This window comes from Humulus lupulus, chromosome 5, assembly GCF_963169125.1.
Source record: "Humulus lupulus chromosome 5, drHumLupu1.1, whole genome shotgun sequence".
Classification (NCBI taxonomy): Eukaryota; Viridiplantae; Streptophyta; class Magnoliopsida; order Rosales; family Cannabaceae; genus Humulus; species Humulus lupulus.
This window is the reverse complement of record NC_084797.1, coordinates 239,083,006-239,155,094: the sequence shown is the minus strand read 5'-3', so window position 1 is coordinate 239,155,094 and position 72,089 is coordinate 239,083,006. Positions and strand designations below refer to the sequence as shown.

The following is a 72,089-nucleotide window of genomic DNA, read 5'->3' as shown; positions in this document are numbered from 1 at the left end:
GCTACCACGTTAGTCCTTAATCAGAGTTAACTGCCAGGGACCAACGGCTGCACCAAATTCGTAACGATAGGCATTATTGCCGCCAAACTTTTTACATAAGCATTTAAGTGCAATAAAGTTAACTACATAGGTATTATTGCCGCAAATATCCCTACTTAAAATTTAGAACACAAGTTATAACTATATACATAGATTAACTTTGAAATCTGAATTACTTTTGTAGATTTGATCACAAATGTTTAAAAAAAATTATGCTGTTGTTTTTCTGTTTATGTAGTTGTTTTTCTGTTTCTGCTGCTGTTTTTTTTTTTTATCAAAATAGTTCAGGAAAATTGGCATAAACATTTGCAATTTCCTTGGTTAATATTTTATGTAACAGTTCCTAACTGACACAAAAAACCTCGTTTTTTTAACATTTGTGGCAGTTCCCTATTGACGCAAATATCAGCCTGGTTTGCGTCATGGGATTCCGCGTCACATATAAAACTGATGCAAAAACTCAATTGTGGCAGTTAGAAACTAGCGCAAATGGCTTTTTTTGTAGTAGTGAGTATCAAATTGTTATAGTCTTCTATTGATGTTAAAAAAAACTCTAACAAAGATAAATAAATGTGTATATCCTCATTATTAGATCCTGATTAACATGTTTCAAAGAAAACTTTGTCAACCAACCATCATTTGATGATTATAGATTAAGTGGTGGATATCCTAGTCAAACTATTAAGATGATTGAGTGTCATAATCAACCTTAATAATAAGATGACCAATTAGATCATAATGAACACTTTATAGTTGTTAAATTGATCTAATTGTATCTTTTACAGAATTAGATCAACTTTATATTGTTAAATTGATTTTTGTTTTGTATTTCAATTACTTGTCTGAATGTTTCGACTACCTGTCTACATATTTCGACAACTTGTTTGAAATTTTGACAATATGTCTAAAAGTGTGAAAATGTCTAAAAAAGAAAGCTAAAATAATTCTATATAAAGGTGCATATCGTCATTATTGGATGTGGTGGATATCCTAGTCACTTGATGATTAAGGATTGAGTGGTGGATATCCTAGTCAAACTACTAATATGATTGAGTGTCATAATCAACCTTAATAATAAAATGACCAATTAGATCATATTGAACACTACTAAGATGATTGAGTGTCATGATTAAAGGTTACGGGAGAAATGGAGATACGAATAGATGTGTTGAAGTTTTATTGAAGATGAGAAAGAGTGATATGAAACCCAATTAGGTCACATATGCTTGTATTTTGTCTATTTGTGCCTTGGAAGAATTTATTTGAGACAATAAACTTTTGAGTAGTGTGTGGTCAATGCAACTTTGTAGTTTTGGATCTCAAACCCTTACACTTAACTAGTGTCCTTTTTTTTCAAAATGAATTTTCTAACCTAAGCTAAATTAAATGACTCATTCAACTTTGATTCTTATTTAGACATATCATAAATATTTAGCTTGCCAAAGTTAAGATTGTTGGGGCCCTTGAAATTATATGAGTAACTGTGGTATTAATTTTGACAACAGGTCTAAAATTTTGAGAATGTACCAAGAAAAAAAAAAGCTCCAATAACACTATAAAACATTGCATATCAACATGTCGTTAATAAGGTATTGTTTATCTATCTCAACCTTAATAAGGTACTAATAAGACGATAAATTGATTTAATTGTAGTTATTCATAGTATTAGATCCTAATTAACACTTTTTTTGTGGTTAATTACACCTTTTCGACAGGTCCTCTAACATTTTGACTACATGTCTATTACTTTCGACAAAATATCTAAAATTTAAACTGCATGTCTATTATTTTCAATAGGTCGTCTAAAATTTCAACTACTTTTTTATTATTTTCGACAAACCGTCTGAAATTGTGACTACGTCTCTATTACTTTCGGCAACCCGTCTGAAATTTCAACAACCCATCTAAAGAATTCGACAACCTATCTCTATTTTTTGACAGTTTGTCTATATTACACTTTTTCGACAGGTCACCTAAGATTTAGATTTCTTGTCTTTTACTTTCGACAAGCCGTCTAAAATTTCGACTACTTGTCTGGCTATTAATTACACCTTTTTTACAAGTTGTCTGAAATTTTAACAACTTGTTTGTATATTTCAACCACCTGTCGTATTGTAATGACCCACTAATCTAGACTAATTGGACCATTATCGAAACTATACATAAAACTTACATTTTTACAAAAATACCATAATTTATTGAGTAACTTGAAAAATAAGAGTTATTTACAAAGAAACAGAATACTAAGAAGGATTATGGGATCCCATTATTTTTAAAACAAAACATGATTTAAAATAAAAGACATTACATAATAATGCAGAAAATACACATAAAAACCATAAAAAACATAAAAGGAGACTATATCCTCGAATCGAATAACGCTCGGCCCCTTGACTCCATTCATCATCGATACACATTCTCCAAGCGTCACGAATCTTTCCGCCTGTAAACTTATTTTCCTGCACATAAACAGAAAGGAGTGAGCCTAATGCCCAGTAAGGAAAATCTAACACAAAGTCATATACATAATTTCATAAGAAAACATAAAGACTTAACATAACACATATAACATACACTTATTATAATGGCCATTATTACTTGGGGTCCCATAGACTAAACAAGCATATGCCCATGGTGTAATGACCCACTAATCTAGACTATTTGGACCATTATCGAAACTATACATAAAACTTACATTTTTACGAAAATACCATAATTTATTGAGTAACTTGAAAATAAGAGTTATTTACAAATAAACAGAATACTAAGAAGGATTTTGGGATCCCATTGTCTTTAAAACAAAACAAGATTTAAAATAAAAGACATTACATAATAATGCGGAAAATACACATAAAAACCATAAAAACATAAAAGGAGACTATATCCTCGAATCGAATAACGCTCGGCCCCTTGACTCCATTCATCATCGATACACATTCTCCAAGCGCCACGAATCTTTCCGCCTCTAAACTTATTTTCCTGCACATAAACAGAAAGGAGTGAGCCTAATGCCCAGTAAGGAAAATCTAACACAAAGTCACATACATAATTTCATAAGAAAACATAAAGACTTAACATAATACATATAACATACACTTATTATAATGGCCATTATTACTTGGGGTCCCATAGACTAAACAAGCATATGCCCATGGGATTAGTGGGGTCCTACTAGCTAAGTAGGTCATATGCCCATAACCCATTTGGGGTCTTGTTAGTCATATGGGTCATATGCCCAAGCCTACAAACATACACATATATCATAACACTTTTAATAACATAAAACATATAGATAACATAATCACATAACATGTTGATTCTAGCCTATTTCCTTACCAAAGTTACCGAGATTATGGACTGAGTTGGGATTGTTGGAACACTCCTAAAACCATAAGAAAGAGTAAGTCTAAAGAAAGGAGATGAAATGAAAGAGATGGAAAGACTAAACCATAGAAAACACACTTACCGACTTATATGCTTAAAAGCTTGGATTCCCTAACCAAAATAAGAATAAGGTTAGGGGACTGAGTAGAAGGTTTTGAGAAAGGAATTAACATAAAAATACAGAAAAGAACTAGAGTCTTGGGTTTACCTCAAAGATTGCAAGATCAATCTAACATCCACCGAAATACTATAGCACTCACTTCCCAAAGTGTTTGATAAGCTTATGATGTTTAAGCTTATAGTTTTTCCCCAAACCAAGTGTTTACACTCTCATACTCACTTAACACTAGCAGCCTCTGAACTTAGAGCAAATGGTGAATAATGGCTGGGTACTAGGTCCTATTTATAGAGTTTGGGAATGAAAATATCTTGATTTTACTTGAATAAAAATAAAGGCTTTTTAGGTGAAAATCATTTGAATAATCGTTCAGCAGAGGCTGAAGACTCGTTCAGAAGATGCTGGACTGTTGAAGGAGTTTGAATGGCTGAAGGGAAAAGAATTCAAATGTATTTGAATTCATGCTGGTGGAGGCGATATATCGCCCCCTATAGGCGATATATCGCCTGGACCTTTGTTCCCGAGGCGACCGTGCATCGATTCGTGTTTTCCGTATCTACGTGCTGCGACATATCGCCCCCTATAGCTGCGATATATCGGCATACGCTGAATATTTAAACACGAATTTACAAATTTTTAGCTGAGTTTGAATGGAGTAAACAGCCTTGACTAAGCCCTCAACGTGCTCAAAGCTGCTGACTGACCCTATACATTCAAACTTTTACCCTTATTTAATTTAATCCTCAAAAATACTTAATCCTTAATTACCATTCAAAACATGTGCTTAAAATCCTATTGGTTGATGTCTAAACCTTATAATATAATAATATAATCCTTAATATCAGACACATTAATCAAACCTTAGGTTATACTTAATATTCTTAAACTATAGGTTAAACTTAGAAAATCTATAAGTACTACTATGAGTGTCCAAATAACTCCCGGTCTGAACCAAAAATCCAAAGTAACAATGATAACACTAAACATACTATAATACTACTAAATAATTAGCTAAGTAAAGTTCTTGGACTCTACAATTCTCCCCTACTAAAAAGAATTTTGTCCTCGAAATTTACTTACCAAATAATTCCGGATACCGGCTCTGCATGTCCTCTTCCAACTCCCACGTTGCCTCGCGTTCAGAACTATTGCTCCATAGGACTTTAACTATAGGAAAGCTCTTGGACCGTAACTGCTTCATCCCCCAATCTAGGATGCTAACCGGTCGTTCCTCGTAACTTAAGTCCTTCTGGAGTGCTATGGTGTCGTACTTGAGGACGTGAGATGGGTCTGACACATACTTGCGTAACATCGAGATGTGGAAGACGTTGTGACTATCGGCTAGTGCTGGCGGTAGGGCTAGTCTATACGCAACTGGTCCCACTTTGTCCAATATCTCAAAAGGACCTAAGAATCGGGGACTGAGCTTGCCTTTCTTCCCGAACCGCTTGACACCCTTCATAGGAGATATCTTCAGGAAGACTTGATCTCCAACTTGGAACTCCACATCGCGTCTCTTGGTATCCGCATAGCTCTTCTGACGGCTTTGAGCAGCAAGCATACGCTGTCTAATAAGCGTTACTGCTTCTTGAGCTTGCCTAACAGCTTCGGGCCCTAGAAGCTGCCTTTCTCCTACCTCGTCCCAGTGCAACGGTGATCGGCACCTTCTTCCATATAGCAACTCATAAGGTGCCATTCCGATCGTCGACTGGTAGCTGTTGTTGTACGAGAACTCGATCAGCGGTAAGTACTTGTTCCACGATCCTCCAAAGTCAAGTACACATGCGCGTAGCATATCCTCTAAGATCTGAATCGTACGCTCTGACTGCCCATCTGCCTGAGGATGGAAAGCTGTACTAAGACTTAACTTAGTACCCATGGCTTGCTGTAAGCTTCTCCAAAATCTTGACGTAAACACTGATCCTCTATCTGATACTATCGTCTTGGGGATTCCATGCAATCGTACAATCTCTTGGATGTAGATGTCTGCATATTGGTCTGCCGTATAAGAAGTCTTAACAGGCAGAAAATGAGCCGACTTGGTTAGTCTATCTATGACTATCCAAGCAGAATCATGCTGCTTATTTGTCTTTGGCAGACCCGTCACGAAGTCCATGGCTATATCGTCCCACTTCCACTCCGGTATGCTAAGCGGTTGCAATAATCCTGCAGGTCGCTGATGCTCCGCCTTCACTTGCTGGCATACCAGACACTTAGATACATACTCTGCTATGTCCTTCTTCATCCCTGGCCACCAATAGACTGCCTTGATGTCATGAGTCATCTTGGTAGACCCTGGATGAACTGAGTACGGAGTATTGTGCGCTTCTTCTAGGATCGTCTTCTTCATACTTTGATCGTCTGGCACGCATACCCGATCCTTATATCTCAATAAACCTTGACTGGATATTGAGAAATCTGTAGTCTTGCCTTCTCTGACTGCATCCATGTGAGTTGCTAGTGAATCATCATGTCTCTGACCATTCCGTATGTCTTCTAGCAGATTCGATTGGATAGACAAGTTAGCCAACTTGCCTACAACCACTTCTATTCCGGCACTGATAAGCTCCTGTTGCAGTGGCTTTTCTATTCCGGATAAGGCTGCTAAGTTCCCATAACTTTTTCGGCTAAGTGCATCGGCAACTACGTTTGCCTTCCCCGGGTGGTATAGGATTTCGCAGTCGTAATCCTTTACTAATTCCAACCACCGGCGCTGCCTCATGTTAAGCTCCTTCTGAGTAAAGAAGTATTTTAAACTTTTGTGGTCCGTATAAATCTCGCACCGTTCTCCGTAAAGATAATGGCGCCAGATTTTTAACGCAAAGACCACCGCTGCCAACTCCATATCGTGAGTTGGATAGCGTTGTTCATACTCCTTTAACTGACGTGACGCGTAGGCTATCACCTTGTCATTTTGCATCAGTACGCATCCCAATCCTAACTTTGATGCATCACAGTAGACAACGAACTTGTCGTTGGGTGTTGGGACACTAAGTACTGGTGTTGAGCAAAGCTTATCCTTAAGCAACTGGAAGCTTTTCTCACACTTATCATTCCAGTTAAACTTTTGTTGCTTCCGGGTCAGGTTGGTGAGTGGAGTGGCTATTTTAGAAAAGCCCTCTACAAACTTTCTATAGTAACCTGCTAGCCCTAAGAAGCTTCTTACTTCCGACGCGTTCTTTGGTCTAGGCCAATCCTTCACGGCCTCTACCTTCGATGGATCCACTGCAACTCCGTCTTTTGATATGATGTGCCCGAGGAACGCCACTTGTGAGAGCCAAAACTCGCATTTCTTGAACTTCGCGTAGAGTTGGTGCTCCTTCAATCGCGTCAAAATCATCCTCAAGTGTTCCTCGTGCTCCACTTCATCCTTGGAGTAAATTAAAATGTCGTCGATGAACACAACGACGAATTTATCCAAGTAGTCCTTGAAGACCCTATTCATTAAGTCCATAAACGCGGCTGGCGCGTTAGTAAGACCAAAAGACATAACCAAGAACTCGTAATGTCCATAACGAGTCCTAAAGGCTGTCTTAGGAATATCTTCCCCCTTTACCTTGAGCTGATGATAGCCGGACCGTAAATCGATCTTAGAGAATACAGTCGCGCCTCGGAGTTGATCAAACAAATCATCAATCCAAGGTAGCGGGTATTTGTTCTTAATTGTTACTTTATTCAGCTCACGGTAGTCTATGCACTTGCGCATACTTCCTTCCTTCTTCTTCACGAATAGTACCGGAGCTCCCCATGGTGAATGGCTTGGCCTAATGAAACCCAAGTCTAGGAGTTCTTGTAGCTGTGTCTTTAACTCCTTGAGTTCCGTAGGTGCCATCCGGTATGGTGCCTTAGAGATAGGCTCGGTGCCGGGTACTAATTCTATCGTGAAGTCTATTTCTCTAGTTGGCGGCAATCCTGGCAAGTCATCGGGGAAAACTTCTGGAAATTCTTGTATAACTCGAACATCTCCAACTTTGAGTGATGTCTCCTTCTCCACATTCGTGATGTTGGCTAAGAATGCTTGGCATCCTTTCTCCATCATTCTCTGAGCTTTGAGAGATGACACTAACGGTGTGCGTAGTCCTGAAGCTTGTCCCATGAAGCACAGTTTCTGGCCGTCAGGAGTATCGAATGTCACCTTCTTGCGTCTGCAGTCGATCGTTGCGCCATGCCGTGCTAGCCAATCCATGCCTAGTATGACGTCGAAGTCTTTGATCACCAGCTCTATCAGGTCTCCTTCTAGTTCCTTGTCCTCAATCTTGATTGGTACGCCTCGTACAATTCGTGATGATAGAACTACTTTGCCCGAAGGCAACTCGGTTGCAAACCTAGTTCTAAATCTTTCACTAGGTTTGTCTAGTTTATCTATCATTCCTAACGAAATATACGAATGGGTGGCTCCCGAATCAAATAATACATGACATAATTTATTGAGGATGGAAACCTGACCTGTGACCACCTTGTTGCTAGCATCCGCCTCTCCTTGGGTTAAAGCAAAAACCCGAGCAGGAACCATCTTTTCGTCCTTCTTTCCTTCCGGCTTTTGCTGAGGACAGTCTCTTTTACGATGCCCTTCTTGACCACAGTTGAAACACTCCTTGGTGTTGGCACGGCATTCTCCGGGGTGCTTCTTCTGACATTTGGCACATGGCGGGTATTCCACGTAGCCCGACCTATTTCCCCCATTACTTGGTCGTGCCCTTTTATTGTTGTCGGCTTGCTTGTTGTCAGGATGCCTTCTCTTCTGTCCGTTACCGTTGTTGTTGGACTGATTGTTGCTGGACTGATTGTTGTTCCGACTGGCCTGAGGTTGGCTCTGCTGCCTAGGTTCCGGCTTGCTGGCTTCTTCTTTGCTCACGTTGGCTTGCAACCTTTCTACTTCAATTGCCGTCTCAAGAACTTCGGCATATGAAGTGTTTCCCGGGTTTGCTAACTTAACCCCCATCTCGATCTTCGGGCGAAGTCCTCTAACAAACTTGTTCACCCTTAGATAGTCGGTCGGAACTAACTCTGCCGCGAACTTGGCTAAGCGATCAAACTGACGAGCATATTCCGCCACTGTTAAATTCCCTTGCTTCAGATTGGTGAACTCCTCAACTCTCGTAGCAAGTACCGCTGAATTGTAGTACTTCTTGTGGAAGAGCTCCACAAATCGGGTCCACGTCATAGTGGCAGCATCGTGGGATTGCTGGACCAAATCCCACCATATCCTGGCATCTTTCTTGAGTAAAGATGAGACGCAGGATATGCGGTCAGCATTATTGAGGTTCATGTGGGCTAGGATCGGCTCCACATTCCTTAGCCATTCTTCTGCTTCAAAGGGGTCCGTAGTCCCTTCGACAGTTCGGAGCGTGCTGCTTGCGGAACCTCTCGTACACTGGCTCCATATGCTGTACAGGATATGGAGCGTAGTTTGTCATAGGCCATCCCCCATATGGACCGACTTGTTGGGGTGCTGGGGCCATTGGCTGTGGCTGCGGCTGTGGCGGAGGCTGAGGCTGAGATTGAGCCTGTTGGCGTTGTTGCTGCAGAAGTTCCTCGACTTGCTGTCGCAGTCTGGCAATCTCTGCAGTGTTGTCAGCTGGCTGTGCCGGTGCGTTGCGGCGAGCAGTAACACGCACTCTCCTACGGCGAACGGTAGGGACCGCATTGGTCGCTGGAACATCGTTGGAAGCGTTCCCGTTGGTGCGAGCAGATCTTCGGAGAGACATCGTAGCAGAGTTCTAACAGTTAAAAGAAACATGTTAGAACTTTTCCTAATAGGCTCTAAGGCAAAAACTTATTCTAAACAAACATATCTCGGACCTATTTATTATGACTTTTTATGAAAAATTATATAGGTCTTTATTTATTATTAGAGTGGGCTTCTATACTTAGAAAAACAAGTCATCTTTATTTTCTAAGTGTGTTTCTAATCATCCTATATGACTTAATTCTCAGGCTCGAAACTTATCTTTGTTCCAAAGTTAACCATATTGAGGGAGGGCTGGGATCAGTAAAATCGTTCCCACTACTAAGGCCCCCTAACTCTCAATAAGGAAACCAGGTTCATTGATTTGTATCCACCCTCACTGAACTCAATCATTATTCATTTTATTTAGTATTTATTATGATTGTGAAAAAAAAAAAATTCAAACTCACACATGATATTCAAATAGCATGTTTATTCATTTGGAAAAAAAAAATTCACTTATTACAATCATAACATAAAAGTAAATAAAACAAATAAAAACTACTAATCTAAAAATCGGGATCTTCTACATCCGATCCGTCATCTAACATATCATCATCTATAGCCTCATAGTCATCATTATCATGAGCATCAAAATGCCCTCTAGGAAGGTTTGTGAGAATCCTATTCTTTTGCTCCTTGGTGAATTGAAATTCAAATTTTGCGGTGAACCTAACTAAGAGGAAATAGTATCTCATTGCTAATGGTGATTCGTCCTCATCATTCATTTCTTCCCATATTTCTTCTAAGGCTGCTATTACAGGATGGAAATCTTTAAACAACCTAATCACTAATACATATTGTTCTGTTGATCTTAGCATTATTTGTTTAGCCTCTTGAAGGCCACCTATTGCTTGGTGAAACAAAAGCAACCTTCGTGTAATCCTTTCTAAGGCTCCTACGGTGTTTCTTGGCTCCCTTATTCTTTTTAAGGCCTTAATGGCTCGGATATCTTGGTAGGTTAAAGCTCCATTCATTCTTAACTGAAACATAAGCACTAAAGTTGTTAGCTATACACATAGACAAAGTAACTTGTAACTTGTAACTTAAACACTTACTTGGCGGTCCGATTCGGAGCTTTGAGCATGTGTATCGAGGAGAACTTCATGCGAAGGAACCGTTTTCTCTGATACCAACTGTAATGACCCACTAATCTAGACTAATTGGACCATTATCGAAACTATACATAAAACTTACATTTTTACGAAAATACCATAATTTATTGAGTAACTTGAAAATAAGAGTTATTTACAAATAAACAGAATACTAAGAAGGATTTTGGGATCCCATTGTCTTTAAAACAAAACAAGATTTAAAATAAAAGACATTACATAATAATGCGGAAAATACACATAAAAACCATAAAAAACATAAAAGGAGACTATATCCTCGAATCGAATAACGCTCGGCCCCTTGACTCCATTCATCATCGATACACATTCTCCAAGCGTCACGAATCTTTCCGCCTGTAAACTTATTTTCCTGCACATAAACAGAAAGGAGTGAGCCTAATGCCCAGTAAGGAAAATCTAACACAAAGTCATATACATAATTTCATAAGAAAACATAAAGACTTAACATAACACATATAACATACACTTATTATAATGGCCATTATTACTTGGGGTCCCATAGACTAAACAAGCATATGCCCATGGGGTTAATGGGGTCCTACTAGCTAAGTAGGTCATATTCCCATAACCCATTTGGGGTCTTGTTAGTCATATGGGTCATATGCCCAAGCCTACAAACATACACATATACATATCATAACACTTTTAATGACATAAACATATAGATAACATAAGCACATAACATATTAATTCTAGCCTATTTTCCTTACCAAAGTTACCGAGATTATGGACTGAGTTGGGATTGTTGGAACACTCCTAAAACCATAAGAAAGAGTAAGTCTAAAGAAAGGAGATGAAATGAAAGAGATGGAAAGACTAAACCATAGAAAACATACTTACCGACTTATATGCTTAAGAGCTTGGATTCCCTAACCAAAATAAGAATAAGATTAGGGGACTGAGTAGAAGGTTTTGAGAAAGGAAATAACATAAAAATACAGAAAAGAACTAGAGTTTTGGGTTTACCTCAAAGATTGCAAGACCAATCTAACATCCACCGAAATACTATAGCACTCACTTCCCAAAGTGTTTGATAAGCTTATGATGTTTAAGCTTATAGTTTTTCCCCAAACCAAGTGTTTACACTCTCCCACTCACTTAACACTAGCAGCCTCTGAACTTAGAGCAAATGGTGAATAATGGCTGGGTACTAGGTCCTATTTATAGAGTTTGGGAATGAAAATATCTTGATTTTACTTGAATAAAAATAATGGCTTTTTAGGTGAAAATCATTTGAATAATCGTTCAGCAGAGGCTGAAGACTCGTTCAGAAGATGCTGGACTGTTGAAGGAGTTTGAATGGCTGAAGGGAAAATAATTCAAATGTATTTGAAAACATGCTGGTGGAGGCGATATATCGCCCCCTATAGGCGATATATCGCCTGGACCTTTGTTCCCGAGGCGACCGTGCATCGATTCGTGTTTTCCGTATCTACGTGCTGCGATATATCGCCCCCTATAGTTGCGATATATCGGCATACGCTGAATATTTAAACACGAATTTACACATTTTTAGCTGAGTTTGAATGGAGTAAACAGCCTTGACTAAGCCCTCAACGTACTCAAAGCTGCTGACTGACCCTATAACATTCAAACTTTACCCTTATTTAATTTAATCCTCAAAAATACTTAATCCTTAATTACCATTCAAAACATGTGCTTAAAATCCTATTGGTTGATGTCTAAACCTTATAATATAATAATATAATCCTTAATATCAGTCACATTAATCAAACCTTAGGTTATACTTAATATTCTTAAACTATAGGTTAAACTTAGAAAATCTATAAGTACTACTATGAGTGTCCAAATAATTCCCGGTCTAAACCAAAAATCCATAGTAACAAAGATAACACTTAAACATACTATAATACTACTAAACAATTAGCTAAGTAAAGTTCTTGGACTCTACAATTCTCCCCTACTAAAAAGAATTTCGTCCTCGAAATTTACTTACCAAATAACTCCGGATACCGGCTCTGCATGTCCTCTTCCAACTTCCACGTTGCCTCGCGTTCAGAACTATTGCTCCATAGGACTTTAACTATAGGAAAGCTCTTGGACCGTAACTGCTTCATCCCTCTATCTAGGATGCTAACCGGTCGTTCCTCGTAACTTAAGTCTTTCTGGAGCGCTATGGTATCGTACTTGAGGATGTGAGATGGGTCTGACACATACTTGCGTAACATCGAGATGTGGAAGACGTTGTGACTATCGGCTAGTGCTGGCGGTAGGGCTAGTCTATACGCAACTGGTCCCACTTTGTCCAATATCTCAAAAGGACCTATGAATCGGGGACTGAGCTTGCCTTTCTTCCCGAACCGCTTGACACCCTTCATAGGAGATATCTTCAGGAAGACTTGATCTCCAACTTGGAACTCCACATCGCGTCGCTTGGTATCCGCATAGCTTTTCTGTCGGCTTTGAGCAGCAAGCATACGCTGTCTAATAAGTGCTACTGCTTCTTGAGCTTGTCTAACAGCTTCGGGCCCTAGAAGCTGCCTTTCTCCTACCTCGTCCCAGTGCAACGGTGATCGGCACCTTCTTCCATAAAGCAACTCATAAGGTGCCATCTCGATCGTCGACTGGTAGCTGCTGTACAACTCGATCAGCGGTAAGTACTTGTTCCACGATCCTCAAGCGCGTAGCATATCCTCTAAAATCTGAATCGTACGCTCGGACTGCCCATCTGTCTGAGGATGGAAAGCTGTACTAAGACTTAACTTAGTACCCATGGCTTGCTGTAAGCTTCTCCAAAATCTTGATGTAAACACTGATCCTCTATCTGATACTATCGTCTTGGGGATTCCATGCAATCGTACAATCTCTTGGATGTAGATGTCTGCATATTGGTCTGCCGTATAAGAAGTCTTAACAGGCAGAAAATGAGCCGACTTGGTTAGTCTATCTATGACTATCCAAGCAGAATCATGTTGCTTATTCGTCTTTGGCAGACCCGTCACGAAGTCCATGGCTATATCGTCCCACTTCCACTCCGGTATGCTAAGCGGTTGCAATAATCCAGCAGGACGCTGATGCTCTGCTTTCACTTGCTGGCATACCAGACACTTGGATACATACTCTGCTATGTCTTTCTTCATCCCAGGCCACCAATAGACTGCCTTGATGTCATGAGTCATCTTGGTAGACCCTGGATGAACTGAGTACGGGGTGCTGTGCGCTTCTTCTAGGATCGTCTTCTTAATACTTTGATCGTCTGGCACGCATACCCGATCCTTATACCTCAATAAACCTTGACTGGATATTGAGAAATCTGTAGTCTTGCCATCTCTTACTGCATCCATTTGTTTTGCTAGTGTGCCATCATGTCTCTGACCATTCCGTATGTCTTCTAGCAGATTTGATTGGATAGACAAGTTAGCCAGCTTGCCTACAACCATTTCGATTCCGGCACTGATCAGCTCCCGCTGAAGCGGCTTTTCTATTCCGGATAAGGCTGCTAAGTTCCCATAACTTTTTCGGCTAAGTGCATCGGCAACTACGTTTGCCTTCCCCGGGTGGTATAGGATTTCGCAGTCGTAATCCTTTACTAATTCCAACCACCGGTGCTGCCTCATGTTAAGCTCCTTCTGAGTAAAGAAGTATTTTAAACTTTTGTGGTCCGTATAAATCTCGCACCGTTCTCCGTAAAGATAATGGCGCCAGATTTTTAACGCAAAGACCACCGCTGCCAACTCCATATCGTGAGTTGGATAGCATTGTTCATACTCCTTTAACTGACGTGAGGCGTAGGCTATCACCTTGTCATTCTGCATCAGTACGCATCCCAATCCTAACTTTGATGCATCGCAGTAGACAACGAACTTGTCGTTGGGTGTTGGGACACTAAGTATTGGTGTTGAGCAAAGCTTATCCTTAAGCAACTGGAAGCTTTCCTCACACTTATCATTCCAGTTAAACTTTTGTTGCTTCCGGGTCAGGTTGGTGAGTGGAGTGGCTATCTTAGAGAAGCCCTCTACAAACTTTCTATAGTAACCTGCTAGCCCTAAGAAGCTTCTTACTTCCGACGCGTTCTTTGGTCTAGGCCAATCCTTCACGGCCTCTACCTTCGATGGATCTACTGCAACTCTGTCTTTCGATATGATGTGCCCGAGGAACGCCACTTGTGAGAGCCAAAACTCGCATTTCTTGAACTTCGCGTAGAGTTGGTGCTCCTTCAATCGCGTCAAAATCATCCTCAAGTGTTCCTCGTGCTCCACTTCATCCTTGGAGTAAATTAAAATGTCGTCGATGAACACAACGACGAATTTATCCAAGTAGTCTTTGAAGACCCTATTCATTAAGTCCATAAACGCGGCTGGCGCGTTAGTAAGACCAAAAGACATAACTAAGAACTCGTAATGTCCATAACGAGTCCTAAAGGCTGTCTTAGGGATATCTTCTCCCTTTACCTTGAGCTGATGATACCCGGACCGTAGATCGATCTTAGAAAATACAGTCGCGCCTCAGAGTTGATCGAACAAATCGTCAATCCGAGGTAGCGGGTACTTGTTCTTAATCGTTACTTTATTCAGCTCACGGTAGTCTATGCACATGTGCATGCTTCCGTCCTTCTTCTTCACGAATAGTACCGGAGCTCCCCATGGTGAATGGCTTGGCCTAATGAAACCCAAGTCTAGGAGTTCTTGTAGCTGCGTCTTTAACTCCTTGAGTTCCGTAGGTGCCATCCGGTATGGTGCCTTAGAGATAGGCTCGGTGCCGGGTACTAATTCTATCGTGAAGTCTATTTCTCTAGTTGGCGGCAATCCTGGCAAGTCATCGGGGAAAACTTCTGGAAAATCTTGTATAATCCGAACATCTCCAACTTTAAGTGATGTCTCCTTCTCCATATTCGTGATGCTGGCTAAGAACGCTTGGCATCCTTTCTCCATCATTTTCTGAGCTTTGAGAGATGATACTAACGGTGTGCGTAGTCCTGAAGCTTGTCCCATGAAGCAAAGTTTCTGGCCATCAGGAGTCTCGAACACCACCTTCTTGCGTTTGCAGTCGATTGTTGCGCCATGTCGTGCTAGCCAATCCATGCCTAGTATGACGTCGAAGTCTTTGATCACCAGCTCTATCAGGTCTCCTTCTAGTTCCTTGTCCTCAATCTTGATTGGTACGCCTCGTACAATTCGTGATGATAGAACTACTTTGCCCGAAGGCAACTCGGTTGCAAACCTAGTTCTAAATCTTTCACTAGGTTTGTCTAGTTTATCTATCATTCCTAACGAAATATACGAATGAGTGGCTCCTGAATCAAATAATACATGACAAAATTTATTGAGGATGGAAACCTGACCTGTGACCGCCTTGTTGCTAGCATCCGCCTCTCCTTGGGTTAAAGCAAAAACCCGAGCAGGAACCATCTTTTCCTCCTTCTTTCCGTCTGGCTTTTGCTGAGGACAATCTTTCTTGCGATGCCCCTCTTGACCACAATTGAAACACTCCTTGGTGTTGGCACTGCATTCTCCGGGGTGCTTCTTCTGACATTTGGCACATGGCGGGTATTCCACGTAGCCCGGCCTATTTCCCCCATTATTTGGTCGTGCCCTTTTATTGTTGTCAGATTGCTTGATGTCAGGATGCCTTCTCTTCTGTCCGTTACCGTTGTTGTTGGACTGATTATTGCCGCTATTGCTAGGCTGATTGTTGTTCCGACTGGCCTGAGGTTGGCCCTGCTGTCTGGGTTCAGGCTTGCTAGCTTCTTCTTTGCTCACGTTGGCCTGCAACCTTTCTACTTCAATTGCTGTCTCGAGAACGTCGGCACATGAAGTGTTTCCCGGGTTTGCTAGCTTCACCCCCATCTTGATCTTTGGTCAGAGTCCTCTCACGAATTTGTTCACCCTCAGATAATCGGTCGGAACTAACTCTGCCGCGAACTTGGCTAAGCGATCAAACTGACGAGCATATTCCGCCACTGTTAAATTCCCTTGCTTCAGATTTGTGAACTCCTCAACTCTCGTAGCAAGTACCGCTGAATTGTAGTACTTCTTGTGGAAGAGCTCCACAAATCGGGTCCACGTCATGGTGGCAGCATCGTAGGATTGCTGGACCAAATCCCACCATATCCTGGCATCTTTCTTGAGTAAAGATGAGACGCAGGATATTCGGTCAGCATTACTGAGGTTCATGTGGGCTAAGATCGGCTCCACATTCCTTAGCCATTCTTCTGCTTCAAAGGGGTCCGTAGTCCCTTCGACAGTTCGGAGCGTGCTGCTTGCGGAACCTCTCGTACACTGGCTCCATATGCTGTACAGGATATGGAGCGTAGTTTGTCATAGGCCATCCCCCATATGGACCGACTTGTTGGGGTGCTGGGGCCATTGGCTGTGGCTGCGGCTGCGGCTGTGGCGGAGGCTGAGGCTGAGATTGAGCCTGTTGGCGTTGTTGCTGCAGAAGTTCCTCGACTTGCTGTCGCAGTCTGGCAATCTCTGCAGTGTTGTCAGCTGGCTGTGCCGGTGCGTTGCGGCGAGCAGTAACATGCACTCTCCTTCGGCGAACGGTAGGGACCGCATTGGTCGCTGGAACATCATTGGAGGCGTTCCCGTTGGTGCGAGCAGATCTTCGGAGAGACATCGTAGCAGAGTTCTAACAGTTAAAAGAAACATGTTAGAACTTTTCCTAATAGGCTCTAAGGCAAAAGCTTATTCTAAACAAACATATCTCGGACCTATTTATTATGACTTCTTATGAAAAAAATTATATAGGTCTTTATTTATTATTAGAGCGGGTTTCTATACTTAGAAAAACAAGTCATCTTTATTTTCTAAGTGTGTTTCTAATCATCCTATATGACTTAATTCTCAGGCTCGAAACTTATCTTTGTTCCAAAGTTTAACCATATTGAGGGAGGGCTGGGATCAGTAAAATCGTTCCCACTACTAAGGCCCCCTAACTCTCAATAAGGAAACCAGGTTCATTGATTTGTATCCACCCTCATCGAACTTAGTCATTATTCATTTTATTTAGTATTTATTATGATTGTAAAAAAAATCAAATTCACACATGATATTCAAATAGCATGTTTATTCATTTGGAAAAAAAAAAAAATTTCACTTATTACAATCAAAATAAAACAAACATTTAAAAACTTCTAATCTAAAAATCGGGATCTTCTACATCCGATCCGTCATCTAACATATCATCATCTATTGCCTCATAGTCATCATTATCATGAGCATCAAAATTCCCTCTAGGAAGGTTTGTGAGAATCCTATTCTTTTGCTCATTGGTGAATTGAAATTCAAATTTTGCGGTGAACCTAACTAAGAGGAAATAGTATCTCATTGCTAATGGTGATTCATCCTCATCATTCATTTCTTCCCATATTTCTTCTAAGGCTGCTATTACAGGATGGAAATCTTTAAACAACCTAATCACTAATACATATTGTTCCGTTGATCTTAGCATTATTTGTTTAGCCTCTTGAAGGCCACCTATTGCTTGGTGAAACAAAAGCAACCTTCGTGTAATCCTTTCTAAGGCTCCTACGGTGTTTCTTGGCTCCCTTATTCTTTTTAAGGCCTTAATGGCTCGGATATCTTGGTAGGTTAAAGCTCCATTCATTTTTTACTGAAACATAAACACTAAAGTTGTTAGCTATACACATAGACAAAGTAACTTGTAACTTGTAACTTAAACACTTACTTGGCGGTCCGATTCGGAGCTTTGAGCATGTGTATTGAGGAGAACTTCATGCGAAGGAACCGTTTTCTCTGATACCAACTGTAATGACCCACTAATCTAGACTAATTGGACCATTATCGAAACTATACATAAAACATACATTTTTACAAAAATACCATAATTTATTGAGTAACTTGAAAAATAAGAGTTATTTACAAAGAAACAGAATACTAAGAAGGATTATGGGATCCCATTATTTTTAAAACAAAACATGATTTAAAATAAAAGACATTACATAATAATGCGGAAAATACACATAAAAACCATAAAAAAACATAAAAGGAGACTATATCCTCGAATCGAATAACGCTCGGCCCCTTGACTCCATTCATCATCGATACACATTCTCCAAGCGTCACGAATCTTTCCGCCTGTAAACTTATTTTCCTGCACATAAACAGAAAGGAGTGAGCCTAATGCCCAGTAAGGAAAATCTAACACAAAGTCATATACATAATTTCATAAGAAAACATAAAGACTTAACATAACACATATAACATACACTTATTATAATGGCCATTATTACTTGGGGTCCCATAGACTAAACAAGCATATGCCCATGGGGTTAATGGGGTCCTACTAGCTAAGTAGGTCATATGCCCATAACCCATTTGGGGTCTTGTTAGTCATATGGGTCATATGCCCAAGCCTACAAACATACACATACACATATCATAACACTTTTAATAACATAAACATATAGATAACATAAGCACATAACATATTAATTCTAGCCTATTTTCCTTACCAAAGTTACCGAGATTATGGACTGAGTTGGGATTGCTGGAACACTCCTAAAACCATAAGAAAGAGTAAGTCTAAAGAAAGGAGATGAAATGAAAGAGATGGAAAGACTAAACCATAGAAAACATACTTACCGACTTATATGCTTAAGAGCTTGGATTCCCTAACCAAAATAAGAATAAGGTTAGGGGACTGAGTAGAAGGTTTTGAGAAAGGAAATAACATAAAAATACAGAAAAGAACTAGAGTTTTGGGTTTACCTCAAAGATTGCAAGATCAATCTAACATCCACCGAAATACTATAGCACTCACTTCCCAAAGTGTTTGATAAGCTTATGATGTTTAAGCTTATAGTTTTTCCCCAAACCAAGTGTTTACACTCTCGCACTCACTTAACACTAGCAGCCTCTGAACTTAGAGCAAATGGTGAATAATGGCTGGGTACTAGGTCCTATTTATAGAGTTTGGGAATGAAAATATCTTGATTTTACTTGAATAAAAATAATGGCTTTTTAGGTGAAAATCATTTGAATAATCGTTCAGCAGAGGCTGAAGACTCGTTCAGAAGATGCTGGACTGTTGAAGGAGTTTGAATGGCTGAAGGGAAAAGAATTCAAATGTATTTGAAAACATGCTGGTGGAGGCGATATATCGCCCCCTATAGGCGATATATCGCCTGGACCTTTGTTCCCGAGGCGACCGTGCATCGATTCGTGTTTTCCGTATCTACGTGCTGCGATATATCGCCCCCTATAGCTGCGATATATCGGCATACGCTGAATATTTAAACACGAATTTACACATTTTTAGCTAAGTTTGAATGGAGTAAACAGCCTTGACTAAGCCCTCAACGTACTCAAAGCTGCTGACTGACCCTATAACATTCAAACTTTACCCTTATTTAATTTAATCCTCAAAAATACTTAATCCTTAATTACCATTCAAAACATGTGCTTAAAATCCTATTGGTTGATGTCTAAACCTTATAATATAATAATATAATCTTTAATATCAGTCACATTAATCAAACCTTAGGTTATACTTAATATTCTTAAACTATAGGTTAAACTTAGAAAATCTATAAGTACTACTATGAGTGTCCAAATAATTCCCGGTCTAAACCAAAAATCCATAGTAACAAAGATAACACTTAAACATACTATAATACTACTAAACAATTAGCTAAGTAAAGTTCTTGGACTCTACACGTATATTTCGACATGCCTGTCTATGAATTTAGACAGGCCGTCGTAAATTTCAACTATCTATCTAATAATTTTGACAGCTTGTCCTTATATTTTCACCACCTGTCTGGAATTTCTACAACCTGTTTGAAATTTTCTACAATGTATAAAATCATATCTATAACACAAAGTTATCATAAAATTACATATATATTAAACCACGTCCAAAATAAATATGTTCAACTAACTCGTCAAAAGTTAGGTCATAAATTACAAATTTTCCATCTTCTTTATCAAGCACACACATAATGGAACCAGATCAAGCTCTTGCCATGTAAAGAAACTAACAACGTCTCTACTATTTTTTATTGCAATTGGATCAACTCCCACCGTCGTTGTTGTCTTCTAAGTTAATTCTATATGGAAAAGGTTGCGATCAATTTCTGTACTTCATAAATATGTTCAACTAACTCGTCAAAAGTTAGGTCAATTTGTACCAAACTTGATCTTGATCGTGAGCTATTTGAAATCCATTTCCAAGAGTCTTCATTCTTTTTCCACAAATTCATCACATATTATTACAATATTTTTCGATAACATCTGAAAAGAAAATTATACAACAAACAAATACAAATTATTGCTATTAATTAAATTAAAACGTTATATAAAAAAATGAAAATCGTGTTAAAAATCATGAAAATATGGTAATTTGACACCTTGTCTGTAAATTCGATGCGCTGTCTGAAAATTCGACAAGTGGTCATAAATATAGGACATGCAGTCTAAAAATTAGACTACTAGTCTAAATTTCAACAGGTGGTCTAAAAGTTAAACTGATGGTCGAATATATAAGACGAGTGGTCTATATGTTAGAATGCTGGTCTGAAATTTAGATGGGTGGTCGAAAAATTATAAGTTTCTCTCATCCCAAAAATGGCCGAACCCACTACTATTTTTTTTCTTTAGATTTTCAACATTTAAGCTCCAAAAAACTCCAGAAATAGACCTAATTTTTTTTGTAATACTTTAATCTACTTAAACAATAGTATTAGACTTTTAATCTACAAATACAAGTTAAATTTCATTTAAAACAAAAATCTATATCAACTTAATTTTGAATAAGATGTTTGTGCATGTGGGGGACTGGTGGTGTCGGTCATTACCTATGGTGGCCGGTGGTAATAAAATATGTATGGGCAATCAATGATCCTTTACATGCATGTTTGTAACATTCTAACCAAGAAGCAAAAAATGAATATATATTATTCAGAAAATATAGGAATTTAATATATTTGATTTAGCATGACAATACCTGTACGTTCATGGATCGAAACCAGCACTCTTGTTCAAATAGTCACTCCAACGTAACAACCATCACTCTGCACGTGCACGTGGTCGATGATAATGTTTTTGGCGTGAGAAATCTTGGGCCATTCATTCCCTTCTCTCGTTCTGCAATATTCCTCGAGAATACTACTACGGTGAATATTTATAATTTGCATAGGAACTCTTTGAAGAAAGCCAGGTAGCACTCGAAGCCTAGGGCAGTCCTCAAACGTCAAGGTTTGGAGAGACGGCATGAGTTTTGAACTGCAAGGTACTTCTGCTTCCCACTCTTCCCAGTTCTTCCCACTCATGAACGTCAGTCGTTTAAGTTTAGGGTATAGAGTAGAACTGAACGGGACTTGTTCATGATCTTCATCTTCCAAACCAACTTTTCCACATTTGAAACTCCAGAATTGGAGTGACTCGAGCGATGGTAGTTTTCCTAAAAATGCAGGTAAAATCTTTAAAGAAAGGCAACAAGTGAATTCAATCTCTCGCAAAAGATGCAAGGACATCATCCATCTTGGAGAGAATGTGTGGCTCGTGTAATACCTTACTGTTAAAACTGTTAACTTTGGATGAGGTTTAAAGTACTCAAGTGCAAAATCGAATTCATTACGTGGGTGTCCTGGCCATATCATCAATTCATTGACGTGTTCCCAAGTGGTTAGATCTACCTTGTTATCCTCAGTTGCATGCTCCTTATTTACAAGACTGTCCAAACTAAGAGCCAGCAGATTAATTTTGAGCTTGTCGTTCATCTTCGTCAAATCTCTAAGAGTCAAGTACTCTGTCTCGTTCTGGGGAACTTGAAACCAATCTAAATATTGCAATGAAGCGAGCCTCGAAATTCCTTTTGGCAGTCCACTGAAAGCATGACTTTCAGCCCAATAATACAAAGACCTCAAGTTGATTAGCTTTCCCATCCCTTCAGGTAGCTTTAGTAAAAATAGACAATCCATTAATTTGAAAGTCTGAAGGTTGCATAAGTTACAAATTGTGTCCGGTAATTCCTCCAAAGGATTGTTGGACAACTCAAGATATCTTAAATGTATTAAGTCGCCAACATTTGCTGGCAGTGTATGGAGCCTGCAATTGGACAAATTCAAAGTCCGAATATGTCTTATACTTAAGAATGTGGAGCTATCAACAGAAAAATCGAACTCTCCATACCTTAAAATAAGAAATGTGTGCAGAAAAAGTTTACTGTCTCTAGACAATTCCAAATTGGGAAACTGAGCTCCAGACTCCATTGCTATGGTCAAATGTCGGGTCCTTTGATCACCAAGTCTTCTCTTCTGATCAACTGAATCAATATTAAGAACTTCTATGATCTCACATTCTCTTTTTGTCAAATATTGAACGAAGTCATGTAATATATCGTGCATGGTACAAACCACATTACCATCCCATTCGTCTTCCGTCTCTGAAAAATCTTGAAAGAAGGATCTCATTGCTAAATTTTGAAAAATACTTGTCCCTTCTTCTTCTGTAATTATATAACCTTCTGACATCCATAATTCAATTAATTCCTTCTTGTAAATAAGATAATCTTTTGGATATATGGAACAATACAACAAACAACGTTTCTCTAAGGAAGATAAATCAAGATAACTTAATAAAAGTGGACCAAAGAGGTATTGTTCAACTTCACGAACATTTAACTCCCACAGTTGACTACGTAAAACCTCTTCCCATTCCTGTCTACTTCTCTTGGAAAGCATCAAACCACCTAAAGTCTTGGCAGCCAGAGGTAATCCCTTGCACTTTTTCACGATTTGCACAGCAATATCTCTTAATTCTTTGATTCCTTCATCGTTATTTCTACCTTTAAAAGCTTGTCTTTCAAATATCAATTGGCACTCACTATGGTTCAACTCTTTCAAATGAATGATCTTGGAAGGAGTGGCTCCCATGACACGTGCTACACTCTCCTTTCGTGTGGTAATCAAAACTTTACTTCCCACAGAATCTAATTTTTTCAAAAATACCTCCAATGGTTCCCATTTACTGTACTCCTCGTTCCATACATCGTCTAGAACCAAAAGAAATCGACCCTTACCAAGAAGAGTAGAAATACATGTAAATGCTCCTTCTAAGGTTTGAAATGTTGGTGGCTTGTTATATTGGATCTGACTTGAATCATCTTTTTCTTGGATTTGAGTGTGGTAATATTCTTTATGAAGAATTTCAGTAATAGCTAATACAATATTGCGTAGATCAAAAGGCTCAGAGACGCTTACCCAAATCATTTTAGGAAAATGATTCTTAACTCTTTCATAATTAAAAGCCAATTGCGCCAGAGTGGTTTTGCCAAGTCCACCCATCCCCACGATAGAGATGACCTCAAGTAGTCTCTGGTCAATGCCATAACTTCTCTCTGACATTAACATATCTAACAGGGCCTTCTTATCTTCTTCTCGACCATGAATTTCAGTTTCATCAACAAGAGAGGTTGTTTCCAATCTTCCCACAACTTGTACGTCACGAGTAGCAACTCTCGTCATGTTTTCTAATAGGCCTAATTGGCCTATCTGATTAGCTGTTTTAGTTATTTTTCCATCGAGTTCTTCAATTTTCAAAGCGATCTCACGGCAAGAAATCAATTTATTCACTTTCGGGAAACAAAAACAAGAAGAGGGCTTGAAGAAACTAACCGAATTTCGCCTTTGATCAAACTCATTCTCAATTTGGGATCTGAGAATGAGAGTGTTCCATCGATCGAGAACGTTGCCCATCTCTTGAGCATCATCTTCAAGCGTCTCCAGCCAAACTTTCACACTTTCACTATTGCTACTCCATCTTTTGTTCTCAGCATCATGAAGTACAGCTTGAATGGACCTCAAATTTCTCTTCAAATTTTCCACTCTTTGTTGAACATTGTTGAGCAAACTCACTTCTTTTATTATCTTCTCAAGAGGAAGAGACCCCAACAGCCGAACGACCATGGAAATCACAGCATCGGCCATAGTTAAGAGGGAGAGTAGTTCTAGTAGAAACACAGATTTGATCAAGCAAGCAAATAGTCAATAGTTTGTCCCTTTTTGTTTTACTTTAATTAATCAACGAATCTTTACCACTTTGTTGCTGTCACTATAGCTTAGAGAACACTGCCTCAAATAGTAATACAATTTTTTTTTTAACTTTGTCTTTACTTTATGTATAAACGAAAGTGGCATTTGTCTTGGAGCCACTAGGAGAGCCAGACCAGCAATTAGTGCGCATGTTCTTTATATATTCGTTGTCATCTCTAATAATGAAAGCCCTGCTTTTCAAAAAGCCAGAAAAACAGAGTTAGTAAATCTTATCCGACTCTTATAAAGAATGGGGAGAAAACATGTAAACAAAGTCCACAAAGCTCCAGTAGCTAGCATTACAAGTTAATGTTTCGAAAGATTATGAAAATGACGCTACTATTTAAAGTATATTAACCTGATAAATATCATAATAATATGTAATATGTCAATTGTGTGCAGGTGGTAAACTATTGATAATAATCTTAAACGTTTTTAAAATGATTTTGTTAGCCATTTTTAATATTATTGTCCATCGTTTAATATTAAGAAAAAATGACTTAATAATAATGATGACTTGTATATATAATTTTTATCGACAATATTATTTATTTTTGTGTAGTCTAGGCTATTACACCCTCGTTATGGCGTTTTGAGCATCATAACAAACCTTTTTTTTATTTGTTATAGTGACAACACCATTGTCAGCCCATCCTTGCTTCTGGTCTAGTCACCTTTCGACCACAACACAAAAGGAGAGACATAAGAAGAATGATTTTTTTTTTAAAGATTAATTTGGTTTTTTTTTTTTATATATTCCCTTAAGTTTTATTCAATGAAAATATATTTTTAACAATGAGAAATGTTTATTTTATTTTAGTTAAGCCGTCAGGGACTCAACTCTAGCTTTCAATGTCACTGTAAAGGTTTGGAAAAAATAGAAAAATGAAACCAAAAATGCAAAGAAGAGACTTGTGAAAAATGAAGAGCTCAACCACAGCACAGTGAGACTCTTGATATATATATTGATAGGTTTGGAAAAAATAGAAAAATGAAACCAAAAATGCAAAGAAGAGACTTGTGAAAAATGAAGAGCTCAACCACAGCACAGTGAGACTCTTGATATATATATTGATAGTGTAAATAATTTGTTACAAAAAATGGTTACAAAAGCTGTTATGACAGCTATGTAACAGAATTCTGTTATAAAACAGATTTACACTAAAATGATCATGTGTTGTCTAGCTCATCATATACAGTGTGTCTAATATCCCCCCTCAAGTGACACGGTGAAGCACTAAGTGTCAACTTGGAACTGAGAAAATTGCAATGTGGAATAGGCAAAGGCTTGGTGAAGATGTATGCAATTTGATGAGCTGAGTCAACATATCTAACATCCAAGAGATTGGCTAATACATGATCACGAACAAAATGAAGGTCGATTTCGATGTGTTTCGTACGAGCATGAAAGACTGGATTTGAAGCCAATGAACCAGCTCCTAGATTGTCACACCATAGTATAGGACACTGAAACAATCGCACGTCCAGTTCAGATAGGAGGGATTGAAGCCAAATCAACTTAGTTGTTGCCAAGGCCAAGGATCTGTACTCTGCTTCAGTACTTGATCTGGAGACAACTTGTTGTTTCTTTGAGGACTAGCTAATTAAATTGCCACCAAGAAACACACAGTAGCCCGAAGTAGATCGACGATCATCAAGGCATCCTACCCAGTCAGCATCAGTGAAGCCTTGGAGATCAAGATGAGGGGAAGATTTGAAGCAAAGACCAAGTTCTTGAGTACTAACCAGATAATGAAGGACCTTTTTGCAAGCAGCTCAGTGAGTAGTGGTGGGGGCCCTTAGAAACTGACTTAAACGATTTATAGCAAAATCTATATCAGGTCTAGTCATGGTAAGTTACTGAAGTGCCCCAATGATACTGCGGGACATCTTTGGATCAGCTAGAGGAGTGCCAAAGTTGAGTGTCAATTTTGAGTAGGAGCACATGGGAGTAGGTTGAGGATTAGCATCTGAGAGACGGACCTTATGCAGCAAATCTTTAATGTACTTTCTTTGACTGAGATATAAACCAGATGAGTCTCGATAAACCTCAAAGCCTAAGAAGTATTGCACTGAACCAAGGACTTTAAGTGCAAACTGTAAGTGGAGATCAGTAATAAGCCTGTGAATCTGAGCTTTATCTTCACCAGTGATGAGTATATCATCAACATAGACTAGTACAATCAACAACTTGTTATGTTTTCTGGTGAAGAACAAACTAGTATCAGCTTTAGAATTTGTAAAACCCCATTGGAGCAAAGAGTTTATGAGTTTGTCAAACCAGGATCGAGGGGCCTTTTTGAGACCGCATATAGCTTTGTTAAGCTTGCAAACATGATGAGGAAACTCTTTACTGATGAAGCCCGAAGGTTGTTGCATAAACACAGTCTCTTGCAAATCACCATGCAAGAAAGAATTATTCACATCTACTTGCTGAATGTCCCAACCATAAGTAACTGCAAGGGTAAAAATGACCCGTATGGTACAAGGCTTAATAACTGGGTTGTATGTCTCAAAAAAATCTAAACCTAGGGTTTGCTGAAAACATTTGGCAACCAGTCTTGCCTTGTACCTATCCACACTACCATCTTGATGATATTTGTCGCGAAACACCCATTTGTTGCTGACAAGAGCCATATCAGGTGAGAATGGTACCAAAGTCCAAGTATTATTGTCAAGTAATGCCTGAAATTCAATTTGCATAGCTTGTTTCCAAGCTGGATTAGCAAGAGCAGACTTTACATTATGGTTCTAAATCAATATTACTAGCATTAGTAAGAAAAGTTTTTTATTTAAACACATTATTTTTAGATCTGGTAACCATGGGATGAGTGTTGCGGGGTTGAGGAGGAGGAGGAAGGGCAGTATGGACATCTGAAATGGGAACACAAGAATTAAAGTCAGGTGATGAACTGGAGTGGTGTGGGAAGTAGGTTGATTGGAAGGACTAGGAAGAGATGGGCTCGGAGAATGAGCTAAAGGAGTTTGACTTGGATAAAAGGAAGTTGGCATGGAAGAAGAGGGAACTCTGTACGAGTTAACATCAACAAAGGCAGAAGTGGAGGTAGTAGACTGATTTAAGGGAGGGAAGATAGTGGAATAGGGAAATTCACTTTCATTAAACGTAACACTCCTAGCTATATGGAGTCTACCACTCGGGTGTAAGCATTTATATCCATGATGAGTAAGACTATAGCCTAGAAAGAGACATTTAGATGACCTGAAACTAACCTTATGAGGCTGGTAAGGTCTAAGAAGAGGAAAGCAGGAACATCCGAAAACTTTGAGAAGGTTATAGTCTGGTTTGAGGTGGAACAACTTTTCAAATGGAGAAACAAAATTCAAAATAGGAGTGGGAAGTCTATTAATCAAGTAAGCTGCAGAGAGATAAGCTTCCCACCAATACTTTAGAGGCATATCTGCCTGAGCAAGGAGTGTTAAACCAAGATCAACAACATGCCTGTGTTTTCTTTCAACACGACCTTGTTGTTGATGTGTATGAGGGCAAGAGCTTCTCCTGGTAATTCCTAGATCTTTGAACAGATATATAGTAGTTGATACTCAAGACCAAGATCTGTTTGAATCGACTTAATTTTTGACTGAAAGTTTCTGTCAACATAAGCAGGAAATTGTCTAAAAAGATGTTGGACTTCAGACTTAGCATGCATAGGAAAAATCCAAACAAACCAAGTAAAATCATCAACAAAACTAAGATAGTATTTGTAACCATTTGGAGATGGGTTAAAAGAAGGACTCCATACATCAAAATAAATCAACTCAAATGGTGCAAAAGTTTTATTACTTGAGCTTTTAAAGCTGAATTCATGAAGCTTGCCCATTTGACAAGCATTACAGAAACCAACATTGGTGGTGCTTACATTTGGAGAGACAACTGATAGAACTTTGGCTAAGACAGACTTAGATGGGTGACCAAGACGGCAGTGCCAAACAGAAGCTGTCTTAGACTTATTATGTACAGGATTACTTGAGGTTGTACAATTGAAAGCAGTTGGAAGACAAGATAAAGTTTCGAAGTTACAACTAGAAACAGAACTGGAATTTGGGGTGGAGACTTGAAGCTTGTACAGGCCATCATTGAGGGAACCCCGAAGAAGTACTTGCCTCGTGCTCTTGTCCTTTATAAGATAGCAAACCGAGTCAAATTCAAGTACAACATTATTATCTTTAGTGAATTGAGAAATGCTAAGTAAATTCTTGGTAATGTTAGGAACATGAAGGATGTCTTTTAAGACTAAAGAATGATGTGAAATGCTAGTATTAACTGAATTAGAACCTATGTGAAGTATAGGCATAAAGGTACCATTACCAACAATGACCTTAGCTTTGCCTTTGTAATCTGCTTTGGTGTTGAGATTTTGAGCATCAGTGGTCATGTGATGCGTAGACCCACTGTCCAAGAACCATGATCCAGGAGAGTCATCAGCAAGAGGAGATTCAGTGATGTAAGCCTAAGGGGATTCAGATCCATGGGAAGTGGAGGAAGAATCAGAGGTAGGTTGAGTACCGTTGAAGGTGATATCAAACCGATGATAGCACTTGTGAACTGTATGACTAGCACGGCCACAAAGTTGGCAAACAGGCCGGTTTCCTCGTCCTCCACGGCCACCAAAGTTGTATCTACCACCACGGTTTGGTGCACGACTGCCACCACGTCCTGAACTTCTATAGGCACCACGAAAATTCATACTGGCAAGGTTTGCTTGAACATTTTCAAAGGCAGTGCTAGTCTATTGAGTGATTCGCATTTATTGATTGTGAAGGCTGAATCGAAGTTCTTGGAGAGTGAGATTTTCAGCTCGATTGGTGAGGTTAACAATCGTAGCTTCATACTCGGGTCCAAGACCTCCCAAGATGTAGAGACAATGGCTGTCATCAGAAATTGGTTTCCCTGCTTCAGCAAGAGCATCTGCATAATGCTTCATTTTTAGAATGTAATCATCAATGGAGGTGGATCATTTCTTAGTTGCTTGAAGAAGACCTTTGACTTGCAGAATCTGAGCCTTAGACTTCGTTGCAAAGAGTTGAGCAAGAAGATTCCAGATCTCAGCAGATGAACGACAGTGAATGATATGGCCAAGCATTGCCTCAGAAACAGAGTTCATTAACCAGTGCATTAGAAACTGGTCGAAGCGAAGCCATTGAAGATAAGTAAGGTTGAGAACATTACCTGCAAGAAATTGAGGTGGAGATTGAATGGTGCCAAGAACATAGCCATCAAGATTATAAGAACGTACAGCTGCTAGCACAAGTGCTCTCCAGTAGGAATAATTTGTGCGATCTAAACAGAGATTCAGCGAAAAAAGATTGTTGTTGGGAAGATTAGCAGGATCGATTGCTGGAGCTGGAGCAATGATCGGAGCTGGAGGTGGTGGTGGAGGCGGCGGTGGTGCATTGTTGCGAGGATTAGGAGAAGTTGACTGCATGGATTGAGAACCTTCTTCAGCCATGGCAAGAAGAACTCAGATACCATGTAAAGGTTTGGAAAAACACTACAACAAAAAATGTCATTTGCGTCAGTTTATAACTGCCACAATTGATTTTTTGCGTTAGTTTGATATGTTTGCGTCAGTGGGACACTGCCACAAATGTTAAAAATGAGTATTTTTTGCGTCAGTTGGGCACTGTCACATAAAGTATTAACCAGGGAAATTGCAAATGTTTATGCCAATTTCCCTGGCCTACTTTGATAAAAAAAAAATCAGCACCAGAAAAAAAAAAAAACAGCAGCAGAAACAGACAAACAATAGTATGAACAGAAAAACAACAATATAATTTTTTTAAAACATTTATCTAGAGTTAACATTTGTGATCAAAACTATAAAAGTAATTCAGATATCAATGTTAATATATGTACTCTTGTGTGTTCTAAATTTCTAAGTATTAAACCTACTTAAACTAAAATTTCCTCACCAACTTGCTCAAATTACTAAATCTTACAAAAAATTGGGCAGCATTACTCTTATTTCTATCATATTTCCCAAAATTTAAATAAACCTATATTCATCACATAAATACAACAAATCAAGTAATCAATCAAACATGCACAATTACAACCTTATATCACCGCAGCACACAGTCTCAGATCCTATCTCCACTATTTTATAATTCGTACATTCTACTAAGTTCAATATCTTAATTATACATTAAGGTTTAAAATATTACCTCTAATATAAAATCCTCCAAAGCTTGATCTCACCAACAAAGTTTTCAACAAAATACCTACTCAAATATAACAATAAACAAAAAAATAATAAAAAAGTTAACAAAATATAAAGAAAAATATATTAAAGCTATATTGTAACTAAATAAACAATAAAATTCTTAAAGAAAACAAATAATTTGTTATATGTACTCATTTATATACTTAAACCTGAAATAAAGTTTTTTTTTTAAAAAAAAAAATTAACAAATCACATAAAGAAAAATTGACTATAAATATCCTAACTAAATCAATAATAAAATATAACTTAAAAAAATAAAAAATTTTAATATATACATATTTAACCAATTAAACCCAAAATTTAAAAATAAATTTAAAAAGTTAACAAAATATAAACAAAAATTTACTAATAATAATCAAACTAAACAAGTAATAAAATGAAAGTTATACAAAATATATCCGTTAATATATATATATATATACACTCATTTATATAAGTAAATTCGAAATTCAATTAAGTTTTAAAAAAAAAGTTAATAAAAATAAAAAAAATTATAATAAAAAAAATCTAAAAAAATAAAATATTAAAATGCAAAGTTTAAACCTAAAACAATTACATAATCATTAATATAAAACTATCCAAAAATTAAAAAATCTGAAATTATGTCAATTTATAAAAAAAAAATCACAAAAATTAAATTTAAATCACAAAAATTAATAAAATTGCACTTACTTGTGGTAATTGAGCAATGTGGGTTCTTGATGTAGAAAACCCCTAAAAACCAAGAAATTTTATGGGTTTTCAAACTACAATCTTCAAAAATACATAATCTATACAAAAAATTAAAAAAAAAACTATATATAAGTTACATAAACATATATAAATAATTATTTTTACATTAAAATTGAAAAAAAATTGATAAAAACGTACCTAGGTGAGCAAATGTGGAAGGAGGTGCCGCTGGTTTCTCTGGTTTTTCAAGCAATTTCGTTTCTGAACATTAGGTAAATGGGTCTGTATACGGGACGATGAGGGTTTATTTAGGTTATTGGGGCCGTTTGCGTCAGTGCCCCACTGACAGTAACGGTCCGTTTGCATCAGTGGGACACTGACGCAAACGGGCCGTTACCGTCAGTGCTTCACTGACGCTGTTAACGGCCCGTTTGCGTCAGTGCGGCACTGACGCAAACGGCCCCATTAAACAGCGTTAATGTATGTTATGACGCAATTGCCCCATCATTTGTGGCAGTGCCTAACTGTCACAAATACTAATTTTTGGTCAACAGCGTCAGTCAACTGCGTTGAGTGACGCGTTTGACTGACACAATTGCTCTTTTTTGTAGTAGTAAAAATAGAAAAGTGAAACCAAAAATGCAAAGAAGAGACTTGTGAAAAATGAAGAGCTCAACCATAGCACAGTGAGACTCTTGATATATATATTGATAGTGTAAAGAATTTGTTACAAAAAATGGTTACAAAAGTTGTTATGACAGCTATGTAACAGAATTCTGATATAAAACAGATTTACACTAAAATGATCATGTGTTGTCTAGCTCATCATATACAGTGTGTCTAATAGTCGTGTTCTATTCTTGATGTATTCTTCTAGCTACTTGAGTGCTCTAAATCGCTAAGACATCTCCTGAATTTGTGTTGTTAAGACAGTAATTTGAGCATTGAAGTTCATCTCTCATTCCTCGAGGCTCATTGACATTGTTTTGGGTTGTTCCCTTTTGTATCATAGTGTCTGAGAGGGGTGCTCAGGATCCAATTATTTTGACCAAATTCAAACCAATCCAATTACAAAAAATTGGATATTCAATTACAATGGGATTGGATTGGATTTGAAAAGTTAGATGTTAATTGGACCAGATCAGTTGGCGGATAAGAGTATAAAAATATAATTAGAAATCGATCCAATCCAATAAAAATTAAAATATTGTTTTTATATATATATATGTATTATATTATATATAAATATATTTATTTGGATTGTTGTTGTTTTTGGAAGCTATATTAGTACTTTGTAGATGGTGTTGTGTTCATATTATGTTACTATCTAAGTACTTTGGTTATTGGTTTTAAGACATTAGTTTTAATTTTGAATAGTTGTGTTGTAAACTTAATATTTCAACGAATATGTGTAGTAATTGTAAGGAGACTTAATATAATATTATTACTAAATAGTGTTTAGTTTTTTTTGTATGATTTCTTTGGTATGCTTTTTTTTTATTTGTTAATTTTTAAAATTGAAATTTAGGTTCAAAGATAAAATAACATATCCAATCCAATTACAATTTGATTGGATTTTTAGGGCGAATTAGATTAGATGGGATGATGATTTCCAACATCCAACATTTAATTGGATTGGATTAGTTAGGGGTAGGGATGTAAATGGGGCGAGTCGACCCCGCCCCGCCCCGCTAAGCTCTCGCCCCGATCTGACCCGCCCCGTCAAGGTTTTTGATGACCCGACCCAGTAAGATTTTTTTTTCTTTAATAAAAGAAAAACTAATTTATTTTTTTTAAAAAATGTTACAATATATAAAAAAGTTGTTTAAAATTCTTTCATACAGAAAGAAGTGAGCTGCCCAATAAAATTTTATAAATGACATTGCGTACTAAAATAAAAATAAAATTTAATATACTTCAAAGCAAAATATCAATTTCCTCATCTATCTCTTTTTTATGTACTTTGTCTTATTATATTTGGATCGTTGACTACCCTAAATAATAGTAGTAATTGATTTTTTTTTTAAAATTCTTAATTACAAAAAAAAATAAAAATTACAACCGGGTCGGGTCGGATCTCAACCCGCCCCCGTTTAAGCCCTGCTAATATCCGGATTGGGGTCGCCCCTCCGACCAACCCCGATTCGTTGATTTTTTTTTTTCATCCCTAGTTAAGGGTAAAAAATGTTGGATCAAATCGGAAGAGCACTCCTAGTGTCAAGGTCCATGGTGGACGACAAATTGTAGATGCTAGAATTTACGATTGTATTTTTGAACGATGGGAACTAATAATCGGTAGAATAAAGAAAAAGAAGGCCATGAAAGACTTGGAGCACTAAGAGAGTGCTGGCCAAAGGTTTCTGACAATCAAGTCAATAATGTAGTATGTAGAAATAGTAATAAAAAAGAAACATAAAATATGAAGAGATAACCTATCATTGTTGTCGAGTGATGGTGGAATTCTTAGTTTTAATTCATCGAAAAGTTTCACAATATTATCAAAGAGAGTAACTAAGTGAATAACTGTGGCTTAGTTAGCATACGCCCCCCAAAAACCACTTCCCCCTATTCATTGGAAGACTATTTCTCCAACCTTCTAAAAGTTGGTAGCTCTAATGAACCTTGGTGAATGGTTTTGAACCTCTACCATGTTGAGAAATTATAGTAAATGACTCAAAATAATGACATTAAGAAACTAATGTTCTTATTATAAATATTGTAGAGAAATAATAATTTTACATTGTTGATTACCTAAATTGTCATTTTTTATCATTTTATTTATTTATTAAGAAGTGTATGACTTTAATATAGTTGTATATGTATATTAGTTTTGGTTAATTAGTTTTTATTTTAAAGTTATATTGATTTTTTAAGTTTTTTATAGATTGTTGGTATATTATTTTTCAACTCAATATATGTATTTTGTGGTATGATATATCATTGTTATTTAGATAAAATTTTGGTTATATCTTGTTATATGTAATGGGGGTATATAATTTTGTTGGCATAATATATATATATTTTAATAGTGGTATATAATTTTGTTAGCATGGTATATACATTTTTTTATTAATAATTTTTTAAGTGTTGTTGGTATATTATTTTTTAACTCAGTATATATGTTTTTGTGGTATGATATATGCCAATAACCCATAAAAAATGAAAAAAAAAAATCAAAATAATTTTAAAATAAAAACTAATTAAGCAAAACTAAAATGCATATATCATAATATTAAAATATTTCAAATTGAATAGTATTAATATAATTTGATAAATTATATATTTGGTAATATATAATATTAAAAATATAGTTTTTTTTACTATAAAATTAAGAATATTAAAAATATGAATATTTACTTAGTTTCACACCTCATTAGTCAAATTCATTTTGTTTCATACTCATATGGTGTCCAATTCTTGTTATCAGCCCAACTCGTAAGAGAGCTACTTCGGCGTAGCCCAATCCGTAGTTTGGCATAACTTGGTCTTGTAGCTTTTGAACCACTAGCTCTTGGATCTGTAGCTCTTGGGCCAATAGCTATTTAAATGGACTATATTGTAACTATTTAATGATATTTCAAACATAATAGCTATATATTTTAGTTTAAGGACTATTTTGCAAAAATGCAAATAATTCAATATTGACACTAACAAGTGCCAACCAACTATTTTGAAGTAAAATGACAATGTTTGTGGGGAAACAATAACAAAATAATGCACATAGAAATTTTTAATATGGTTTAACAAAAGAATGGCTTACATCTACAAGTAAATATTATTTCTGGAGACCTTGAACAATCAAGGATATTAGACACTTTGAGTTTTCTGCAAAGTCCATGATGAGTTTACAATTTAGTAAAGTAACAATCCTGAAAATTGTCTTGTGCCTACTCCTCTCTTTCACTACTTTCCCCCAAAAATATTGGGATATTTTGTTTATTATTACAATTTGATTTAAATCATACACTTAAATGGGAAAGTAGTTCAACTACAAATAAATAGGAAATTAATTTCCAAGAACTGTGCTTTGGCAAATAAGGTTGTAAATCCACCATTTTGTATTTTTTTTGACCAGTTACAATGGTTGTTGTACCTGAAAAATTCTTCAGAAATGAACAGTGAACTAAATACCACTAATTTTGTATATTTTTTTACCAGTTATGCGAAACAGCTTCCCTGTGAGCACTCCCTGAGATGACCGAGCCTTGAACCAATTTAGGCAAATTAATGTGAATAAAGTGATGTCATTCTCCACTTCTTGCTTGCAGAATTACTTAATCACTCCTTGCTCCCATGCATGCTAAAATTAGGCACAACTAGGGTTGTGCATAAATTTTTACAATCCGAATAATCCGTCCAAACCAATCCGAAAAAACTGCCAAAAAACGCAATCCGAATAAACTGACTAAAATTTAAACCGTTCAATTGTTACATTGGGCGGGTTGAAAATAATTATCAACCCGCCCAATTAAGAATTTATTATTTTTAATATATTCAAATAATATATAAATTAATTAAGTTTTGTTTTAATTTTTTTACTATAAATTTAAAATATTGTTTTAAGCTTAAAAAGATAAACTTCACACTATTAGTATTAATATTTAAAAGAAAAAAATTACAAAAATGTAAAAAAAAAAAAAATACCACTTTTGTTTGGGCGGGTTGACCCGCCCAACCCGCAAAAAAAAAAATATTTCGGTTTGGGCGGCTTAACCCGACCAACCCGCCCAAATTATTGGACGTGTTAAAAAAAAAATTTCTTAATTGGGCAAGTTACGGGTCACTTTTGCTAACTCGATTATGACATTGAACAGGTAAAAATGCTTTGAAACCCGACCAACCCGCCCAATGATCAACCTTAGGCACAACATTTAAGAACGACTCACAGAAGATTTTTTTTTTTTTTGTGACAACGATTTTTATTATAATTTAATTACAGCCAAATGAAGAAAGGAACCAACTATACTAAAGGAGTATAAGGACTTTGAAGATATAATCCCTTTGAAGAAAAATCTCCCTCAAGGTGCTTTAAAATCCATTAATACGAAAGAGTAAAAAGAAAAAGAAATTTGAGTGTAAATATTTTTTAATAAACATGAACTTTCATTTGGTTCATGTATTTATAGGTACATATAGGTAACCATTACATATTATAGTATTTTTTAAAGAGAGAAAATGAATGAATAAATTAATAATTTGGAAATAATTATTGTAACAGATAATTTATTTTATTTTTAACTATATATGGTATCATTATAACCAAAAAATTTCAATGGATTATGATTTAATGGTTAAAAATAATATCACTAGATAAAATGAATTGTTTTTTTAGAAGGAGTCATTTATAATAATAGACACACCCGGCCAAAATTCAGAAAAATGACATTTGTTTACATACACAAAAGTTCCCAAAATTTTAAAAACAATCATTTTATATGTAATTTTTTTAAAAATAGTATATTTTGTATAGGATCTCCCCCAATTCACAGTTAGTTTTGTAAAAAGATATATCTATAGGAAAAATTACACATAGTGCTGTAAATTTTTTTAAAATTTGAAAAATACAAAATCTTACAAAAATTACTAAAATACGGATAACGATTTGTAACCGTTTTGTAATCGTATGTTACAGTTTTTTATTTAGTCTGTAAATATTGTTTACAAAATTGTAACATTTGCTTACAAACTTGTAAACTTTAGTTACAAATTTATAAACTTTGGTTATAAAAAAACTGTATTGTTACAAGTTTGTAAACTTTGTTTACAACAAAAAAACCTCTGTACTTATGATTATGTCCCTCCTCATTTTTGTAATTTTTTCTAAATTTCATACTTTTAAATCTTAAGTATTTTTGTGAATTTCCCATATTTATATTGTAAGTAACAATAGTACTAAAAAAAAGGAAATTATTAAATGATACAGGATTAATGATATATAGGTAGAACATGAAAATAAATTATGAATAGTATTAGAACATCAATATAATTTTGTATTATTCCTCAAGATTAAAGTAAAAAGAATAGCAATAAATTATGAAGGATGTACAAAACAAATGTATATAATAATAGTAATTAAAACAGATAAAGCATCGATGACAAGAATCATGAGGCTCCATCTAAAAACCAATTGGTAATTAGTGGAGTTAAACATGTTCTTATTAATGGCTCAATATTCTTACACTTATTCCATGTGGGACACAATAGTCTAATATCCCCCTTCAAGATGGTGGCGATTTTTCGCTCACCAATCTTGAATCACCTAATCACAAGTGACCCTTTTTTTTTCAGCTCGCTTATTTTTTTGGATCTCAAATGTCTTTTTGCACTATGCGGATCTCAGATCTCAAGTGTCTTTTTGCACTATGCGGATCTCTTGCGGCTTGATTCAAGCTTTTTGGATCGGTGTGGATTGAATGCCCACTAGGGAATTGGCTCTTGATACTATGACAAGAATCATGAGGCTCCATCTAAAAACTAATTGGTAATTAGTGGAGTTAAATATGTTCTTATTAATGGTTCAATATTCTTACACTTATTTCATGTGGAACACAATAGTCTAATAATTGAAGCATGCTATTGATTAAACAGTACAATACATGCATATATATAGTAACAAAGTCTTTATCACTTGCATTCTAAAGATCGGAGCTTCTTTTCATTGACATCAATAATGACAGTGCAATTCAAGTTGGCCGACTTCTTCTTCTTCATGATCCACATCAGTTCAACTTTTCCGTTCATCCTCGCCTCGCCACTGAAAGTCAACATCCCGGCGGCAAACTCTCTACTAAGAACATCAGCAGCACTGGTTGGCAATTCTGATGAATTCAGACTCACAATCACATTGATCTTTTTAGTGGACTTTATTCCAGCCTTGCTCTTGGGAATAGTAACTTGCCCACGGTGGCGCTGCCGTAGGTGAAGACGGCGGTGGTGTTGTCGAACTTGTAGCGCCCAAAGTTGGAATTCTTGACCCTTACTTGGGTTGCGAAGGTTATGTCAAAAGAAGATGATGAGACATTGCATTTTTGGAACTCAATACTATTGCTTAGCCTTAGCATAGGAGACTTAGCACGCATAATAACAGCTCCAAAAACAGTGATAACGATTATCTGAAACACAGCAAAGATAGCAATATATATAGCCAATTTGATCCTCTTCTTGCGTTTTAGCTCTTTGGATTGTGAAGTGGCCGATTCTTCGTCACTTCTTGTGTACCCATTTGCCTGCTGGTTAATCTTCTCAGCCATATTCTCTCTTTTTCTAATTTTCTTAAATTGTTTATAATAATCTCAAGCTTTTTCTTGATGTTTTTTCTTAATTTCTTTCTCTAAGATGAGATATAAGCTTGGTTGTGGAAATTGAAGAAGATAATGCAAGTATATATAATAGTAATGTCTTGAGTGGTAGTACTATATATTTGATTTAACGTACGAGTTGAAAGGAATAGAAAGGGAAATTACACAACACGCGTGCATGTTTTATTTTTCACTTTTATTTGGACTTCTAGATGGTGAGTCCTTGACTTTACTCTATTTAATTATTTTATTACGATTTGATTGGTTGAAAATAAATAGATACATATTTATATGCATATAGAACCATCGACTTCACACGTTAATTAGATCGTAGCCTATTTTTTTTACAATTGAAAATATGTATTACATTAATTAACATTTAGATCATGACCTTCAACCTTGTGGAAGTATTGACAATATCTAGAAGGGGAGAAAGAGTGTGGCGTAGAAAAATGGTCATTATTTGGGTGCTTTTACTTGCATTCTAAAGACCGGAGCTTCTTATGATCATTGGCATCACTAATAAGAGTGCAATTCATATTGGTTGACTTCTTCTTCTTCATGATCCACATCAGCTCTACTTTCCCGGTCATCTTCGCCATGGCACAGAGAGTCAACGTCAGGTCGGGGTCCAGTACCGTTTACCGGGATCGGCATTGTTTGGCAATTGGGATGAACTCAAACTCACAATCACATTAATCTTTTTGGTTGACTTAAGTCCAACCTTGCCCTTGGGAATGATAACCTGTCCTACGCTGGCGCCGCCGTAAGTGAAGGTGGCGGTGGTGTTGTCGAACTTGTAGCGCCCAAAGTTGGAGTTCTTGACTCGTAGTTGAGCTGCAAAGGATATGTCGAATGAAGGAGAGGAAGAATTGCCTACGTTGGCACTTTGAATATCAATATTATTGCTTAGCCTTAGCTTTGGAGACTTGGTTTTCATTATAACAAGTCCAAAAACCGTAATAACGATTATCTGAAACACTACAGAGGTGGCGATATAGATGGCCAATTTGATCCTCTTCTTTCGTTTGAACTCGTTGGATGATTGCATGGTAGCCGATTCTGCGTCTCAACTCTTCTCACCCATTTTTCTGGTTACTAATTTTTCAAGTACAAGATCAGCCTTTTGCTTACTAATTTCGTTATTTTTTTTTTATTTCCTTCTTTGATACGAGTTGATACTAATAATAAGCTGATAGTGAAAATTGAAGAAGGAGAAGGACCGATCACGATGAGTTGAAATGGATTGAGATTCCCCGAAGGTGATTGTGGATATATATTGAGTACACACAACACAAAGTGATGACCTATGATGATACTTGATTTCTAGATGGTCTGTGACAGATAAGTTGGCAGTTTTGTGTCTTTTTCCGAAGATATTTATGTTAATTAAATCGTTAGAATATGTTGCTTGTTAAAAATAATGCACGTTAAGTGCAAACAATCAACCAAAACAACTCATAAAACTTGAAGCATATCAATAGGAACATACTTTTAATACGAAGTGATAAAGATGTTTTTGGAGCTCTTCCAAAATATGCAAAAAAAAAAAAACCTGTGGGAAATGACCAATGGCAGCTACCCATATTCCAATAATACCACACTCACACATTAATCCATTTTACAACCCACTGACCACATATATCATACTACCACAAAAAGGATGGGTAGCACAATGGAGGATTGGGCCTATGTCCATTGATGGATTGGGCATCTAAGAATGTAATGTAGACAAGCCTTATTGTTATGTGATGAACTATAGTTTAATGGGCCAACTAATAGTCGTCAGGGTGCAACCATGTGCCTAATACAGTTAGATAAACCAACCATCCCATTATGGTCTTAATTACACAGTAGGCAATTTACTGTGCATATAAATACATTGTTATCCTTGCATGCTAATAAAGATATTGTGTGAGCTACGATTAATTATGACAGTTCATATAAAATATTCTTACATTGCTTATATATTTGCAATTATTATTATTTAGTCATAGATTAATGAGAAATGCTAAGAGGCGTCACTGGTGTCCAACACTACAAGGAGGTGACATACCGCTATTGGTGCAATCCAGTATCAGGTTCCACACATTTGACTTTAATAAGAATTATGGAGTCGCTAACCAACCATAAGGTGTCACCCCATGCGGTGTTTGGTATCTTAATGTGTCAAATAACAACGCTCTAGATTAATTAGGGTGAATATAGTCTTCTTAGCTAATTTTGACTAATGAGATTTGCTTTCTAGATTCTCTTATAGAGTTCTTCAACATATAACATGTAGTTTATGCTTTTTAATACTTTTTACTCAATTGATCACGGGAAATTTGGGTATTTATGCATTAAATGGGGTCCTATGTCAAAAATATCCTACCCACTATGCACATATTATTTTGATCCTATTGTTTCCCTTAGTTCCCAAAATACCCTTGGCATTTGTTTCCCACACTCTCTTTCTCTATTCTCTCGACTCTCTTTATTCTCTCACTCACTCTCTCGGTCCCGATAGGAAAAAAACCCATAAATCCACTGGAACCCAAGCAAATCGGCATTGTCATTGTCTTCCACGATCACAGCGAAGCTGCTTTGGCTGTCAAAGTTGATGACCCGCGAAGGAGATCTCGAGAAAATGGACCCAACGACGAGGAAACTACGAGAACACGACGAAGGTGAGGGATTTAAGTTTTTCATCTGCAACAAGTGTTTGTGCCTTATTTATTTTCGGAAATTTGTTCATAGGATAGATCAGGGTTGGGAAATAGAGAGATCTGGGTTTTTTTTTCAATTATTTTGACCCACCTCGATAGAAATCGACATGCCTCAATGACAAGGCCTCGATAACAATCGACAGGCCTCGATGAACCTCAATAGAAATCAAAAGTATTGGGATTAGGGAGTTTTACAATGCCTCGTATGGCTCGATATGTCTCGATAGTCTTAGTTAGATGTATATTTTGAATGTGCCTCGACAGGTCTAGATGAGCCTCGATAGCACCTAGAGTTGAGGGATACCTCAACAGGGCTCGATAGAACTCGATTAGCCTCGATATTTTACATCTTTGATTTTAATTTTTTAGTTTAATAAGTGCATCGATATGCCTTGATAGACCTCGATAGGTGTCGATAGTCTTAGATAGATGTTGATTTTGAATGCGCCTCGACAGACCTCAACAGGTCTCGATGAGCCTCGATATCACCTAGAGTTGACGGATACCTTGACAGGGCTTGATAGAAATCGATTGGCCTCGATATTTACATCTTTGCTTTTAAATTTTTAGTTTAATATGTGCCTCGATAGACCTCGATAGTCTTAAATAGATGTTAATTTTAATTGTGCCTCGACATGTCTCGATGGGCCTCGATTAAACCTAGAGTTGGCTAATACCTCGACAGGCCTCGATAGAACTCGATGGGCCTCGTTATTTACATGGTTGCTTTAAATTTTTAGCTGAATATGAGCCTCGATATAAATAGGTAGCATTAGAATTTGTTAAACCTCGACATGCCTCGATGATATTTGTTTGCCTTTGAATTTGTTGCCTCGATATGCCTCGACAGGCCTCGATGGTTACCAGATTGTTTAAAATTGTATTTTTAACAATTTTTTTTTGTTTTTGTTTTTTTTTTTCAGATGTCTGACCTTATTGTACCGTTGGAGAAGCATTTTCCTACTTGAGTGACTTATAGGGGTAGTGCTTACATGGAAACCCTTATAGAGCAATTTAAGAGGCATGGGTTTCTTGAACGGGCAAAGGCATGCCCATTGAGACAGTTCTTTAAGACGAAGGCCTTTAGTTTTCTGGTGTTCTACTACACTAGTTGATGTTGTATAAGGTCGAAAGTAAGAAGCATGAAGAGGGTCAGTTCTACGTGGGCAACTTTCTATGCAGATTTGGTATTGTTGAGTTTGGCCTAATTACCGGCCTGAATTTTGGAAACACACTGTCCTCAGCTGAGTAGAAAGAGCATCTTTCAAGTGATCGGATCATTCAGGAATATTTTTAAGGGTGATGCAAATATTAGTTTCGGTCAGTTGGAGGATGCTCTGAAGGCCTTGACAAACCCAGAAGATGCATTTAAGCTGGGTTTGTGCTACTTGATAAAGGGGGTATTGTAACGCCCTGATTACCCCAGAATCGTTACGGTAAACCAAAAATTTGACCCGTTACCCGAGTCCTTTGGTTAAAAACGTGTTCTAAGTGTTATTAACAGGCTAAGGTGGAAAATCAATCAAAAGGAAATGTTATATTTTATAAAGTACATAAAATTGTTCATGGGCCATAAAAACATTTACAAGTTATTTACAACTCAAAGAGGTCATTACTATTTCAAAATCTCAAACCTGCCGACCTAAGCGGCAAAAATAGGGTAAACCCCCTAGTTCCTCTGAGAACTCCTTGGCCGTGGTGGTCAAGCGGCCGCATATGTACACATCACCACCTAAGCTCTCCACTCAAGGCTGGGTGAGCTTTTCTTTCCCTTTACCTGCACTACATAACATCCATGAGCCAAAGCCCAGCAAGAAAACACAGTATTGTATATAAATATTATCAAATGATTATCATTATAATCACACAGAGCTTATAGCTCTTAAACAGATGAGTGAATATCACTTGAGGCTCTAGAGAAACATACTGAGTGACTGGCAAGCAAGTCACTAATTTAAACAGAAGAGTGGCTGCTGGGTAAGCCACTAGCCTTAAATAGATGAGAGACTGATGGGTAAGTATCTAACTTAACAGATGAGTGACTGATGAGTAAGTCACACAAACACTTATAGTATTCATCGAATTTGAGGTCGGTCCGGCATTAATGCTCTTTGAGTCATCCAATGTAGATGTCGATTAGTTCTAATCTTTATTGGCTTGCGTTGAACCCGCTAAAATCGTCCTGACTTATGAGTCAGCACTGTGTGACCAGTGCCCAGTACCACTGCCGAACCTGACTAATGAGTCACAGCTTCACAGTTGATACTGACACCTTTGCCAATTCTGACTAATGAGTCAGTACCATGCACAAGTGGGCAAGATTTGCTAAGCATTCAATAATCAATCCATGTCCACATTTACACCATCAACATGCCTCAAGAATAATCATGCATGTCACATATGGGGTGCAGTTTTCTTACCTCTGGTTCGAGCGAGAAATAATAATAAGAACGACTCCTGAGAACGATCGACCTTTGACTCCTTAGCGGTTACCTAACCACAACCAATTATAACATCCATTAATGGAATTCAACAATGAAAGGGTCTTAACCTAAGCACCACTCTCGGGACCTCGAAACATGCCCACACGGTGAGTAGATTCGATCCCGGGCCTTAAGGATTGAAACCCCAAGTCAAAAACCCTTAAAAACACTCAAAAAGGGACTTTGAAGGAACAGAGTAGCGCTACAGCACTGACCCCTAGCGCCCCAGCGCTATTCTCAGAACCCCCAACATGCCCAAATTCCCCCTGAGTAGCGCTATAGCGCCCTAAGGTGGGCACTATAACGCTACCTCCAGACCAGGAACCCCCTGAAACCTCCTTCTTTATCTCCTTTGTTTCTAACCTGATTCCAATGCTTCCAAATCCCTTTTTTGATGCCAAGTGAACCCAAAAACCATCCTAACACACCCCAAACATCACAACCATAAGAACCCTAGACAAAACTCCCAACAAAGCAAAGTATTCAACCTAGAAATCAAAACTGTAAAACAGAACTAAAACAGGGCAAACCAGGGATTTTCAATGGTTAGAAACTTACCCAAAGCTCAGCTTATGATGTTCTTCAATGGAGGAACACACTCCCAAACTCCCAAGGCTTACTTCCCAAGCTTGAATCCTCAATAATGATTCAAAAATCCCAAAGAAAGAAGAAGGAAAGGATGATACGGGAGAAACTTCAAGTAGACTCTGTTTTCTACCTCGTTCTCAGCTCAAAAATGGTTATATCTATCCTAGGGGTGAAAAGACCAAAATATCCCTAGGTCAATTAATAGTTTCTAAAGGCTCCCAAGGGCAAAATTGGTATTTTCCACCTATCTCGTTAATCATAATTAACGCTCTCCAATTCCCGCTATTCTCGATAATCTCAAACACCAATAATTCATATCCCGTTACCCTTTAATTCCCGGCAACGCTCTAATCATTAAAATCACCCCGAGACTCATCCCGAGCCCCAAACTTAAACCTGTTATGACTAGACCGCTAATCAATAATCCATGATCGTCTCATGCCGAATAGCTCGAACAAACCCACATTATAATGTGGTCTCAACAACATATTACCGACATGCATTAAATTATACAATTATACCCTCAATGGGCCAAATTATCATCACACTCCTGTAATTAAAATGCGGACCCACATGCATGCATTTAACATCATATTATAATATAATTCACATAAACATGCATTCTATTAATTAATGGCATAATTAAGCAAGTATAGCCCTCCCGGCCTACTATTTCTGCCATTAAACCACATCGGAGAATTCAAGGCATTACAGGTATTGTATGCCCCCGAGAATACCACCAGCATATGGGGTGATTCACTGAAGCTGGTTGAGGATCTTGATTACTTTTTCAAATATCCGTGGGGGAAGTTTTCCTTTAAGAAGTTTATTCGAGGAGTTCAAAAAGACATGAAGAAGCAATTGAAACACTACGAGGAAAAGAAGAAAGAAGGTTGAGCGAAAAAATAAAAGTCCAAGTACAGTTTCTATGACTATACCCCCGCACCTTAGTATTGGGCTTTTGAGGCCATACCAGATTTTGGGAGAAAATACGGTGAGAATAGTGGGAACTAGATTCCCAGGATGCTTAGTTGGGCTATGAAGACCGATATCATACCTTCCACAACTCAGTTGGTTCCGTTGTTTGGCAAGACTCGAGTAAGTTCCACTTCAGGTTGTTAAATGTGACTAATTAATTTATTAACGGTTTGCTTTATTAAAGTATTTCTCACATATGTTATTTGTGAATGCATGTGGTTCTATTTTCAATGTTGAAGCCACGTCCCAGTGAGGTAGACTACTACAATAGCCTCCCAGATGTTGATGGTCAGTTATTCCCTGAGTTGGAATCAGTTGTAGGGGAGGCTGAGGGTGAAGTAGAAGAAGAAGTCGATCCAGAGAAAGCTGCACAAAAGCTGACACAGGTTGCCAAATCAGCTTCTATTTTTTATGAGGATGTCCCAAAGGAGGTTGAGGCCACTCCTACAGCAGCTCCATCATCATCAGGGCATCCCTCCCATCTTGAGTGGGAGCAACTAGCACAAATGCTTGAGAGGATAGAGCAGGGTCAGGCGAAGATACTAGAAAATCAGTCAGTGATAATGGCTCAGTTGGCGAAGCGGGGCCAGGCATCAGATACAGACTCTGACATTCTACCTAAGGATTATGAGGCTGAGGTTCCTCCTTCTACTCCTGTGATGGAGGTCCTTGCGGCCAGTGATGATGGCACGCCTAGTGAAGTCATTGTTGACCCTATCGAGGTTGAAGGCCTTGGGGGTCGGAGGAACAAACAGAAGCCAAAGCATTTCAAGGACTACACCGACCCAACGAGGCGCACATGGATGCACGGAGACAAAGGTAATGTCGTTGTAGATCCGTTGAAGCCGTGTGACATAAAGTAGTTGCGTACGTTTGAGAAGTGGATCCTAGGGAAGATTAACAACAAGCGGGATCGGGATGTGAAGACTGGGAACCATAATGTGGCGTGGTTCGTCCAGTTGAACACAACCAGGACTTGGCTTTGGGATTCAGTTAGTATTGTCGCCAAGTTTTCTTCTTTCTTTTTTAATTTTTTTTATTTCCTAACCAATTTGAATCCATTGTAGAATATCGATGTGGCCCTCCATTTGTTGCGTAGGTGACGCCACTTCTTGAAGGCAACGTATCTGTAACGACCTCATTTCTTAACATACATATATATAGTGTAAAAACAAAGTTTTTACCTGAATATAACAATACTGAAATTCTGAATTTACAAAAACTTTATTAAACAATACATAAACTAATGTTCATAACTTCAAACCGTACAATACTCATAATTAAATAAAAACTTTATCTTACATACAAATCTTAATACTTTTATAAATAATTTTCGTGGCGTTACTACACCTTAACGTAGAAATGAAGATGTATCCAACCGATAAATTGAAAAGCTTTATGTAAATTACAACGTTATGAAATAATTTTAAAGCTTTAAGTAAATTATAAAGTTCACAAAATACTTTTAATGAAATATAATTATAAAATCAAGTTTCTCGTTTATTTATAAAATAGCATAGCAGAACTCCATTCCCTTCAGGTCAGCCCCATATGTACAGTCATGTTGGCTCCACGTATACTCATCAACAATTTATATTTGGGGCCTCTTACCTACAATACAAAACATTATCTGATGAGCTAAGGCTCAGTAAGTAGAATAACTACCTCATATGCATTAAAATAAACATGCAACATGCTATGTATTTTCTTTCTTTCTTTCACTTTCCTTTCTTTTGGGCCCTAGAGGATGCTGTTGCCGGCATTACATAGGGAATCACATTCCCACCTGAACATAAACATGATAATAGGGAATTTCTCCCTCATAAACATTCATTATATAGGGACGTACATCTCCCTCCTTACATTTTTGGGACGTAGGTCTCCCAAGCAGCACCTCTACTTTAACGCTTTCAATAACTTGTTTGTGAACATTAAGCGTGCTTATGCATAAGAAATATAACATTCTAAAAAAATAAATTATGCATAACAACATGTCGGAATAACATATAAAGCATATAAATGCACATAAGACACATAAAAGACTTGTATTGTAGATGAGGATTCTACTTACCTTGCGTCTTGATAAAACAACCGAAATTGTTAGCTTCCTGATAAAAATACAAACTATTAACTTACATAAAATCTACATGATGTAACTTTAGTTTATGATTGTTATTATTCTATTTTTTCTTATTTTATTGTTTATTTTATGTCTAGGCGTATGGTCATACTATATTTGTCCATGGGAAGGTTCTGGTCTAAAAGTCGTGGTCATGGTCATGGTCATGGTCATGGTCATGGTCATACAGAAATGTCCAGGTCATAGTATCAGTCCATAATAATAGGGAATAAGGTCATATAATAAAAGTCCAAATAGTCCAAAGTGTGACCATAGCCTATATAAGTTTAGTATTATAAAGATACATAAAAAAAATAGTTTATATTTCAATTTTGGCATTTGTAAAATATGATGACATGGTAAAATAATCCATATATAAATTTTAGCATTTGAATGGCATAGTAAAGTAATCTATATAAATTCTGGCATTATAATGGCATGGTAACATAATCCATATATAAATTTTGGCATTATAGTAAAACAATCTATATATAAATTTTTGGCATTATAACGGCATAGTAAAATAATCTATATATAACTTTTGGCATTATAACGGCATAGTAAAATAATCTATATATATAACTTTTGGAATTATAACGGCATAGTAAATTAATCTATATATAAATTTTGTCATTATAACGACATTGTAAAATTAATCTATATATAAATTTTGGCATTATAACGGCATAGTAAAATAATCTATATATAACTTTTGGCATTATAACGACATAGTAAAATAATCTATATATAAATTTTGGCATTATAACGACATAGTAAAATAATCTATAAATATATAATAACTAAATAATTGAAAAGAAAGGCTCTGGAAAGAGCTTACCTAAAAGGTTTTCGTAGGCTAGCGTTTCGGACAGAACTTCGCCTAGATCTTCAAGGTTTAGAACTTTAGAAGGATGTTAAGAAGATTTTTGGGTAGAGTAAGAGAAAGAAAATAAGGATTTTGTGATTCAAGATGAGTTTTGGAAGGGCCATTTATAGGAAAATTTTGGGCTACTATGCTAATAAAATATTAAAAATATCAAGCATAGTGGAATAATAAAATATTCAAAATATAAACATGGTGGTTTGCTAAAGTCATCACTGTATCACTACTGCATCATCATGTGGGAACCATGGGGTGGACCCCGCTGTGGGACCCATGTGGACCCTACTGTGGGACCCTTGCGGACCCCTCTGTGGGACCCACTATGAATAGTACCTGGTGAATAGTAAAAAAAAATGAAAATTTCCAAATCTTCTTATATTACTTAGTTCAACATTTTTGACTCACAAACTTTTATGAAAAAGTTTCTCTATCATCCATAAATTAATTATTCCCACCTATTGGTTACTTCAACAACTTAGAATTGTTAAAATCCCATAATAGAAAACAACTATATCCCCAACGGTCAGGATCACTATTCACCAACGGTCATAAACGGCTAGTTTTTGTCCTATAAATACTTGTTCTTCATCTCTTACCCCTTCTAGATAAAATTCATCATCTAAACATGAATTTCTCTTTATTTTTCATAACTTTAGTGATTGTTTGCTTGTATTTAGCATCATTCTATGGGTATTATACTAATGAAATGCCCATGAATGTTATAGTTGCATATTCATTAGTTATTCTTCCACTTTACTTAATAGCTCTAGCATTCGGTTAGTATTGTAATGCACTCAAAAGTATGAATAAAAATATCTTCTCTTATTTTTCATAATTGTTGTAATGTATTTGTAAAATGAAATGGGAGTTACAGTATCGCTAAGACGCGGTTGTTTTAAATACAACATTCCCCCAAGTATGCATGGGTCGTTGGATGAATGCTAAGAAGAACGGGAAAAAGTTTGATTGGGATGAGGATATAATGAAATTCACCAATGGTATGCTTGCACAGTACCTGGAATCATGGAAGGATGATGCCACCATATGCTTTGCCTTGCACGTTCCACATGCACAACATTAGGTCGCCATCGAGGTTGACATTCCTGACTGGACCATTGTGGTTTACGATTCTAATATCTTGGTCCTCAATGACGCTGCTTTGGGGGAAATCATGATTCATTGGAGCAAGTGCTTCCCTAGTTTGCTATACCAGTATGGGCTATTTGAGGACCATGATAAACTGCAGTTGCAGCCAGGTGACCGACCTCCGCCCTTTCAGTGTGTACGGCTACTTCCAGACAAAGTCCCTCAATCGAGATCAAGGTACAAATGCTAACACTAGTCTTTATATGAAAGCAGTTTATTATGTTTCAATTACTAATTATTGACCATGTGTATATGGTCTTGAAACCAGTGGTGTTTGTGGCAATTATGTCATAAAACATATAGAGCATCGACTAGCGGATCTACCACTTGGAACCATCGTTGACGAGAACATCCAGTTGTTCAGGACCCGGTGGTGTCTTGACCTATGGTACCAGACTTTAGTGTCCTAAGTTCATCACCAGACTGATTTTCATTTGTATTTATGTTTATATGTTTCGGGGTTTTGGGACAATTGAAGTAGCTAGTATTTTTTTTATGCACTAAACAAAAATATCATCCATTTTTGACCCAAAATTTTCACTAATATTACTAAATATAAATGAAATCACATAAATCAATCAGTCTCGACAAAAATTGATAGGTCAAACAAACTACCTCACTAGGCCTCAACAGGCCCATCTAAGGCCCCTCAAAATGTTAAGCCTCGATAGGTACAAATTATGAGTCTCGATAGCCTCGATAAGTACAAATTATGAGCCTCGATTGGTACAAATTATGGGCCTCGATAGGTACAAATTATGAGTCTCAATAGCCTCGATTGGCCTCGACATGGCCCAATAAAATTATGACTCTCGATGTGTCTCGATGCAAAGTTCTTTTTATTTAGTTCAAAACCAACAAAATAACAGCAGAAGTACCTTAATGAAATAAGCACAAAAAAATCAATTACATTGATTGGACAATTTTTAAAGCCTAGCCTTACATGACTTCCAATTGTGCCCACTACCACCACATCTACTGCACTTACGTGGCTTGACAACCTTTTCCCCGCGTGAAGGATAGTGGTTATTCTTCGGCCTACCCAATTTCTTCTTCTTTGGCCTTCCTATAGGATTTTTCTCAATGGGCACTACAAGAAAAAATAATATACATAACATACTAAATGTAACATTATTAAAAAAACGCTATAGTCACTAAAAAAAAGGTGCTCATTTATTTTGCTATCCCGCCAAAACAAAGAAAAAAATCTGAGCAAAACCTAAATAACAAAAACCCCTTTCTTCTCTCAGGTTCGGTTTGCGTCTACCACTCTCTTTCTGCTCTCGGGATTCCGTCTGCCACCCTCATTCTCTCCAGCCTCCACGAGAGAGTGCCCAAACCACAAAGACGTTGTTCTCCTCCATCGGTGGTCAGATCGGTCTACCCCATCGGCTCATGAAGTCGTTGTTCTCCAACCTAACGAAGTCGCTCTCCACCCCATCGGCTCGACTAAGCAAAAATTGAAGGTACTCTTTCTTCTCTCGACCTCACTGTGGTAATGGTGCTTCAACTTTTTGATTAATGGAACATTCTTGGTTCACAATTTTGCAACCCTTACTTAATTTCTAACAAGCAACACAAATTTTCCTATTGAACATCCTTTTATCTTCAGTGTACACGTATTCTATCACCCACCAAAGATTTTACTTTATATCTACACGGGTAACTATTATTCTCCAACACCTATATACTGTAAACCCACCAACCGTAAACCCATCTCCTTTGAAGTTAATCCTCTTCTTCTTCTTCTTCTTCTTCTTCTTCTTCTCATTCTCTGTGGAACCGGTATCATGGGGTTTTTCTTCTTTTTTGATTTTCATGCTTTTTTTTTTGTTAAAGAGTCTTGATTGATTTTTTTACTTTTTCTTTCTAAATATTATTTTCATGAAATTGTGACTATTTGATTTAGTTGACTTTTACATTTATAGTTGTCCCGATGTCAATATTTTTACTTAAGCTTTAAACATTTCATTGAGAGAAACTAACTTTGAAAATTTAAATTCGAATGAGTTCTAATAACTTGGGATATGTTGTTGGTTTTATTTGGATTTTAAATTTTATTTGCATAAACAGAGATGGGGAATGATTTTGTTAGACGGAGGGTCATTTAATGCATGCATTTCCAATCGAATATATCAAGAAATGAGTGTTGGGGTGGTTGATCCAAGTATAATAAAGTTTAGAAGCGGAAGGTCTTATAGTAATACTCATTTCAAATGAAATTGGAGATGCTTCTTAAGTATATGTAGTAACTTCTAAATTTGGAGAAGCTTTTTTCGGTCATGCTTTCTTGAAAACTTAATGAAATTGACTACCACATCTTTTCAGGCTTTGCTATTTAGCTGCTATAGTTCAAAACAAGATAGTCAAGTTATACCTTATGCTCTTTGTAGTTCAGTCCAACCAGTGATCAATGCTCTATATTTTTTTTAAGGTGCAGCCTGTTGACATAATCCTTTTTGTTGCTATCATGACTACACTAGGCATGATTCTATAGCTTGATTTCTTATAAGTTTTTCACCATGTCATTTTAACTACTGATAGCAAAACAATTTGCTTGCAATTTTAGATACAATGATTTTTAAATTGTTTTTTTATTATTTTTTTCTACTTTTGAAATGGCATGTTGCTTGCAAAAGCTTAGGAGAGACAAACTTTTATAGTTTAATCAATGGCGGTCCCCTATTTTTTAGATTGCGACATTTAAATGATGAGTATTTCCTTCTGTTATGGTGTATTCAGTATTTCCATCTATTTTCTGTTAATTTTGTTTGCTTGTAGGGTTTGCTTTTGTTTACAGCTTGCCTGCAGCTACATTTTGATCTCTGTTTCAGGCTCCTGTTAGTGGTATTTTTTATGCTCTGCAACTAGTTTTGTTTTATGTTTTTATGCTCTACATTTTGATCACATGCTTTTAACCTTTGAAAAATGGCACTACTAAATTTCTTTTTATTTAAGTCTTTTAACTCTAAGGCTAAAATGGTAGCTACAAAAGGGATACCTCCCAAAGACTAGGAGCCTAAGACAATTGGCATCTAATTATGTATCTGAGCTCTATTTATATGATCTTGTTTACTTTCTGCCCTTAAATTCAACCTAATTGTTTCTAGATTTTAATCTACATGCTCCTTTCATTATTTACCCCTTTTCATGTGTTTTGCAGAAGGAGAAATTGATTATGTGAGGGTTTTGAATGGAGCCCTTCCAAATGATATGGGAGTTTTAGGCTGGTGTTTTGTTCCAATTGATTTCAGTGCAAGGTTTTTCCACTGTAAATTTTAGAGGTTTTTTAGTAGTAAAATTGTGGAGCAAATATATTTGCTCTCATATTGCTTCTTTGAAAGATGATCTTGAGTGTTGCTCTGTCTTGCATTGGTGTTTGGACTTGTGAATGATGATAAACTGTAATAAACTTTGAAAGATGAACTTGAGTGTTTCTCTATCTCGTTTTAATGTTCTTTCATTACATGGTATCACCTCTCTTTTCATTAGATCTTTCCATATTTGACTTATTTAGTGAATTATTTGTTTACTTTTGTGTGTGTCTGTGTCTGTCAATGTTGTATTGATTGTCTTCTGATGGTTGCCTTATCCAAAATACAGGTTTAGCTATCTGAGCAGGGAGTACAAATATTTCTTTTGGGAAGACAATCTAAGTCTCAAGGTATATCTTTTAGCTCTTTTCGATTAGCTCAATAAATGATATGTTTTGTGTGTTGCTTCAGTTTAGAATTAACTTTAATTAGTTAGCTATCTGAGCAGGGAGTACAAATATTTCAGTCATTTGAAATTGGTCCTTGTGATGTGAGGTTAACACTGGTAGATTAATTCTCTCTCATTCATGTCGAAATTCAGTAGATAAACCTGACCTTTCTTGCCTAGGTTATAATTATCGTTGTACATATTGATTTATTCTATAAAACATGTAATTGTGGGTGCAGGAACTATGTGTGAGAACTATAAATAACAGTGGTTAAAGCTGAGTAGAAAATAGTAGTAGTAGCTCCTAAAGTTTGCGATCGTAGCTCTAGAGACATACCTATATTCTGGGTTTCACAAGCACCAGCTAGGGAGCAGACTTGTGATAAAAGCATGGTTCCTTGACTGCAAGTTACTGAATGGGCTTGTCTTAATGGTATTTAAGTGTCATTAATTGAACTGATTACTGTCATATTAAATAGTGTACAACAGAAATTCACAGTTTTTACATCTATTAGTTTTTATTTTTGAATTCTCAAACCTTTTTCTGATGTCACTTGATCACTTTTGCTGTTTGATACTCATGTAAATTTGCTTCCAATTTTTTTTAACGAAAGAGGAGGAGTGTGTGTGTACATTGGGGGGGGGGGGGGGGGGGTTTACCGTCTAGAATGAACAAAATTTATCTACCATTTGTTCTTTTAAAATAATGTTTGAGTATTGCTGAACTTTTTTAGGTTTCAAGGAAACCAACTTAATCAAAGGCAGTGCTTTCTTGTGGCACCAAGTCCGATGCATGGTTGCAGTACTACTAATGATTGGCCAAGGTTTTGAATCTTCTGATGTGTGTATCACTTGTCCTTTTAATTGATTTGTTTTCAAATTTTGTTAACTTTGCTTTTTTGAGTAGTTAATATTGTGCAAAAGAATAGTCTTAGCTTTAGAATAGAAGTTAATCATTTCTTAATAGTAGCATATATAAAAGCTACTATGTACAGTTTTGCAAGCAACGTTTTCATTCAATACATAATTTTTCTTCATTTCTTAACACTGGTTTCTCTAACTAATACAATATATGTTTGTTCATTTATAGGCCTGACTAATCAATCTAATAAATCAAACGGATATTTGAGAATTCATTGTGTTATTTTGTTTAAGGAATATTTTTGAGTGATAGTCTTTATAATGTGTTTATGTTTATAAATGCTTTAGTGATTATTGTAAAGCATTGGATTGGTAGCTAATTGCAAGAGGTATGTTGTATTTGATTTTTTTTTTTTTAATTTTTAATCTTTTATAATTTTGAATAGAATTTGTATAACTTTAGTAGAGTTTGAATATCTTAGATATTCATCCGTAGTGAAGTAAGTTTTGGGAATTCTGTGTTCTGCTGTGATAACGGAAGGTTGAAAACTTGCATGTCTTAGTGAAGTAGGTTATGAGAATTCTGTGTACTGCGGTGATAAATGGATGAAAACCTGTTTGTTGTTTGATTTGTTTGAATTGGTTGTGTTGACTGTGACAGATGGCTAGGCTAGTAAATTAGGGAATATACTGTCCAATTTTTAGTAGATTTTTTATACTTAGTTTTGTTTTGTATGCTTATTTTATTTTCATAATTTGTATCTTTTATTAAAACAGATAGGCACAATATGGAAAAGGAATGGATGTTAGCCGATAGGTTGTTAGTAGAATATATTAAATTAGTCGATGAGTTTCTTAAATTTAGTTTGGATCATGCCAAATATCCAAACTATATTTGTTGTCTATGTAAATCTTTGCAGACTCACATTACTTTTTCAAAGAAGTTGTATATTTTTCTAACATTGTGCTGCCATGTTTGCTATATTCAGATTTAGCTTGTATATTTTGAGAAACCTTTAATTGTCCAGTAGTGAAATCTATAATAAAAATGGCAAATTCATTGCTCTTGTTTTTTGTAACTTTATATTTGATCTAATTCTAGTTCATGTGTCTATGCTATTGGGTTTTCTTTATAAATTAGTTGTTGTATTGTATATATATATTTATATGTTTGGTTGGTGTTTCATTTGCATTTTCATTTCATAATCATAAAGTGTTTGAGCTAACTTTTCTAATGAGTATTTTACCAAGCATAAATCTTCAATCTTTCATGCCTATGTGCTGTAGTTAGTGTAATTGCATGACCATCTTATAAAGTCCTAATGAGGTTATTAACTTTCTTTCTTTTTGTACTCTTTTAGTTTACTATTAACTAAGTTTAAGCATTAATTATTTAAACTCTTGTGTAGCTAAGCAAATCAACCTCACAACAAAGACAAGTGCCCAATGGAATGGATGATGAATTGGAGGGTGGAGCAAGCTTCATGGTTTACTTTTTGTGTATCTTGTTATTTTTTTGTTTTTTACTTTTGAAGCAAAAGATGTGAAGACTATAGAATTTTATTATGTATGCTTTCAAACTCAAGTTAGAACTAAGAACTTTTGAAGTGGACAGCGTCATCATGGTTTAAAGTAGTTTGTCTTCAAATGCAAAAATACTCATGGTTTATCATATATATTGAATATTTTAGATTTTTTGATCTATTTAATATTGCACTTGTGATCAATTGTGATTTTTTTTAATCAAAATACAATAATAAAAACTTTTTACAGCAATTAAAAATGCATACTACAAAATAACAAAATGTTATTACTGGGAGAATTTACAATAATTATGGTTGTTTTGTATAATATATTATAATTGGGACAAAAAGTTATGATTTATATAATAGAATGAATTAAAAACGTTATAAAATGATCAAATATAACAATTTTCATAACAGTTGGAAAGTGTTATGCATAAAGTATAAGATTAAACTTCAAATTTATAACCTAATACTCTAATTAAATGTTATTATTTGAATATTATAGCAACTAAAAATGTGTTATTGAATAGTTTAAGATAACATCGAACATAACATTCGAATAGTGTTATAGAAAAGCAGGACTTTTAATAACATAGGCAATGTTAGCGTTTTCAGAAGCGTTATCAATACTCCCGGTTAGCAAATTTTAAGTGTTATGAATACTATTTTTTCTTGTAGTGGGGGACGCCAACAACCATATCTCTGATGTGATCAAGGGTTACCCATTCATCCTCGTTCCCAACAGGGTAAATAGTTTCCTTATAAGTGTCCATCCATGACTAAATTTTGTAGTAAGGGGAACACAATGAGTAAATACTTATGCTTCTTTTTTTGGCTGCAGCAAATGCACGGACACACGATATCCCAATAGTTTGGAATATGCAACAGGAGCATGATTTTGTGGCCAAGTTCACATCACCATCACCATTACCATCAACCACAAGAAATTCATGATGACCAAGGACTTGGACATCTAAGAAATTTTCTTTCTCACCTATTTGCTTCACATCTACCTCCATCAGGGGTGCTAACACACTTGTTGCTTTTGCAGCTTTTTCACGTCTATCGGCAAACCACGTCTGAAGAGTGAATCTTATGAATTCAAGAAAAAGTGGCAACTGGAAAGCTCCTTGCCTCCTTGGTTTTATTGTTAAAGCTTTATGCATAGTTACTCGTCATGATATTGTATCGGTTTCCAGGAAAATAAGCGTTACTCCACCTTTCAAAACTAATTCCCTCAAGATATTGAGCAATGGGGGGATCAATTACCTTAATCATGTCAAAGAACTTGTGAAATTATGTTCTTCGAAATGCGTACGTTTCACACCACATGATGTCTTGACAATGGTCGGTTTTGAATTTTTCCACCACATTCATACAAATGTGGTGGTAACAAGCACCGTGGTAGGCATCTGGGAACACAAGCTCCAAAGCATGAGTAATGCTTGCATGCCTGTCCGATACAAAAGCTAGGTTGTCAAAGCCCCCTATGGCTTCCTTCAATTTTCTCATGAAATCAGTCCAAAAGTTATGGTTCTCACTGTCCACCAATTCGAACGCAATTGGAAACAAATGGTGTTTGCATCCAACGCAACATCACAAAGCATGTGGCTACCATACTTGTTCTTCAAGAATGTGTCGTCCACATAAATGACAGGACGAAAATACTGGAATCCCCTCCTAGAAACACCAAGGGAAAATAAGCAATACAAGAAACGACCATCTTCTGCTGCAAATTCAGTAATTGTACCCGAGTTCTTCTGCTCCAACTGACACAGGTATCCAAGTAACTTGGAGTATGATTCCTCAGGTGTGCCTCTGACATACATAAGAGTTTTTTCTCTACATCTCCATGCCTTCTCATAGCTCATTTCGATCCCAAAATGGTGTTTCATGTCCTCCCTTATGTTGTTTGCCTTGTATCGAGTACCATCGGTAGCAAATTTCCTCTTGATTAGGTGGCCAGCAACCCACGGTGATGCTTGATGGTGGTCATTATCTCGAATTTCTTGTGAGCAAGTGTGTACATCGTTGTAGACAGTAATCTCGAACATTTTAGATCGCATTTTTTTCTTTCCCCTCAATCTCCAACCACAATCAGGATCCTTGCAGGTAATGTACCACACATCAGTACCCGATTTCTTCACCATAAACTCAAAATTATTCTTCATCGCAAATATGGCTGCCTTGGTTTTCATTCAAGCTTGTTCTAAAAGAACTTGCCAAGGTGTAATTCTCCTGAAGCTGTGCGGGTTGAGGAATGATGGTTTTGATGTGAGGCCTCTATATCTTCTTTGGTGAACATGGGAACACTCCATGTTCTACGATCTTCACCTAAGTCCAATGGAGAACTCCATTTAAAGCTATCTTCGGTTCTACCTGGACCTGGACGACTACTGCTAGTCTCAAGTGTTTCCCAATCTTCTCTTATGCGCTCCTCAACTACCATAACATCTGAACTCTGCGTTGGCAAATCTACCCTAATATCTTGCCCATCAACATCTGCTACATCAGCAACAAGATCGCCGTTGACATAAGGATCGTAGCCATATGGATCGTACTCCACTGTGTCAGGAACATACGGCAGATCTCTAACAAGGATATCATCATGGACAATAACGTCTGGATTTGTCTCTGGAACATATGTCTCAACCTCACTTTAAGTTCCTTTGAAACCATGACATGGGGGAGAAATGTTCTCTTCAAATCGAACTTCTTTATTAATGCTGGGAGAGGCCGATGCATTTCCTAAACAACCCTTCTCAACCAATGTTACACATAGAGGAATCATCTTTTCCACAGATTTCGATGCTAACCCCATGAATGCACGCACATGCCTATCATTTTTCATAACAGTCAGTTTGAAGGGTTGTGAGAGGCATGTGTATGGGACCTCAAGTTTCAACTCGTACACACATTTATCCACTTCAAGCTCACATACAAAATGTCAAGCAGTTGCTCATACGTCACACCCTTCTCCAAAGGCAGAACTTGATTTTCAGCATCCCTGAAAATCCAATCCATATCTTCTAGTTCTCAAACACCATTGTATGCAACAAATATGGAAGCTGTCAAATCTGTATAAAAAAACAAAAAAAAAAGGTCAAAAATTAAAATTATAACATAAAACAGCAAAAAATCGAGTTCTATCGAGATTTGTCGAGGCCTATCGAGGTCAAACTATCAAATCAAGTCGAGGACCATCGAGGTAGACTATCTAATGAAATTATTATGCACTTATCGAGGTCCATCGAAGACCATCGAGTTATACTATCTAATGAAACTCTTATGCACCTATTGAGGAAAATCGAGGTAACTATCTAATGAAATATGTATGCACCTATCGAGGTCCATCGAGGTTTACTGTCTAATGAAATTCTTATGCACCTATCGAGGTCCATCAAGGCACATCGAGGTTTACTATCCAATGAAATTCTTATGCACCTATCGAGGTCCATCGAGGCACATCGAGGTAGCTTATCAACTTAAACGTACGAGGATCTATCGAGGTCCATTGAGGATCATCGAGCCTCATCGAGGTGTCCAAATCCTAACACCTATTGAGACACGTCAAGGCAAGTCGAGGATCATCGAGCCTCTGATCATGCAAAGCCATCGAGGCATATCGAGTTTCATCGAAAATCATCGAGGCAGACGAAAAACCCAGAAAAGACACAAACAGTAACGAAGATCCAATCTGACAGTGAAACAATACAATAAAACATGAAAGTATACACAGATCTGTTCGAAATAGTTAAAGCAATGTAGATAAACAAGTTTCCTCACTACATATAACGAATATATACTTACTCATACAATTTTTACCCCTAGATCCAAAATCACCAAAGAACAACTCCAAATCTCAGATTAGAAGAGCTCGAAAATTATTATAGATTGAGATAATGGTGACTGTCTTGTTTTTTTTTTTTTTTTTGTATGAGAAATTGAGAGATAAAGAGGGAAAACGTGAGAGATGGAGAGGCAGAAGACAATGTAAGAAAAAGATGGGAAAATTTATGTTAGGGGTATTTTAGGAATCTAGGAGAATACTAAGATAAAAATGTAATACGTATTTAGTATAGAATCATTTTGTTATAAGACCATTTTATGCATCAAATCTCAAATTTCACTTGATCACATACTTGCACGCACAAATATATTAATGTCGCATGCGAAAACATATATTTGGTCGATGACTAAACGTGTGAATTTAATATTTTTGCGAATATATTAAATCAATTTAATTTATATATAGCCTATAGGTATATTATGCATGGATCAACGAAAAGATACTTATATTTTCTTACTGTTGCATACTTTTTTTTATATAAAAAAAGTACAAACAAATGGTCAAATTGATTAAAAATTGAAACATGGAAAAGAGAGAAGAAGAAAATCACGTGCAAAATAGTATGTGGAAGCATATATTAGTGATGAAGCAACAGGGGACTTTACTTGTGATCATTGATTGGGATATATACCAAACTATAAAAAACAAATTAGCCACAATATTATGGTAATACTACTAATTAATTTGACTATGGAAAAAAAAAAGTAATATCGTCGTAGTCCAGCACAATCTCATTCCAGAGAATTATATATATTTATTCAACAACATTTTACAATCATTTATATTACTAGAATTTAAATATCCGCTAATAAATTTTTAAATTTGTATGTCATAGATATTAAAATAAATCAATATAATTTTAATTTTATGTTTTACAATTATTTTTAATTATAGGATTATATATATTTAAAGTTGTATCAAACTTTCGTTATCATTTTAATTTAAATATAATTCACAAACAAATATTTATTATTATTAATAATATTAATTTATCGGGTTTAATTAGGGTTTTTTTAGTGTATTGTACTATCGTATTAGTCCTTTCATACTTATGCATCAATCCTTCGAGAGCTTGTTGTGTTGTGTTGTGCCTCTGTGTTTGATATTTAGGCCCAATACAATTCAAAATATCTTATATCTGGTGTAAACTCATATTTTTCATGTTGTATCGTACTCATGTTGGGTCAAAAAACCCAACCCACATTTACATATTGGTTGCAAAATTGGCAACCAAACATACCCACCCAATTTAGGCAATGATTATTGTGAACAAAGTTATGTGTCAGTCATTATGTTTTGCTAGCATAGTTACTTAATCATTCCGTGCACACATGGTTGCTAAAACTACACATCATATTGAGGAACTTACTAAAAATCTTAACAACAACTTCAGCCAAAAGAGGGAAAAAAACCATACTAAAGGAGGAGCTAAAGGAGAAGCATAGGGACTTTGAAGATGTAATCCCTATCGAGGAAGCCATCAAGGTGTTTTAAAATCCATTAATTCGAAAGAAAAAAAAGATTGAGTGTAATTTTTTTTTAATAACATCCGACTTACCAAAGGGAAAAATCATCATTAATTATATAATCATTTTCTAAAAAAGAAAAACACTGAGGAAATACTAATCATATGCTAAAAAATCCGAGAAAGTGTTCATATCTTGATAAAAAAGAAAGTACAATGTTTTAAAGAAGGAAATAAAAAAGACACCAACCAAATGATACAAACGCACAAAAGACTACACACGCAGCCCTACAAGAAAAGGCACACATGCCCAAATACCAAGGCACGCAGGCCCAAATAAGGAGACAAATAGATTTGAACAGCAAAATGAAGATTAAGCAATCCACAAAATCATATTAGTTAACAAAACAATAGATTCGTCTCTCTCTCCAGCGAGGTGTGCCACCGATAAGCGACTACCTTCACAATCTGAGTACACGTGTAGTAAATAGAGACGATACTTATTAGCATTGTTAATCCAGCTAGTTATTATATTACAAAATAAAACGTCAAAAATAGATCAATCAATTAGTCAATATATATCATTTTAGTCCTCTGAACTTATACAAAATACCAAATATTTCTCTCAGTTTTCATAAATACCAAATGCTAGATATTCCAAAACAAATAAGCGACTACCTTGAAAATCTAAGTACACGTGTAGTAAACAGAGACGATACTTATTAGCATTGTTAATCCAGCTAGTTATTAGATTACAAAATAAAACGTCAAAAATAGATCAATCAGTTAGTCAATATATACCATTTTAGTCCCCTGAGCTTATACAAAATACCAAATATACCTCTTAGTTTTCATAAATATCAAAATGGTACCCTATGTTTTCTTGTTCATTCCAAAATATTAACCTTTCTAGTAAAATTTATTTTTTCAAAGACCCGTTTACCCTCATCTATATATTCTATCTATAATTGAAATTAGTTTTAATTCTGTTAATAAATTAATAATAATACTTGAACTTTGATTTTAAGAACATATAAACTTAAAGAAATAATAAAAAAATGAGAATGAAATAAATGCTTAAAATAAATAAAACCAAGTATTATTATTTAACATTTGATTTTAACTTAAATAAATTTATTTAAGTTTTATTATTATTTCCATTTTATCTAAGTTTATTTAATTTATTAAATATGTATGGGGAATACAATTTGTATCTTATTTCAGATTATCAAATAATCAGCACTGTAACCTACGCAAGAGACAAACATGATCTTGATTACATAAGCATATCTACATAATTCGAACCAAGAAATAAAAATATAGATATATAACAAAACCAGGATAGGGTGTTCTATATATGCAATATTCACACTATAATACCAATAATATAAGTAAATTAATACCTGAAAATTCATGGATTGAAACCAACGGTAGTGTTCAAATTTCATCGTAGACGTAACGACCGTCCATTTGCACATGTACGTCGTGGACGAGGATGTTTTGGGCGTGAGAAATCTTGGGCCATTCATTCTCGTCCCTTGTTCTGCAGATGCCGTCGAGACCATATGAAGCATGCATGTATATAAACTGCAACGGCACCTTTCGAAGGAAGCGAGGTAGTACTCGAAGCTTTTGGCAATACAGAAAATGTAAGGATTGGAGACATGGCATGATGGATACACTGCAAGATACTTCTGTCTCCCATTCTTCCCAGATGTCTGCGCTTGTAATTTTGAGATGTTTTAGCTTGGGGTACAGAGTACAGTTGACTGATGATGAGACTTGTTCATCCATTATTCCCAGTAATTCAGGGCCGACTCTTGTGACACTCAAACCCCAGAAATGGAGTGACTCTAGAGATGGTAGTTTCCCTACAGCTGCAGGTAATGTCCTTAAGCCATGGCAACCATAGAATTCAATCTCACGCAAAAGCAATAAGGACATTATCCATCTTGGAGAGAATACATGGCTTATAGAATCTCTTATTTTTAAAACTTTCAACTTTGGATGAGGTTCGAAGAATTCCATTGCATCATCGAGCAAATGACCTTCTATCCTTGGGTATATGATGAGTTCATTGATGTGTTCCCATGCGGTTAGATCAACCTTGTTATCCGCAGCCGCATCTTCTTTATCTACAAGCCTGTTCAAATGCAGAGTGAGTTGGTTAATTTTGAGCTTACTGCAATTCATCTTCCTAGTCAACTCTCTTAGAGTTAAGCATTTTGTTTTGTCTTCGGGAACTTGAAACCAATCTAGAGTTCTCAATGAAGTTAGCCCAGAAAACCCTTTTGGCAGTCCCTTGAAACTGTAACTGCAGCCCCAAAGATACAGAGACCTCAAGTTGACTAGCTTTCCAATTCCTTCCGGTAGCTCTAGTAGTGATGGACAACCGGACTCCAATCTCAAAGTTTGCAAGTTGCATAAGTTACAAATTGTGTTAGGCAATTTCTCCAAAGGATTGTTTGTGGCCTCAAGATATCTCAAATGTATTAAATCTCCAATATTCTCTGGCAATCTCTTGAGCCCACATTTTGACAAATTTAAACTCCGAAGATATCTTAAACTTAAGAACGTGGAGCTATCAATAGAAACACTGATATCTCCCTGCCTTAAAATAAGAAAGGTGTGCAAAAACTTTTTATTGTCACTACTCAATTTCATATTAGGAAACTGAGCTTCAGATTCCATTGTTATGGTCAAATGTCGGATCCTTTGATCACCGAGTCTTAACCTCCTCCTCTGATCATCCAAATTAATATTTAAAGCTTCTAGGATCTCACATTCTCTTTTTGTCAAATATTGAACGAAGTCATGTAATATGTCATGCATCTTACAAACTACATTACCATCATCATATACGTTATTTTCCTCTTGAAAATCTTGAAAGAAAGATCGCATTGTTAAATTCTGAAAAACACTCACCCCTTCTTCTTCTGAATTTAGATGACCTTCTGACATCCACATTTCAATTAGTTGTCTCTTGTCGATCAAATGATCTTTTGGATAAATGGAACAATGTAATAAACAACGTTTTTCCAAAGAAGATAAATCAAGATAACTTAATAGCAATGGACCAAAAAGATATTGCTCAACTTCACGAACATTCAACTCCCACAAGTGACTCTGTAAAACATCCTCCCATTCTTGTCTAGTTCTCTTAAAATGCATGAGAGCACCCAAAGTCTTTGCTGCTAGAGGCAACCCTTTGCACTTGCTCACAATGTGGAAACCTAAATCTCTTAATTCTTCGATTTCTTCATTTTCTCTATCCTTGAATGCACGCCGTTCAAATATTAATTGACATTCGTTCTGGCTCAACTCTTTTAACTTGATGATATGAGAAGTGCTGGCTCCCATCACACGTGCTACACTCTCCTTTCGTGTGGTAACCAACACTCTACTTCCTACTCGTTCTAATTTCTTCAAAGCTATCTCTAATGGTTCCCACTTGCTATGCTCTTCGTTCCACACATCATCTAGCACAAGAAGAAATCGCCCTTTACCTAGACGACTCGAGATCCAATCAAAGGCTGCTTGTAATGTTTGAAATTTAGGGGGCACATTACATTCTGTTTGACTCGACTCATCTCCCTCTCGGATTGGAAGCTCATAATCTTTAAGAAGGTTCTCAATAATTGCTGATGCAATGCTGAGTAGGTCAAAAGGCTCAGAGACACTTACCCAAATTCTTTTAGGAAAGTGATTTTGAACGACTTCATTATTAAATGCCAGTTGTGCAAGAGTAGTCTTGCCAAGCCCTCCCATCCCCACAACAGAGATGACCTCTAACGGTCCACCCTGGCCATGAGGGCCATCGGGCATTAACATTTCTAACAAGGCCTTCTTATCCAAATCTCGACCATGAATTTCTATTTCATCAACAAATGAAGTAGTTTCTAATCTGCCCACAAATTTTAAGTCACGAGTGACTCCTGTGCTCACTATCAGGCCTAAGGGACCTATTTGAGTAGCAGCACTAGTTGCTTTGATTTCGATTTCTTCAATTTGGTGAACAATCTCACGGTGTGAAATGAGCTGATTAGCTTTACGAAAACAAAAGCAAGAAGAATGCACGAAGCAACTAACCGTCGTAGAGTTCCGCTCTCGAACTTCGCCTGTCTCGATTTGGGATCTGAGAATGAGAGTGTTCCATCTATCGAGAACGTCAGCCATCTCTTGAGAGTCATCTTCAAGTGTCTCCAGCCAAACTTTCACACTCTCACTGCCGCTACTCCATCTTTTGTTCTCGGCGTCATGGAGTACAGCTCGAATTGACCTCAGATTTCTCGTTGAATTTTCCACTCTTCTTTGAACACTTTTTAGCACATTCACTTCATTTATTATCGCTTCAAGAGGAAGAGAATCCAGAAGCTGTACGATCACAGAAATCACAGTTTCGGCCATTGTTATTGAAAGGGAGGAGAGTTAGTTCTCTATGCAATATTGAAGAGAAGCAGTAAAGAATATCCAAAGATCACAGTTTCGGCTGATATATGTTTGAATCAAAACGATCAAGTGCATAATCTAATAGTTTCACTAATATTATATTAGACGACCGTTGTGCCTAATACGAAGTTAATTTAGGGTGATTACCGAGAGATAACCACGTCATGTGCATGTGCGTTAGTCCATGGTTGGTTCCTTTTTTTTCTACCTTCGACCACGTTCCGTACCCATACGAACATATATATTAATTACTGCATGAATATTATTTACATATTTTTACGCATTAAACCGTGGACCACTTTGCGTCGAGCTTTTCAAAAAAAAAAAACCGTGGATCACCATGTGATGATAATATTATAATATTACTGAGTGTTTTACTGGCTGTGTACTACTAAGGGAGAGCCAAGCTGTAAAGACTAGAGCATCGTTTGAGAAGTGGATCCTAGGGAAGATTAACAACAAGCGGGATCGGGATGTGAAGACTGGGAACCATAATGTGGCGTGGTTCGTCCAGTTGAACACAACCAGGACTTGGCTTTGGGATTCTGTAATGTTTAGGTAATCGTATATGTATTTCTTATTCAATCAAAAAGAAAGATATATATACAAAAGGAAATGCAATAACTGACCAAAAACTATTGTATAATTCACGGCAATAGTTTAGGGAATACTTAATAGAATTAATGAGAATAATAACGTATAACATATCACCCCCTCAAGTTGGAGCATGCAAGTCTAAAATGCCCAACTTGTCTAAAAGAAAATTAAATTGCTTCTTTCCCAAAGCCTTGGTAAAAATATCCGCCAATTGGACTGTCGTCGGCACATAAGTTGGAGCAATGACACCCTCTTGGATAGCATCTCGTATGAAATGACAATCAACCTCAATGTGTTTTGTGCATTCATGAAATACTGGATTTTGTGCTATATGCAAGGCAGATTGACTATCACAGAAAAGAGGAATCGCCTTGGGATGATGAACTCCCAAACTTAGAAGCAGACCTTTCAACCATTTCAATTCACAAGTAATAGAAGCCATAGAACGATATTCAGCCTCTGCAGAAGACCGAGCGACAGAATGTTGCTTCTTAGTTTTCCATGAAATTGGTGAATGCCCCAAAAAAACAAACCAACCAGTTAGAGACTGCCTAGTAAGAGGACAAGCAGCCCAATCCGAGTCACACCAACCTGTCAAAGACAAATCACTGTCTGAACGCAATAAAATGCCTTGACCCAGCGATTTCTTTAAGTAGCGAACAACCCGTAAAGCAGCATCCCAGTGTTCCTGTCTCGGTTCCTGCATGAATTGCGATAAAACATGAACTGAGTAGGCTAAGTCGGGGCGAGTAACCACCAAATAGATAAGACATCCAAGAAAACGTCGATAAGGCTCAAGATCCGTAAGAAAAGACCCCGTGCCACGCGCCAGCTGATGATTTTGTTCAATTGGGAAAGAAACTGGCTTCGATCCCAATAAGCCTGCTTTCGAGATGATATCAAGAGCATATTTTCTTTGACATAAGAACAACCCTAAAGAACTTCTAGCCACCTCAAGACCAAGAAAATATTTAAGCACACCAAGGTCCTTCATATGAAAACATTTACTCAAATAGGCTTTAAAGGCGGTAAACGCAGTGAAATCATTACCAGATATTATCAAATCATCAACATAAACTAGGACATTAATCTGTACATCCCTTTTAGTGTAAGTAAAGAGGGAATAATCAGAGTAGGATTGAAGAAAACCATACCCCTTCAAAGCTGTCACAAGCTTTGCAAACCAACATCGGGGTGCCTGTCTCAGACCATATAGAGATTTACGCAACAGACAAACCAAATCAGAATCAGTAGCGCCAAAACCTGGAGGGAGCTTCATATACACCTCCTCATCTAAATCGCCGTGAAGGAAGGCATTGTGAACATCCATTTGATGTAACTCCCAATTCTTTGACACTACAACAGCCAAGAAAGCACAAACAGTCACCATTTTCGCTACTGGGGCAAATGTCTCATTGTAATCAATTCTTTCAACTTGATGGTTACCAAAAACAACTAATCTAGCCTTTAACCTCTCAACACTACCATCAGAATTGTATTTAATTTTGTACACCCATTTACTTCCTAGAGCTTTCTTTCCAGGAGGTAATCTTTCCATAGTCCGAGTGCCATTATCTTCTAAAGCATGAATCTCTTTTTGCATAGCAGTACACCATCTGATATCTTGTGTAACCTCCTTATAAGACTGTGGCTCAACTCCTGCAATAACATGTAGAGCCCAAGAACTTTACTTAGCTAAGTTAGATAGTAGTATAATAGTAAAAATAGTATTATCTTTATGACTGTGGATTTTTGGTTCAGACCGGGATTTATTTGGACACTTATAGTAGTACTTGTAGATTTTCTAAGTTTAACCTATAGTTTAAGAATATTAATTTTAACCTAAGGTTTGATTAATATGACTGATATTGAGGATAATATTTATTATACTATAAGGTTTAGATAAGAACCAATAGGATTTTAGCACATGTTATGTATGGGTTTGATAATGATTAAGTATTTTGAGGATTTAATTTATTAAGGTTAAAATTTGAATACTCTAAGGTCAGTCAGCAGCTTTGAAAACGTTTAAGGGCTTAGTCAAGGCTGTTTACTCAATTCAAATTAAGCTAAAAATGTGTAATTTCGTGTTTAAATAATCAGTGTATGCCGATATATCGCAAATATAGGGGGCGATATATCGCAACACGAAGATACGAAAAACACGAAACGATGCATGACTGCCTCGAGCATACTGGCCCAGGCGATATATCGCCTACAGGGGCGATATATCGCCCCTCTCAGCATAATTTGAAAGTTTTTTAAATCGTTTTCCATTCAACCCTTCAACCTCTTAATAATTCCAGCATCTTTTTGAACGAGTCTTCAGCCTCTGCTGAACGATAATTCAAATTATTTTTACTTAAAAAGCCATTATTTTTATTCAAGTTAAATGAAGATCTCTTCATTCCTAAACTCTATAAATAGGACCTAGTACCCAGCCATTATTCATCTTTTACTCTAAGTTCAGAGGCTGCAAGTTGCGAGGTGAGTGTGAGAGTGTAAACACTTGGGTTGGGAATCATAAGTTTGATCATCATAAGCTTATCAAAACACTTGGGAAGTAAGATTTTATAGCATTTCGGTTCAAGGTTTAGATCGGTCTTATAAGTCTTCAAGGTATCCCAAACTCTAGTTCATTGATATTATTTTTGTTTAAAGTTCTCATAGTCTTCTACTCAGCCTTCTAACCCTATTCTTATTTTGGTTAGGAAATCTAAGTTCTTGAGCACAAGGTTTTGGTAAGTATATTTTAATAGTATAGTTCCTTCATCTCTTTCATCACTTTTTCTTCAATAGACTCACCCTTTCATAAATGGTTTTTAGGAGTGTTCCAAAGTCCCAACTCTGTCCTCATATCCCGGTAATTTTGGTAAGGAAAATAGGATAGAATTTATATGTTATATGCTTTTTATATGTTATCTTATGTTTTTATGTTATGAAATATGTTATGTTATGGTATGTATGTTTGTAGGCTTGGGCATATGACTCATATGACTAACAAGCCCCAAATAGATTATGGGCATATGACCTGCTTATCTAGTAGAACCCCACTAATCTAATGGGCATATGACTTGTTTACTCTATGGGACCCCAAGTAATAATGGCCATTATAGTATGTGTATGATATAAGTGTTATGTTATGTTTTTATGTTTCTTATGAAATTTATGTATATGAACTATGTGTTAGATTTTCCTTGCTGGGCATTAGGCTCATTCCTTTTTGTTTATATGTGCAGGAAAATAGTCTTAGTGGCGGGAAAGGTTCTTGGAAGCTTGGAGAATGTGTATTGAGGTCGAATGGATTCAAGAGCCGAGCGTTACGATTCAAGGATGTAGTTTTGTTTTTATGGTATTTACATGTATTTTTCCGCACTTGTTCTGTAATCCCTTTTTATTTTAAATTATGTTTTTTTTTGTTTTTAAAACAATGGGATCCCATATCCTAACTTAAATTTTTATGTAAGTTTAACTCTTACTTTTACAGGTTTCTTAATAAAGTTATGGTATTTTCACTTGTAAGTTTTATTAAGGATTAGTATGTATAGTTTTCGTTAATGGTCCAAAAGTCTAGAGCAGTTGGGTCATTACAGTTGGTATCAAAGCAACGGTTCCTTCGTATGAAGTTCTCCTCGATACACACACTCAAAAGCTTCGAATCTGACCGCCAAGTAAGTATTTAAGTTATAGTTATTTTGCCTATGTGTATAGCTAACAATTTTAGTATTTATGTTTTCAGTTAAGTATGAACGGAGCATTAAGCAATGAGGATATTCGAGCTATTAAGGCTTTAAAAAGAATAAGGGAGCCAAGAAACACCGTAGGAGCACTAGAAAGAATCACTCGAAGATTGCTCTTGTTCCACAAAGAGATAGGTCACCTTCAAGAGTCTAAGCAAATAATGATGAGATCGACGGAACAATATGTATTAATAATTAGACTATTTAAAGATTTCCATCCTGTAATAGTAGCCTTAGAAGAAATATGGGAAACCATGAATGATGAGGATGAACTGCCATTAGCGATGCGATATTATTTCCTCTTAATTAGGTTCACTGCAAAATCAGAATTTCAGTTTACAAATGAGCAAAAACATAGGATTTTCACAAACCTTCCTAGAGGACATTTTGATGCACATGATAACGACGATTATGAGGAAATAGATTATGACATGCTAGATGAAGGATCGGATGTAGAAGATCCCGATTTTTAGAATAGTAGTTTTCATTGTTTGTTTTATTTCTTTCTTTATTTTATGATTGTAATAAGTGAAAAACGCTTTTTCCAAATAAATAACATGTTATTTTATTATCATGTATGAGTTTGATTTTATTTTTGTAATCATAATAAATACTAAATAAAATAAATAATGACTAAGTTCGGTGAGGGTGGATACAAATCAATGAACCAGGTTTCCTTATTGAGAGTTAGGGGGCCATAGTAGTGGGAACGAGTTTATTGATCCCAGCCCTCCCTCAATATGGTTAACTTTGGAACAAAGATAAGTTTCGAGCCTGAGAATTAAGTCATATAGGATGATTAGAAACACACTTAGAAAATGAAGATGACTTGTTTTTCTAAGTATAGAAACCCACTCTAAATAATAAATAAAGACTTATATAATTTTTCATAAGAAGTCATAATAAATAGGTCCGAGATATGTTTGTTTTAGAATAAGCTTTTGCCTTAGAGCCTATTAGGTAAAGTTCTAACATGTTTCTCTCAACTGTTAGAACTCTGCTACGATGTCGCTCCGAAGATCTGCACGCACCAACGGAAATGCCTCCAACGCCGTCCCAGCAACCAATGAAGCCCCTCCAGTTCGCAGAAGGGGAGTGCGTGCTACTGCCTGCCGCAACGCGCCGGCACCGCCAGCTGACAACACTGCGGAGATCGCCAGACTGCGACAGCAAGTCGAGGAACTTTTGCAGCAACAACGCCAACAGGCTCAAACTCAGCCTCCGCCGCAGCCGCAGCCGCGGCCCCAGCACCCCAACAAGTTTGTCCATATGGGGGATGGCCAGTGACGAACTACGCGCCATATCCAGTACCGAACATGGAGCCAGTGTATGAGAGGTTCCGCAAGCAGCACGCTCCAAACTTCAAAGGGACTACAAACCCCTTTGAGGCAGAAGAGTGGCTAAGGAACTTGGAGCCGATTCTGACGCACATGAATCTCAGTAATGCAGACCACATATCCTGTGTCTCATCATTGCTCAAGAAGGATGCCAGAATATGGTGGGACTTCGTCCAGCAATCGCATGATGTTGCCACCATGACATGGACCCGATTTGTGGAGCTATTCCACAAAAAGTACTACAACTCGACTGTACTCGCTTCGAGAGTTGAGGAGTTCGCCAACTTGAAGCAGGGTACTTTATCAGTGGCGGAGTATGCTCGTCAGTTCAACCGCTTAGCAAAGTTCGCATCTGAGATGGTTCCAACTGATTTTCTGAGGGTGAACAAATTTGTTAGAGGACTTCGACCAAAGATCGAGAAGGGGGTTAAATTAGCAAACCCAGGGAACACTACATATGCCAATGTTCTTGAGATGGCAATAGAAGTAGAGAGGTTGCAGGCTAATGTAAGTAAAGAGGAAGCCGGAAAGCCTCAACCTAGACAGTAGAATCAACCTCAGACCAGTTGGAGCAACAACCATAACGACAACAATCAGTCCAGCAACAACGGTAACGGCCAGAAAAGACGGCATCCGGATAACAAGAAATTCGATAGCGATAGGAGGGCACATATGAATAATGGAGGAAATAGGCCGAACTACGTAGAATACCCGCCATGTGCTAAGTGTCAGAAGAAGCATCCTGGAGAATGCCGCGCAAACACCAAGGAATGCTTTAACTGTGGTCAGGAAGGGCATCGTAAAAGAGATTGTCCTCAGCAGAAGCCAAAAGGGAAGAAGGACGAAAAGATGGTTCCTGCTAGGGTTTTTACTTTAACCCAAGGAGAGGCTGATGCTAGCAATAAGGTGGTCACAGGTCAGGTTTCTATCCTCAATAACTTATGCTATGTATTATTTGATTCGGGAGCCACTCATTCGTATATCTCGTTAGGAATGATAGAAAAGCTAGACAAACCTTGTGAAAGA

At 36.7% G+C, this 72,089-nt stretch overlaps 4 protein-coding genes across 5 annotated transcripts; all 4 read right to left on the bottom strand.

Annotated features, from left to right (window-relative positions):
- Nucleotides 1–20,519: 20,519 nt before the first annotated feature.
- LOC133778514 (putative disease resistance protein RGA3) lies at nt 20,520–24,478 on the bottom strand. Of its 2 annotated transcripts, XM_062218472.1 has the most exons (3): nt 22,519–24,478; nt 21,332–22,434; nt 20,520–20,619 (listed from the first exon to the last, which is right to left on the bottom strand). In XM_062218472.1, the coding sequence occupies exons 1-2, from the start codon at nt 24,312–24,314 to the stop codon at nt 21,366–21,368; spliced, it is 2,865 nt and encodes a 954-aa protein (XP_062074456.1). In that variant the 5' UTR covers nt 24,315–24,478; the 3' UTR covers nt 20,520–20,619; nt 21,332–21,365. The 2 variants fall into 2 exon arrangements, with proteins under 2 accessions (XP_062074456.1, XP_062074455.1); XM_062218471.1 differs by having other exon boundaries at nt 21,332–24,478.
- Nucleotides 24,479–37,957: 13,479 nt separating this feature from the next.
- LOC133780147 (uncharacterized) lies at nt 37,958–38,583 on the bottom strand. The gene is made up of 2 exons (XM_062220020.1): nt 38,232–38,583; nt 37,958–38,151 (listed from the first exon to the last, which is right to left on the bottom strand). Exons 1-2 carry the CDS (start codon nt 38,581–38,583, stop codon nt 37,958–37,960), a joined length of 546 nt encoding a protein of 181 aa, XP_062076004.1.
- A 667-nt stretch (nt 38,584–39,250) lies between these two features.
- On the bottom strand, nt 39,251–39,682 carry LOC133780146 (late embryogenesis abundant protein At1g64065-like). The gene has a single exon (XM_062220019.1). The coding sequence runs from the start codon at nt 39,680–39,682 to the stop codon at nt 39,251–39,253; it is 432 nt and encodes a 143-aa protein (XP_062076003.1).
- A 21,431-nt stretch (nt 39,683–61,113) lies between these two features.
- On the bottom strand, nt 61,114–65,423 carry LOC133778513 (putative disease resistance protein RGA3). Its single transcript, XM_062218470.1, has 2 exons — nt 62,344–65,423; nt 61,114–61,408 (listed from the first exon to the last, which is right to left on the bottom strand). Exon 1 carries the CDS (start codon nt 65,345–65,347, stop codon nt 62,378–62,380), a length of 2,970 nt encoding a protein of 989 aa, XP_062074454.1. The 5' UTR covers nt 65,348–65,423; the 3' UTR covers nt 61,114–61,408; nt 62,344–62,377.
- Between the last annotated feature and the right edge of the window lie 6,666 nt (nt 65,424–72,089).

Bases quoted from the DNA above. Each gene is read 5' to 3' on its own strand.
- LOC133778514 (XM_062218471.1), bottom strand. From the start codon at position 24,314: ATGGCCGATGCTGTGATTTCCATGGTCGTTCGGCTGTTGGGGTCTCTT.
- LOC133780147 (XM_062220020.1), bottom strand. From the start codon at position 38,583: ATGGCTGAGAAGATTAACCAGCAGGCAAATGGGTACACAAGAAGTGAC. The intron at 38,152-38,231 runs GCAAGTTACTAT...TGAATTCATCAG, and splicing joins CTACGGCAGCGCCACCGTGG to AATTGCCAACCAGTGCTGCT.
- LOC133780146 (XM_062220019.1), bottom strand. From the start codon at position 39,682: ATGCAATCATCCAACGAGTTCAAACGAAAGAAGAGGATCAAATTGGCC.
- LOC133778513 (XM_062218470.1), bottom strand. From the start codon at position 65,347: ATGGCCGAAACTGTGATTTCTGTGATCGTACAGCTTCTGGATTCTCTT.